Genomic DNA, 70726 nt, shown 5'->3' on the forward strand with positions numbered 1-70726 from the left:
GGCGCTGGTGACGCGGCGGCGGCGGCACGACCGGCGGGAGCCCCAGCCGCGACAACAGTGTGTCGACTCGCAAGACAGATCGTACGCCCAAACGGCCGGGAAATCCGGCCAGCGGCGGTGGGGTGGGAGGCGCGGGAAGGAAGGAGCGACGAGAAAAGAGGCGCGAACCAACGGTTTATGCAAATAGTCGCCGACATGTGGGAGCCCGCCTCGCTTTTCGTTGTGTCCGGCGTCCCCGGAGCGTCCCCTGTGGGACGGGACGGGCTTGGGGCGCCGGACACCGTATCGGGCCGCGCCGGACAAAAATGGGCTTTGGGGGACGCGGCTAGAACGCTTTTTTTGTCCGGCGCGCCCCAAATCCCTTTGGGGGACGCTTTGGGGGACGCGGCTGGAGATGCTCTAAGCTCCCAGGGTTGGCAGCGCCTCTGGTCGACTGGGACGTCGCTTTCCTGCGGTCCCAATTCCTCCTTGCTCCACGAGACATCTGTCTACACGTTCGTTACCGACTACAGCCGAACCGACTCCAGGCGAACCAACTCGATCAATCCCCATCTCAAGAAAAGAGAAACTCGATCAATCCTCTCCCCTCCTCGAATTCCTCCTCTCCACCATTGAATTGGCGTGATGGCGTCGTTGCTCCATCCCCCCCCACTTGCCTCCGCTCTTCTCGCCGGAGCTTTTGCCCAACGCATCCGGCAGGACGCCTCTGCAACTCAGTGTGCCCTAAGCGCCGCCGCCTTTATTGGCTCCTTCATTTGAGTTGGCCTCCTCCGCCTACTCCTCGCCTACTGTGGGCTATCTCTATAGCTCTTCCCAAACTGACAGTGCCGACACTGGCCATGACGTCCCTGTCATGCAAGACCTCCGACCTGCATCGAGATCGGTAGGATGACTGGATTATTCTTGGTGGTTTACTCCCTTGGTCCTCAGGCTACCCTCCTCCCATTGTGTTCTGATGAACCGGGCCTCCTTTCCTCCCCTAATGACCACCACACTGCGCGCCTCCTAGGCTCTCTGTCTCATGAATGCCCCTGACTTGGTTGATTTGTGAGGTTGGCATCAGCGCCCAAGTGTCGTGCAGCACCTCACACCAAGACTGCTTGATGGCGGAATGTGGATGCCATATAAACCTCTTGGTGAAGAGGCTGTGTACCCTCACACCAAGATGCAGTTTTCCAGCGCATCAGAGAAGATAATCGCCCAAATTTAGCTGGAGGTCTGGAGCTGCAGTAAGTTCAACCTGATGTTCTATTTGTTCCTTCTTTGATTGCAAAGTTCAGTTTGTCGAGTTGGTTAATTAAGTTCTTGGGTCCTGAAGTTTGCTCAATATGGATGTTCATAATCATTTTTTATTTGACTAAAATCATGCTCTTGCTCTGGATGTCATGTAGAAATACTACAAATGTATTGTTTACTTGTCCAAGTCTCTGTACATGCCTCAGCTCGTGAATAATCTTGAATAGGAAATGATTGGAAGCACCTAAGTTATGTATACAACCCATATATAGTCAATAGAGGAATAAGGTCAGTCAATGAGGTCTAGGAATCATCTTACACTGATTATTTTGGTTCTAATGTTGCCAATAATGTAAATGTACAATTTTTTTTGTTTTTTCTTAATGCTCTCATTATAGAAAAACTGGATTTTTGTGACAGAGCAGCAAGAGAGAGATAATGGAACCATCTTATCACCGAAACTTGGAGAGGATATGATAACCCTCTGCCCAATTCCCTCTCTCTTTTTATTTTTTCTTGTTTCTTTGTTTAAGCACAAGTCCAGTTGAATTGGTTAAGGTAGCTGCGAGTTAACCCATGTTAAGTGTATTTTTGTCGTGGATCAGATAAAAACTTGGATGGAAATGTGTGAACCCAAAATCAATAGTTTGTTTCTACTGTTCTCAATAAGGCTCTTGGCGGGACTTAGGCAACTCTGTGCATGCATATGAGATCAGACCCGATGGATCTTTCAGGTGTATTTTGGATGACTACGCTGCTAAGAATTTACATCAGCAACCAAACAAGCTTGGAGGGAATTGCCATGACCAAATGCCGGTGATGCTGCAGTAGGAGAGGCATGGTACCTTTAAGTATATGTGTTCATAAGATGTATTTTTCAGTGTTGAGCCGCTACTTAAAAAGTTTGGCTTCATGTGTGAGCCTCTAACATGTAGTAATGGTGCAATTTAGACCTCCTTTGTTGGCTTTCGTTTGTTGAACTGGGACTAGGAAAAAATCCCTCTAAGCCAATTCGTTGGCTGTTTAACAAGATCTATTTTATATATCGATTTTTCCATGTAATTTAACAAAAACTAATTTTATCTCGTGAACACCAATTGAATGTATTTACATGAACAATAAGAACACATATTGTTCAAGGAATACATTATTGGGGAAATGAGAGGGAATAGAACAGAGAGAACGGAAAGCAGGCAGATCAGGAGGTCAATATGAGATGGGATCATAAGGAGTGGAGGTTTGAGTGGACCTGAGAGTTGCTTGATTTGGCAGACATTCCATGGGAGGGAGGCTTGGTTCATGGGAAGATAATGAGCCAGGTGCTTGACATTGGGAAGAAGTGTAGATATCAATACCTTACATTATCAAACTTAGCACATAGTGGTTTAGATAATTCTGTAACGTCACACTTTTAAAACTCAAACATACATCTCCATTAGGTGAGCGTACCTATGATCCAATACTAAACTACTTCGACAGATAACTGCCGATTGTGATTGTCGGTTCCAAACTTGAAGGGCTATTTTTCTTTTGGAACCTGTTGTCTGTAGGTTAACAAATGGATTTTGTATATGGCTTTAATTTCTATGCCATTATTAGCAAAGAACTCAGAAAGGAAATAATCAGCTGGCCTAATTCTTCCTTTTGAGCAGATATGTTTTCTTGATTCTCTCTGCTAGGCCAAAACAGAAGATTCTGTAGAGCTGCTGTTAATTTGTTACATCCGAATGCTCGAGAGCATGGTACTGACCATATGGCATACATAATTAGTGAATTTGTATGTTCGAATTTTCATTATGACAGGTATTCTATGTTGCCATTTACAGTATTTTCTTTTGCTACTCTACCATGGGACCCTCACTGGCATGTAATGCAGAAGTCCGTTACACATCTCCATACATATTAAATTACAACTCCGTTGAAAATATTTTATGCAAGTCCAAGCATGATTATAAGATTGTTTGGAGGAAAGTATATCATGCACCGAGCATTACCGATGAGGACCAAGCAACTTCAAGGAGTGCATTGGACCTTCCAGCCTTGTGTGAATATTCACAGCCACAAAACGTCCTTCTTCTCGCCGACATTTCATTTCAGGTTATCTCATAAGGTTATCTATACCTAATAATAAAGGAGCTAAGGTTTCTGCCAGAAAGTTTCGTCAACGCTTTTTTTTTGGACCGTTTTGCCCTCCCACCAAAATACATAATACACCAAAATACCCTCGTACCGGTTCGTTTTTTCTTTCTTTTTAGCTCCTCTCCTCCGCATAGCCTCCGAGCATAACAGCCCGTGCCTCGCGAGCCTCCGCGCAGGCCCTGCCACCAGTGCCCCTCCTTTCTCCGCTGCAAACCACGGCATCGGCATTCATTTTCCTCCCGCATAGCTCCCTACCTTCACCGTTCTCGAAGTCCTGAGCAGCTCAGGCTGAGCACGCCCTGGCCAGATCGAGGCGCAGCCCCGCGCTTTCCTCCTACAGATGCAGGTACAATTCCCCACGCAGGGCTATCCAAGGGCCTCCATAGCCGCGTCCATTTGGTAGCCAGGTCCCTAGGCCCTCTGCCAGGGACAAGGAGAGCAGACAGCCCTCCGCTATAACGTTGCTCTACTCCGGTTCTTCCCCTGCTGCGTTGTGCTTGACTTGGCCGACGCCGACGACACCAAAGCGCCGGCACCGCACCTGCGAATGGAAAAGGCAGAGCGAGCCACTTGGGAAGGGAAGGTCCAAAGGAGCCCAGCGTCGCACCTGGCCGGAGGCTGCGTCATTCCTGCCCCTATCTGAATCTCAACGAGGAATCTGGGGAGACGAGTTATCTATACCTAATAATAAAGGAGCTAAGGTTTCTGCCAAAATTTTCGTCAACGCTTTTTTTAGGACCGTTTTGCCCTCCCACCAAATCACATAATACGCAGAGATGCCACACTACCGGTTCAGTCTTTCCTTCTCCTTGCCCGACCGTGGCGGGCGACGAGCTCCACCCGAGGCAACGGCAGACCGGTGCACATGACCACACCCTCGTCCTCCGACACGGCGGCATAATAGTGCGGCTCCCGGCGATTCAACAACCAACAACTGGCGCACGACGCGGAGAAGCTTTCCGTTCGGTCCTCGAAACGGCAAACTGAGATCCGACGAACAACACCCTGCTCAGCAGCCAAATCCTCGAGGCTACCGGCTCCTGGCCGAGATCCCCCCGCACGCCCCTGGCTCTATTCCGGGAGAGGTGTGCACAGCTGCCGCACCAGCACAGGCAGCTCATTTACTGTGAGCCTTCTCAATGCAAGAGCTCCCGCACGCTACCTGTTCGACAAAATCGTGCAGTGACAAAACCAAACGTAGAGAGGAAGTGAGCGAAGGGAGAGAGAGAGAGAGAGACCACTAGGATGCAGCTGCACACGTGTGCTTGCTCGGGGGCGTCGCGTGCTAGAGCAGCAGTGAGAGGGAGCTAGGGGAGAAGGGAGTCGGGCTAGAGGAGGGGATCGACCGAGTGAGATCTAGCGACGCCTCGTGGGAGTCTAGAGAGGAAAGGAGGACGATGGCTCGATGCTGGGCTGGTCTTGCTAGGCCGACATTGCTTTGGTCTACGTCAGCCTGGACGCATACCACGCACGGGGCCTTGATGGGCCGCATCCAGGCTAGAGTATAGTACGAGATCTGCGAAAACTAAACAAAGGTCCAGAAATTGCTGCGTGCTAGCAACTGCCCCGCTCAGATTAGTCCCATATCGCTTAGTTACAGGAAGACTCACCAGTTTATATACCTAACTTTTTTGGATACCAACAAGCAGCCAAAAATCTGATGAGGAAAATACTCTGGCAAGCTAAGCAAGACGGGTAAGGCCTTGTTTGGTAGTGGAGTATTTGTGGGGATTAGTGGGGATAATACTCTAGAGGATTTGGTGAAACCCTACCTTCACCCAATCCCCACAAAACCCCATTCCATATACTCTCTAATCCCCACTCCTAAAAACTGTTCATTTGGTTGGTAGGGATTGGAGCACAGTGAAAACTGAAATCAACAAGAGAAATCAACATGAAGTAGCAAAGATTTAATTTTTATACCATTGGCCACACGACACTTACATTGAAATCTGAACTAAAACTTATATGAGATTTTGATAACCTTTATGTCATTGTAACTATTCGTGCGTATCAGGTCCAATACCAGGTCCAACACGGCAGTGACATTGATAGTTCAGAACCCAGGATACAGATATTTGTGCTACTACAAAATGACACTACAAAATGTTGTAAATTCCAAATTCTGACCAACCATGACACTACAAGATGTTGTAACAAGTTGCACCAATCAACAACAGAGGCGAGCAAACATCTCAGGTGCCATCAGTGGTAGAAACTGCAGCGATCTGTGCCACACTAGACAGTAGCGTTGGCTGCGGAGGCTTTTGGAAATCGGAACCTGAACAAAACATTGCATTGGAATAAGTTTGGTTCCAACATCCAGTATGCTCAGAAGTCTCAAGATGCCTAACTATGAAATGAGAATAAAGCTATTGAGTTGTTAAGTGCCTTTGCATTTCAGATAATAGTAGTTCGATATCAGGGAGTAATTAAAAAAATGACCAAAAGCATCTACTTTGCACATAAATTATTCAAAACAGGGGCCAACTAGTAATACACAAGCAGGGAGCAACCTACATTATTCAAAACAGGGAGCAAAAGCATCTACTTTGCACATAAATTATTCAAAACAGGGGCCAACTAGTAATACACAAGCAGGGAGCAACCTACATTATTCAAAACAGGGAGCAAAAGCATCTACTTTGCACATAAATTATTCAAAACAGGAAGTAACAATAGTACTAAATTTAATTGGCACTTCACACAAGGCAAAGGCATACAATAAATGTTAAATGGATCAGCTAGCTCGACAGCAAACCAGAGCAAGATATGGAGCAGCTAGCTCGACAATAAACACTAATGACCACAGCCCAGACAGTCTAGCAGCCATTGATCCATCTAAACAACAACAGCCTAGAAAAACTAACAACAACCATCTATATTATACTACATGAGATAACTTATATATCAAGAGATAAAAATTACTAGGTACTAACTGAGGTAACTTATATCCAGTCTGGATCCAGAAACTTTTTCTTATCAATGTCAAGAATATTACTTCAGTACCAGGTTAGTTTCTATCAACTAACAAAAGATCTCGTTCCCACAGCTTATATCTTCTTGTAAATTTTGGGAAATGAGCTGCATACCCACAGGAGCATATAGTATGTAAAATGAAAAAACAACATATTAAATTTGGTTCCAACATCCAGTATACTCAAAAAGTCTCAAGATGCCTAGCAATGAAATGAGAATATAAAGCTATTGAATTGTTAAGTGCCTTTGCATTTCAGATAACAATAGTTCGATATCAGGGAGTAATTAAAAAAATGACCAAAAGCATCCACTGAATGAATTAGTCGGAGAGAATGCCAGACTGTTCCTGTCAATAACAAGGAGGTGATTAATCTATTGCGGTTAAGCATATTTAGATTAGCAAAGCTAGTATGAATAATATGTACTGCAATTATGGATTTTGCAGTCATAAGGGCACAATAGGAAGCTTACCTTTGAAAAGAAAAACCCAGGGAAGCTTACCAACTGATTTGCTTCCTTTTGTGGAGTGGGCAAATATTTTTGTCTGTTGCAGTAGGTACTACAATGATATCTCTTGGATTTCTAGAAGAGTCTTCGGCCTACAATCGAAACAACTTAGGTACGTCAAATAATGCACCGATTACCAAAGAAGTAAAATAGCAAAATTCAGATGATTGCGCTGCAATTGTCAGTCTTTTTCTCTCATCGTGCAGCTATACAGTTATAAGTGTCATTAGCGTGAAGGAATTTTCTCTCCAGAAAGCCATCATCATTATTCAACTTCTTTTATCTGAAGGAATTTCGGATAAAACAGTGCATCGTCACCCCCATCGTCCACTCGTGCTCTGGACCACCCATGGCTGAGCTCCTGCAACCACAAGACGTGGAGCGCGCGCGCCGCACACCCACGGCTACTCCATCACCCGTACATAACGCCGGACGCGCACGCGCGGATCGCAACCAAGATCAAAATGGCTGACACTACCACCGCTGCAGCCGTCGCCGCCGTCGCCACCGGCTCGTCGGATCCCGCGGCTCTGCCGCTCGCCGGACGCGTGCAACCACCAGCAACTAACGATTTGGTGCTGTAGTGTTTTGCGTTTGACGGCTACAGGCACTCAGATCGGGAGCCATGGAAGGAAAAAGGGCGACAGAGAAGGGGGCTTACCGGAGATCGAAACGGCAGTAGTGGCGGCGCCGGTCAGACTGCAAGAACGGCGGCGACCTGATGTGGGAGCGGCTAGGCGGGATCCATCCTCTCCCGCCGCTAAGATCCTCCGCCCCTCTCGCCGGCAAGATGCTCCGCCTCTCCCGCAGCGGCTCCGCTCGCCTCCGGTCGCTCGCCGCCGGTCGCTTTGCTGCAGCGCTCGATAGGGTTTGGAGACGAAGACTTGGAGTCGGGGACGGGGATAATACGCGAGGTCCAGGTCCGGGATTCGGCCCAAGGCAAAAAATGGGTCGGGGACGGGGTTAATCGGGGATGGGCGGGGATTTTTTGGCCCAAAACTCCTCTACCAAATGGGCTTTCGGGGATTAGCGGGGTTTCGGAAATGGGCCGGGATAATACTCTCCCATCCCTGCAAATACCCTCCTACCAAACGAGGCCTAAGGATTGTGTGGTGGCGCATTATATGGACGGAAACAAATCACTGTGGCTATAAGAAAGGGAAGGGAGGCAGCTCAAACGGCGGCAGGAAAAGAGCAGATTTCTGCCCAGAAGTGGTCTCAACGTATTGAAAATTAATTAGTGTGCTAGCCGGGCAAGTCCAAAAGGAGCATGGAAATGTTACATGTTTTCCTGAAACCAGTATGATGGAAGTACAAACAAAAGATGAAATTAAATTAGCCACGGAAGCTGGAAATAGTACAATCCTTGGTTTTTTCCTACCTCTGTTGTGTTTTTCTTGTGTGTTTCTCTAATTAGAATATTGATTTATTTGGCAGGCCACAGTTCGAAAGGTTGAGAAGCTTGGGAAATATTGTTTCTATTCAAGTGCATATACATAATCAGATTTTTTTGCCAATTGAAGTATTTATTTGTTAATTTGATTTAACGATAAATATAGTTTGTCAATGGAAATAAAATTAATTTATATTTTACACTAAACAACTACAGTAATAAAGCATGGATAAAATCAAGTGTTTTCTAAGCCTTTGCAACACACCGGTATACTGAACCTTTTTCCTCCCGATGCAACGCACGGACACTTCTGCTAGTAAAAAAAAAATCACGGGGATGGGGAGACAAGGGATTCACAAGCCACGCGATAGGCATAGGCTGCACAATTAAATTAAACGGCCCACGACTTCGATTTGGATTTGTTTACATTTGTTTGCACGTGCTATGGCCCAAACCTGCATACATTTTGCAATTGCGTGAGCCCATGACACGTAGTAATCGATTGATGGATCGATCCCGCCAACACGGTGTTGGTACTCAACTAATGTATTAGTCCCACCTTGCTCCCTGACATCAACCTCCACCGGTTCATATACGTTGGAATATTGTGGAGTATCACGACCATTTTTTTTAAATAATACACATTTTTTTTGTTTATTTCAGAAATAATACTCGGTTTTGAGATATTTCAGAAATAATACACTGTCGGGTTCAGGAAACCCGAAATTTGAAACTCGGGGTAGAGGAACCCGAAATTTCAAAAATCGGGGTAGAGGAACCCGACTAATCCTGTTTCCGCGCGAAAAAGAAGGAATTGGGGTAGAGGAACCCGAAATTTCAGAATTAGGGTAGAGGAACCCGAAATTTCAAAAATCGGGGTAGAGTAACCCGAAATATGTGGGAATCTCGGGGTCGCCTAACCCGATTCACTAATATCGGGTTTCTAAAACCCGATTCTTTCTTTTCCTTTTCTTTTTCCTTTTTCGCCCTCCCGCCAAAAGAATAAGTCGGGTTCCTCTACCCCGATTTTGAAATTTCGGGTTCCTCTACCCCGAGTTTTAAATTTCGGGTTCAACGAACCCGACGGTGTATTATTTCTGAAATATCTCAAAACCGAGTATTATTTCTGAAATAAACAAAAAAAAGTGTATTATTTAAAAAAAATGCGCGAGTATCACCCCAGTCGGAGATTGACAAGAAGCAGCGCCATCGATTGTTCCCTAATAAAATGCAAACATCGATAGAAGGAAGGTATCTGCGATCCTCATATGAAAAAGGGAAGGAAAAAAAAGATAGCTTACAAAATGACTATTCTGAAATATGCTGCCTGCATGGAATATAAAGGAAAGGTGTGTGTGATGCTCGAAAGATAACCTGCCTGGCGAGCGCCAAGACATGTCCTATGAAGCCCGACTTACATCATTTAAGTCCGATTTGGATGGGGTGGGGGTAATTTGATCGATGGTCCCAACCATGGCCTATGAAGCCCGGCTTACATCATTTAAGTCACATTATAAGAACTTCTTGACTTATTTTTCTGCAAATTTAAAACACCAATTGTTGTTCTCTTTCTCGTTGTATAATATCAAAAGTAGTGCATGCGTTACAGATATATATCACTTTAAAATGTGTTTTAATTATGCGGATCACAAGTTGACAAAACACGATGATTCAAAAAAAAAAAAAAAACAAATAGCCCCTAACGCTATTATGTCGGGACTTCATGTATCTCTATTGGAGTGTGTGAGTTCTCGCTTCTCTCGGTGCAACGCATGGTCACTTTTGCTATCTATACCTAATAATAAAAGAGTCAAGGTTTCTGCCAAAAAGTTTCGTCAACACTTCTTTTTGGACTGTTTTGCCCTCCCACCAATCCACCATGGAACCAGTTCGCTCGTTCGTTTCTACGTTCGAAGTTCCAAACCGGGCACAACCGACTAAACATGAAGATTCAGATCTACACGATCCTTCTGCCGTCAAATACTGCGCAATCAGCTCCTCAGATCGCATCTAGAGATGATCGATTAATTAGTTCAAGCTCTCGGCGAGTCGGCAAGAAATCAGATTGAATCTCATCGGAAAAATCTTCCCCGCACTGAAGGTCAAGGGAAAGCAGAGGCAATCTGTCCCGCGTCTCGATTCACAACGGAGACCCACGATTCAGATCGAATCCCGTGGGAAAAATCTATGCTGCATCTTGATTCACATCGGAGACGAGCACGTAGGGCAAGGTCGATTCCTAAAACGAAGATGAACAGGAGGGCAAGGTCGATTCCAAATGGAGACGAGAACGAAGGACAAGGCCAAATAGAGAACAATCCGTCCCAAGCAGAGGAAGGACATGGACATATGCGACAGGCTTGATAGCGGGAATCGCGCCCACGATGTGGCTTCTGAAGCTCCTCCCCGCCCCGTCGGGTCGCGACTTACACAGGGGTCAATTCATACAGGCCTGACACTCATCAGGTAGGGTTCATCAGCCTTCAGCCAACCCTACGCTTTTGTCTAATTATTCCCAAAAATTACGGTAGCAATGGATTTAAAGAAATCAACGCGGCGAGGAAGACGATCTGTATGTATCGTCTGCTTCATGGGGAGCAAGGACCGCACTGCCTGGGCATGTGCCTTGCGGCTGCTCTCGAATTGGATGGTGGAATAAACCCAGAGTAGCTCAATGAGGCAATAGGATAGTGAAATTAAATAAAGCCAACGGTGGAAGATGGACTTGCTCGATGTGGCCGGCAGCACTTCTTGCCGGAGCTTTAGAAGGAAGCCAAACTGAGCGATGCGGTTTCTCTATGTGAATATGAGGAAGTATGAAAAGGGAAACAAGCTCCCTACCTATTAAGACTCGGCCACAGGGCTGGCTTCGTGTGGCTTGGCGGCTGTCTCCAATCATCAAGAAAATTGACGAACTTATCAGTAGCAAATACTTGGAACGCGACCTGTAGAAGGCCAACACCTACATACACTTAGCTTGATTGATTGATCAACGACATATACTGACCTTGGCCTACAAGGAAGGCATGTTTATGTTAGAATTTTTTAACTGTTTTTTTATTGCATGGTCCATAGATACAGAAACAAATTCACTCTACTTGTAGAACTGATAAATTCGTTTGTATTTTTCTAGCAGTGTCATCACCTTCTATGTCGCCGCTGGAGCGATCATGAGGGGGTAACCAAAGGTCATCGAGGAGGCAGTTGATGACGACATGGAGAGTAGATACTCAGAGTACTAGCTCGATGCCATGGTGGTGGACCTCACACAAGTTCTCAGTGCCACACTGCCGGTAAAGATCATTGGTGGAGCAATTGTGCTTGGGTGAAATATATGCATATTTTACTCACCCGGTGCAACGCACAGGCACTTTTGCTAGTTATTACTAATAAGCACAATGTATTGCAGGTATCACGTTCATCCTCAAATATGTGTAGCCATCGCTCCAAGAGGAGGAAGAAACATTAAAACAGAGCTTGGTCTTATTGAAGGTCTGTCTATCGAGACTGTCAATTCCTTCATGTCTCTCTTTTTTTTTTCAGGAACACGCGAGAAAGCACCCTTCATGTCTTTTACAGGCTCAGTTCAAAAGATTAGTAGTGTAATATTTTGCTTCATCTTTATCTATCATTTTGTCTGCCTTAAAGACAGACTGATAAACACTTTGTGCACATAAAAACTAAGTTAAATGATTGTTCACGGGCTAATAGTATTGGGCATGTAATATCTTGAAATGAATCATTTTCTGCTTCTGCTGAGTGCATGTTAAAACGTGCAATCGGATCAACATTGTAATATGATTACTCATGTGTAGAGCACTAGAGCGTTTTGAATATTTTCCGTGTATGATCTCTTGAAAGGAATTAGTTTTGTATTTGTGCTTGACATGCGGATGTGTAGGATCGTCCAGTTGAGTCAAGAAATTGCATGTCACCCCCCTGAATTTACTCAGGGTTCTTACTAGCCGGCCGGTGCCACTGAATTCTATTTCACCTATGTTTGTTTGTATCTAGCCTGCAATGGTAAAACCTGGACACCACACCGAACATGCCTAAAACACGATGTAGCCTCATGCATCTCTGATCACGTTGCATACCATATAAAAAAGAATGCCCATTAGAAGGCAGTAATACCATTTTTAGGATGAATAATTATGATGAGCAGTTGATATGAAAAACTAAACGCAAAGAGCAACATGGAAAAATTAAACGATTATAGCAAAGAACGGCGCGGCAAAGCGCGCCAGGTCCATCTAGTTGCTTACCAAATCCAGTGAGCCATCGTAAACTGAAACCCAACCAGCTGGGGAGGAGAAGCATCTTGGCTGGAGTCTTGAGCTCCCTGTTTCTGATACATGGAGCTCATCAGTGGTAGCTCAAGATTCGACCAATTCATTAACCGGCAACAGGGAGCCCACTGGTACCGCTCCTCTCCATTCACAAGTCTGTTGCGGCTCGTCTAAACCGTTTCTTCAGTGGCAACACGGCCACTTAATTTGCAAGTTGCTTTACTTATTTGTTGGGCAATTTCCACTTCAAAGTTTTGCTGCTGATCTGGAACCGTGCCCATTTACATGTACGCATTTTAACTATTCACAAGCCACATTAACTATTCACAAACCACAACTATCTTCTTGCTCACTGTTATGAATGTATAATGGTTTCGGCTAGCACACCTTCAAGATCGCTTACTCCTGGTCATGATAAATTGTCTGAGGAGACCTCGTGCTCTTTGTAGCTGCCATAATTTGCATGATTAGGGGAAGTTGGTGGACACATGTGTGATGCCAAAAAACCTTGGAATAAACTCAAAGCTAATTTTGGATTTTTTTTTTTTTTTTTGCGAATTCAGCTAAGTTTGAATGTTGATCACGAACTGTATGCCATGGAGCATTTAATTAATGACTACACGATGGTTGAGAATTTTTATGTGATCAAACATGCCCACAAGATAGTCATTGCACCAAAGAGGGAGTCTCTGCCTTTCTTTTCTTAGGAGTCGATTCCATACATGGGCTAATCCCAATTCTCTCCCCAATAGATTACGGGCAAAAAACAAACAAAAAAATAGTATAACTAATAATTGCATGTTTCGAAACCAAGAACGGAACCAAACAAATATCAATTTACATTTCAAACTCCAAAATTTACAAAAAAAAAAAACAAACAATTATGTGCAAATTTGGCGTCAAAAGCTACGAGTTACAAATTGCGCACTATAAAACAAGAAATTTTGCACAAACAATTATGTGCATTTTTCTTTTGCAAAATGTGCAAACTACCAAATTGGACAGTTCCAAACCCAAACTCAAGTGCAAACTACCATGTACATTTGAAAGACGTGTAATTACACAAAAACCATTGTGTGTAATTTCTAGTTTAAAATATGTCAAAACCACCGGATTGCGCATTTTCAAACTTTGAATCGCACAAACTTAATTATGTTTAGTGTTGGACATGAAAGGTTGAAACTACCTTTTTTTTTTGCACATAAAAAGGGGTCAGAAGACCCCTGTGGAGCTTCTATTCAGAACCACATGGCAGGTACATATTACAGGAAAGACCCTTGACATCTCTTGCCCTATAAAACCTAGAATTTGAGGAAAGGTCCTTCCAATTTACAGAAACCACCCTGACTAAAAAGTAGAAAAAGCAATCAAGTCCAAAGGTGACTCTGCCACACGCCGCCGGCGAACTCAAGGCGTCGCCGCCAAGTCCTGAGCGCGGAGTGCTCGAACGCTCATCTCCGACGACCAGATCAAGCCCCTGGCTACCTTCAGAGAGTCGGGGACGCACCACTTGACTCCCCGTCGGCGTCGAGCTCCAGTAGCCGATCGATTGGGCCTCCGCCATGGAGGTTGTAGAAGTCGGGCCACTTTTTTGGCCGAAGATCGCGGTGACAAGCATGGTCACCGCGTGATTCGCTTGAAGAAGAATAGCTCCGGATAAGGAGCTCGCAGATCCGTCAACCGCGCCTCCGTCGGAGATCTCCTCCCAGTCTCCACCGCCATGGTGACTAGAGAGAGGAAGATCTAAGACGAACTCACCCGGATCTGGAAGCTCGAGGAAGAGCTTTATTGAAGAGGATGACGCCGTTCTGCCGCCGCCCGCCTCTGGCTCCGACCGCCGGAGCGCCACGAGCAGCCGTAGCACCGCCGCCAGTAGCAGGGAGTAGCCCAGCCTCCACCGCCACCACCTCAGCACCGGCATGAAGCCAATATCCACAAGGGTAAACAAAGAACTAGAGGGGAGGAGACCTACAACTAGACCTAGACTACTCCGGCGCACCACCTCCACCGTCTCCGACCGGCTATTCCGGCGGAGGGGCTTCGGATCGGCCCGGCCGAGGAGAAGGAGCGACCAGTTACTGTAGAGAAGGGAGAGCTGGTGGGGGGGGGGGGGGGGGAAATGAACGGTCGACGCGTAAACTACCTGGACTACACACTTATTACAAACGGACCAGAATTACAGCACAAAACATTCCAAGCAGAAAATTATGTTTCTTTTTTTTTTGCGAATAGAAAATTATGTTTCAGCGAACAGGAAATTAACACCCAACTTAAATTTTAACACTTCAAGTTTGCTGAATCTTAAAATGAGCACTTGCCTAATAACAAAGACTAACACAAAATCAAAAGAAAAAATTGACAATAAAAAGAATTTGTTTAATATACACACGTGCACTGTATAGGGGCTGCGAAATCAAATCCTCCGGAGAGGACGTCCAGCAGTGTCCAAAGTTTGCTATACAAAGGCACATTGTATTGTAGTTGGTTTGTTTAGCACTAAGGGAGTGGAAGTGTGAACAATTTTGTCTCTTCTTTCCAAATTAGAGTCCACGAGTCTCAGGTCAACCCAAGGGTCTGCCAATGGACTGAGGTTTCAGGTAAAAAAACAGTCAGTTGCGCGTTGCAAAAGCGCCAAAAGTTCTCTATATATCATCATTACAGCTTGTTCACGATCCGTAAATGGATCGAGGCAGCTTCCTAGTTTGTTTCTCGCCCTCACTAGCAAACGGATTTGTTCTGCCATCTTGCAAATAAAAAGAAGGTGACTGAGCCCTAAATTAGTTCTCGGCTAGCTGAGAACTAGCTATTCCCAAAAGAAAAACTGAAAAACCCTTGCAAATAAGAAGAACTTTGCTATACAAAGATACATTTGTATTGTAGTTGGTTTGTTCTGGACTAAGGGAGGAAGTCTGCACAAATATCTCTCTTTCTTTCTAAATTAAAATCCGCGAGTCTCCGGTCAATCCAAAGGGTCTGCCAATTGCAGCTTCCTAATTTGTTTGTCGCCCTCGCTAGCAAACGGATTTGCTCTGCCATCTTGCAGCTGGTATATACTAGTAATACGTTCTTGATATATACGTATGGGAGAAGGAAACCGTAATGGTTGTGCAGTCCAAAACCGTGACCGTTGGTTTCAATCACGGTACGTACGCGCCAAACAACCCGACGGCTCGTCCAATGACCTGCCGGCTAGCTGCCGCCTCTTCCCCTAAAATAAGGAGGAGGGTGCACATATAGCTGCCGCGGCCGAGCGGAGCTCCCAAACACTTACGCATCCGACCCCAATACCCCTCCGGCCACACGGTGGCGAGGGAGCTAGCGAGCATGGACATGGACGTCGAGCGTAGCAGCCCCACGCCGGCGCCGGCATCGCTGATGGCCGAGCTGGACATCGTGAAGAAGCGGTGGCGGCATCTTCAAAGCCGCGCGAGGAGGGCTCTGCCGGCCGTCTGCGTCGTGGCAGCGACAGTGCTCGCCTTCGTCGTGCTCTCCACCGCCGGGGACGGCTGGCCGACGCTTCCCAGAAACAGGATCTCCGTGCAAGGTATGTCGTACAACCGCGCGCGCGCCATGACTGGAGATCGAATTGCTTCATTTGTTTCGTCAAGTTCATGCATCTTCATCCAAGCCAGCTAAAGACAGTAGTAGTACGTACTACTTTTCCAGACGACTAAGTTACTTGCACGTAATTAACAGTACTGGGTAGATAACTTAATTTCATCTCACATGGATCACACTAGTAGTGTGTTAATTGCGTCAATTTAGTATCATGTAAACCTCGTCAAAACGCAAAAAAAAAGTACTTGTTCGAACATTGAAAATGCATACTGCATATATATATAGCTAGCCACTCCCTTCGCGTTCCCTAATGGTTTAGTTTGAATTTAAACTACAATATAAAAACCATAACAAGAATTGTAGAAACGGAGGGAGCGATTTGTACATACACTGCTGCATATGCGTATCTATGCGCCGCATATACCTGTATAGATAAGGTCGGTTGAGAGCTAGGACAAAGTCTTGTGCGCGCTCGTTCCGAGGATCTAGCTAGGCATGCATCCGCCCGAAATTGCATGGGTGAACCTGGGAGCAAGCGCACCCTATATGGAAAAAAAATTAGTAATTCAGAAAAAGGTCAAAAAAATTCAAATCTTTTTGGGAATCAAAGATGATCATGTATTGTACTCGTATACGAAAGATTCACCATGGAATAACTTCTCTTGTTTCCTGGGTGAAAAAAAACAGACTTGGAGGTCCTATATTAAAGTACTATTCACGCTATATTCGTCATAGATTTGTTTTTTTTTGCCTGAAGTCAATGTGAAATATTTTTTGGCCAAACAAATTTATACGAGTACAATACTTGATTATCTTTGATTCCCAAAAGGATTCGAATTTTTTTAACTTTATTTGAAATTACTAAAAAAATTGGAGTATATAGGGTGCGCCTGCACCCGAGAGCCAAAAGTCCGGGTCATGCATCCGCCGCCATACATTCCTGATAAATTCTTTCTCCCAGAAAAAACAGCCGCTAGATTATTAGGTACCAGTACCACTCGAAGAAAATACAAGGATCAGATGGCAAAAGACACATGTCGCGTTGCCATGACCCACAAAATCGTCTTGACCACGAAATAGTGAGAGGTGTATGTTAGCTCGACCGCCACGGACGACTTACTCCCTCTGTCCACAAATAAGTGTACGTGCGGGGTTTTTAAGATAAATTATAAAATGGAGTGAAAAATATATTGGAAAGATGCATCTCTTCTCTTTAATTCATCCACCTCCAATGAGCTAAGTGCATGTATAAAACAAGAAGAACATGTGCTCAATTGTATTGGGTTGGATTTCCGTGCGATGAGAGAGAATCAATTAAAAAACATTGGGAAGATATGAGTACACTCTTTCGTGAACAAACTCTTTTGTGAACAAAGTTTTGAGCTAGATGTCCACTTATTTAAAGATAGAGGGAGTATCCATTAGTAATTGGTCTACCACATGCTATTAGTGTTACTACTATATTGCAATTTGATCAGCAGTCCACTGACGAAACTAGGAGTGGATGGGGCTAGCTCTTGGGCAAGTTGGGTCGTGGACTCGTTGGCCAATCAACTATACCTTGCAATCCAGCTGAAATCATCTATCCACCGAGCACTAGACTGAACACATGTACGAGAAACAACATGGTTGTGCTTATTTATGGCTTTTAAATCTTGGCAACAAGTCACAAAAATAGCTGAATAGATGCGTTTGGCTTTCGATAGAATATTATTAAGTATATGATGTTATAGGTGAAAAACCAAATTCAAAAGCACTTATTTAGTTTATGCCAAAAGCCATGAGGCATAAATAATCATAAGAGCATCTCCACGGGCGCGTCAAATAGGCGCCGGCAGTGCCTTATTGGAGACGCCATGACATATCATAAGTGTCATGATATCCCCTCAAGAAATATAGAAACTCTTATAGCTACTAATAATTATACTAGTAATCATGACTAAATGCACTAACAGAAGATTTTGTAAGCTTGTCACCTTCACCAATTTCATCCTAGATTCACAACTACATGAAACCCATCGCTCTCGTCTACATCGGTGCTATTGTCTTTGCCTCGATGCTCACCCGTGATAGGAGATTGACTTTGACTATGTGTTAAGAAAAAATGCAGGGCGTGAAAGACACGGCTACATCTATTCTAGTACCAAATGTCATACTAACAATCAAGTGGTCTTTCCTTCAACAGAGAATGACCGTTTTAAATTAAGTGTTGCAGGTTTTTTTAAGATAACCAAAGCTATCTACTAAAACTTGTCTAGCTACATCCATGTTTAAACCAAATTCAACAAACACTGTGACACTTAACAAAGAAGGGAGAAAGCACCAAGATTTTGTGGATAAGAACTAAACATAAGGCTTTTAAAAGATGTATAGCACGCGCACCAAGTTCGACCAGCCCACAGCCACGCACTCGTGACATTTAATTTCCACTTGTACCGGACTGCCCACCGAATTGACAGTGGCATCTGCACCGCTGCAGCACTAGTATTTAGTTCAATATGGAACTATTTTTGCCGTGTGAATGCTAGAACCCTTTCCTTTTTTATCGAGGGCATTACAGCTAGAACTTGGCCGGATGTGGGTCAATTGAAGGGGTTAGCAGCCATATACCCGTCACAACAGCTAGGGTCCAGCCGTCCAGGGATGGTTAGCCACTTAGCCGAGTGCTTGAAAAATAGTACGTACTCCCTTCTGCTGATTATCCAAAAGAATTCAGAAATAAGACAGGCGAGACCAAAGCCCTCAAAATAAGAAATTGTACGGGAGTACATCTTATAAAAAATGGGAGCAAATTTGGTGCACATGAGCACCAGTGCTCTCAGTTTTTAAAATATTTAAAAACTGAATTTCTGCATTTCAAAAAATCATCACATTTATTCCTTGAATACATACACATATTCTTAATATTCATGCAAAATTTCGGTAGAAATTGCATTGTATTTTGAGCTACAGGAAAAAAAACAAATTTGTGACTACGTATAGAGGTATATATTTGTCAGAAATTTGTCTTTTTTGTATAGCTTAAAATATAACATATTTTTCTTCAAAATTTCTACCGTACCTTCAGAATGTTTATATGTATGTGGGTATTTAATTTCATATTTTTTAAAATTTAAAAAATCAGGATTTTTAAAAATCAGGAGCACTGGTGCTCATGTGCGCGCCAAATACAGTTTTCGATAAAAAAAATCCACTAATTTCCACCTATATATCCACCTCCTCTACCTGAAGAAGCACTTCCGTCTTCGACATGTTCTTGAAGATCATATTTGCTCAATCCAAATCGACCTAAGTAGGGCATTTGAAATCCCCGTCGTCCAACTTACCGCTAACATGCATTATCCAATTTTGAAATTTCAAAGACGATTTTTTGCTAACATTTGCTAATGAAATGCCTCTTCATCTCCAGATCATGAACCTCCGTCGTCCAACCTCACCACCGACCAGCTCCTGGACGGCCTGCTCACCGCGGAGTTCAGCCTGAGCTCATGCCGGAGCCGGTACGAGTTCGCGAGCTACCACGACAACAAGAAGAGGAACCGCCCGTCGCATAAACCATCCCCCTACTTGCTCGCCAAGCTCCGGATGCACGAAGCCCTCCAGAAGCGGTGCGGCCCCGGCACGGCCCCGTACAGGGCGGCGATCCGGCAGCTCAAGTCCGGCGATGGCACCGTCGCCGCGGACGCGGACGACTGCCGCTACCTGGTCTCCATTCCCTACCAAGGCCTCGGCAACCGGATGCTGGCGACGGCGTCGGCCTTCCTCTACGCGGTGCTCACGGAGCGCGCCCTCCTCATCCACCACGACGTGGGCGCCCTCTTCTGCGAGCCCTTCCCTAGCACGACGTGGCTGCTCCCTCCCTCGGGCTGGTTCGGCGGCGGCTTCCCGCTCGCCCACCTCGACTACGACGCCGACTCCAAGGAGAGCCTCGGCAACATGCTCAAGGCCAACGTCCTCTCCGTCGGCGCCGACGGGAACGCGACGTGGTCGGACGGCAGACACCGGCCGCCGTACGTGTACCTGCACCTGGAGGGCCGCTACAACTCCCACGACAAGCTCTTCTACTGCGACGAGCACCAGCATCTCCTCCGCGGCGCGCCGTGGCTGCTGATGAAGACGGACAGCTACCTCGTCCCGGGGCTCTTCCTCCTGCCGTCGTTCCAGGACGAGCTGGGCAGGATGTTTCCCGAGAAGGACGCCGCGTTCCACCACCTCGGGCGGTACCTGTTCCACCCGGTGAACGACGTGTGGCGGGCCGTCACCAGCTACTACGGCGCGCACCTCGCCGACGCCAGGCAGCGCGTCGGCTTACAGATCCGGGTGTACCCCAGGAAGCAGAAGCTCCGGCACGTCCTGGAGCAGGTCCTCTCGTGCGTCCGCAGGGAGAAGCTGCTGCTGCTTGATGATCCACCGGCCAGCAACGCGTCCGTCGTCGTCGACCAGGCCGTGCTGGTCACCTCCCTGAGCTCGTGGTACTACGAGAGGATCAGTGACGCGTACGGCGGCGATCGCAGGGTGCACTTGCACCAGCCCAGCCACGAGGGGCGGCAGAAGTGGGGCGACAGGTCGCACAACGGGAGGGCGCTGAGCGAGATGTACCTTCTCAGCACCTGCGACGTGCTCGTCACCACCGGCTTCTCCACCTTCGGCTACGTCGCGCAGGGGCTCAGCGGACTAAGGGCATGGATCATGCCCGCCACGCCCATATGGTTGCCGGACACTGGGGTGGTGCCGGACCCGCCGTGCGTGCGAGCCATCTCCGTCGAGCCCTGCTTCCACTCCCCGTCCTACTACGACTGCGCCGCCAGGAAGGACGTGGACGTGAGCAAGGTGCTGCCGTACGTCCGGCGCTGTGAGGACGTGAGCTGGGGGATCAAGATTGCCAACGGTAGCAGCCAGTGGTAACTTTAACTTGTATAGTGTTCTGACAATTAGACATCATAGCTAGATGTAGGTAGCGCAGACGAAACAAGACATGCCAAAAAGCATGCACAAACAATTTATTTACATGTAAAGAGACTAGGAAAAATAAAATAAAACTGTAGTACGCTAATATGGATGTATCTAGAACTAAAATGTGTCTAGATACATCCATATTAAAGTCAATTAATATGAATCGGAGGGAAACAAAGTTACGCACTTCTCTGCTACTACATGAGGTCAGGAGACACGGGTTAGATGTAGTGCAGACAAAACAAACAAGACATGCAAAAGAGCATGCACAATTTCAGTACATTGAGTACATAAACGATTTACATGTAAAAAGACTAGGAAAATCAAATACTGTACTAGCTTATTCTGGAGACAAAGTTACGTACTTGTCTGCTAAGCTGCTACATAAGAGCATCTCCAGTCGCGTCCCCCAAAGCGTCCCCCAAAGGGATTTGGGGCGCGCCGGACAAAAAAAGCGTTCCAGCCGCGTCCCCCAAAGCCCATTTTTGTCCGGCGCGGCCCCATACGGTGTCCGGCACCCCGAGCCCATCCCCGTCCCACAGGGGACGCTCCGGGGACGCCGGACACAACGAAAAGCGAGGCGGGCTCCCACATGTCGGCGACTATTTGCATAAACCGTTGGTTCGCGCCTCTTTTCTCGTCGCTCCTTCCTTCCCGCGCCTCCCACTCCACCGCCGCCGCTGGATTTCCCGGCCGTTTGGGCGTCTGATTTGTCTTTGGGAGTCGGCACCGTTGTCGCGGGCCGGGGGCTCCCGCCGGTCGTGCCGCCGCCGCCGCGTCGCCAGCGCCTCCCAGAACGCGCCGTCAAATCCGCCCCACCTCCGCGCACAGAAGGTGCTCGACGACTTGCCAGGTAGGCGCGATTGGTCGCTGTTTGTTGCGTCGTCTGCCTCGGCGCAATTTTAACCATTGATTTTGCTTTAGGCATGGACAGCGACGATGAGATGGTTGCCCTGCTGCTGGAGGACGAGCAAGCGTTCGACGACGACCTGCGGGAGCATTTGCTGATCATCGCGTCCCTCCAGGACATGCTTGACGCTGAGGCGGAGAAGAGGAAGAGGCCGCGCCGCGGAGGATCAAGGCCGGGAAGAAGGAAGTCGAAGCCCCGGCAGAGGATGGAGGGGCATGCCATGCTGCACAACGACTACTTCGCCGACGGGGCAACACATGCCGACAATTTTCGGCGCCGGTACAGGATGAGCATGTAGGATAACGTTGCATAGAAAACAAAAATTTTCCTACCGCGAACACGCAATCCAAGCCAAGATGCAATCTAGAAGACGGTAGCAACGAGGGGGTATCGAGTCTCACCCTTGAAGAGATTCCAAAGCCTACAAGATGAGGCTCTTGTTGCTGCGGTAGACGATCACTTGCCGCTTGCAAAAGCGCGTAGAAGATCTTGATCACGATCGGTTCCGGCGCCACGAACGGGCAGCACCTCCGTACTCGGTCACACGTTCGGTTGTTGATGAAGACGACGTCCACCTCCCCGTTCCAGCGGGCAGCGGAAGTAGTAGCTCCTCTTGAATCCGACAGCACGACGGCGTGGTGTCGGTGGCGGTGTAGAAGTCCGGCGGAGCTTCGCTAAGCAAACCGGACAATATGAAGTGGAGGAGCAAAGCTAGGGTTTGGGAGGGGGTGGCCGGCCACTCAAGGGGGGCGGCCAAGCTATGGTCTTGGGGTGGCCGGCCCCCTCCCTTGGCCCCTCATTATATAGGTGGATCCCAAGTGTTGGTGTCCAAGTCTTCGAATAAGACCCGAAACCAAAACCTTCCATAGGAGGGGGCAAACCTAGCCCAACTAGGACTCCCACCCAAAGGTGGGATTCCCACCTCCCATGTGGGGGGGTGGCCGGCCCCCTATGGTGGAGTCCACTTGGGACTCCACCCCCACTAGGGCTGGCCGGCCATGGAGGTGGAGTCCCTTGTGGACTCCACCTTCCTTGGTGGTTTCTTCCGGACTTTTCTAGAACCTTCCATAGAACCTTCCGCGACATTTTATTTCACATAAAATGACATCCTATATATGAATCTTATTCTCCGGACCATTCCGGAACTCCTCGTGATGTCCGGGATCTCATCCGGGACTCCGAACAAATATTCGAACTTCATTCCATAATTCAAGAACTACCATTTCAACATCCAACTTTAAGTGTGTCACCCTACGGTTCGAGAACTATGCGGACATGGTTGAGTACTCACTCCGACCAATAACCAATAGCGGGATCTGGAGATCCATAATGGCTCCCACATATTCAACGATGACTTTAGTGATCGAATGAACCATACACATATATTACCAATTCCCTTTGTCTCGCGATATTTTACTTGTCCGAGGTTTGATCTTCGGTATCACTCTATACCTTGTTCAACCTCGTCTCCCGACAAGTACTCTGTCCTCGCACCGTGGTATGTGGTCTCATATGAACTCATTCATATGCTTGCAAGACATTAGACGACATTCCACCGAGAGGGCCCAGAGTATATCTATCCGTCATCGGGATGGACAAATCCCACTGTTGATCCATATGCCTCAACTCATACTTTCCTGGATACTTAACCCCACCTTTATAGCCACCCATTTACGCAGTGGTGTTTGGTGTAATCAAAGTACCTTTCCGGTATAAGTGATTTACATGATCTCATGGTCATAAGGACTAGGTAACTATGTATCGAAAGCTTATAGCAAATAACTTAATGACGAGATCTTATGCTACGCTTAATTGGGTGTGTCCATTACATCATTCACACAATGACATAACCTTGTTATTAATAACATCCAATGTTCATGATTATGAAACTAATCATCCATTAATCAACAAGCTAGTTTAAGAGGCATACTAGGGACTTCTTGTTTGTCTACATATCACACATGTACTAATGTTTCGGTTAATACAATTCTAGCATGATATATAAACATTTATCATAAACATAAAGATATAAATAATAACCACTTTATTATTGCCTCTAGGGCCTATCTCCTTCAGTCTCCCACTGGCAGTAGAGTCCATAATCTAGATTACATTGTAATATACCTAACACCCATGGCATTACGGTGTTGGTCATGCTTTGCCCTAGGGAGAGCTTTAGTCAACGGATCTGCTACATTCAGATCAGTGTGTACTTTGCAAATCTTTACTTCTCCATCTTCGATGTACTCGCGAATCGAGTGGTAACGCAGCTTGATATGCTTCAGCCTCTTGTGTGACCTTGGCTCTTGTGCATTGGCGATGGCACCCATGTTATCACAGTAAATGATTAATGGGTCCAATGCACTCGGAACCACACCGAGCTCTACAATGAACCTCTTCATCCATACCGCTTCTGATGAAGCCTCTGAAGCCGCTATGTACTCTGATTACGTTGAAGACTTCGCCACCGTGCAATCGCTTTCGAGCTTGCCCGACTTACTGCACACCATTCAATATAAACACGTACCCAGATTGTGACTTAGAGTCATCAGGATCAGTGTTCCAACTTGCATCGGTGTAACCGTTTACAACGAGCTCTTGGTCACCTCCATAACAAAGAAACATATCCTTAGTTCTTTTCAAGTACTTCAGGATATTCTTGACCGCTGTCCGATGTTCCATTCCTGGATCACTTTGATATCTGCTAGTCAAACTAACAGCATGTGCTATATCCGGTCTAGTACATAGCATGGCATACATGATAGATCCCATTGCCGAGGCATAGGGGATGTTACACATCCTTTCTCTTTCTTCTCGTAGTAGCCGGTCCTTGAGTTTTACTCAATACCTTGCACAGTAACATAGGTAAGAACCCTTTCTTACTTTCGTCCATTCTAAACTTCTTTAGAATCTTGTCCAGATATGTACTCTGTGATAGCCCTATTAGACGTCTTGATCTATCTCTATAAATCTTGATGCCTAATATATACGATGCTTCACCAAGGTCTTTCATTGAAAAACTATTATTCAAATAACCCTTAACACTTGCTTAATAGTTCTATATCATTCCCGATCAATAATATGTCATCTACATATAATATCGAGAATGCTACAGAGCTCCCACTCACTTTCTTGTAAATACAGGCCTCTCCATGACCTTGTATAAACCCGAAGTCTTTGATCACCTTATCAAAGCGTCGGTTCCAACTTCTCGATGCTTGCTTCGGTCCATAGATTGAACGCTGAAGTTTGCATACTTTGTCAGCATTTTTCGGAGCGTCTAAACGTTTGGGTTGTACCTTATACCACTCTTCCTCAATGTCTCCATTAAGGAACGCCGTTTTGACATCCATCGCCAAATCTCATAATCGAAAAATGCAGCTATTGCTAACAAAATCCTCACAGATTTCAGCTTCGCTACAGGTGAGAAAGTCTCATCGTAGTCAACTCCTTGAATTTGTCGGAAACCCTTTGCGACAAGTCGAGCTTTATAGACAGTAATATTACCATCAAGATCTGTTTTTCTCTTGAAGATCCATTTATTTTCGACAGCCTTTCGGCTATCGGGTAAGTCTACCAAAGTCCATACTTTGTTATCATACATGGATCCCATTTCGGATTTCATGGCTTCTTGCCATTTGTTGGAATCTGGGCTCATCATCGCTTCTTCATACGTCAGTAGGTCCTCATCATTGTTATCCACAATCATGACATTTAGACAAGGATCATACCAATCAGGAGTGGCACGTTCCCTTGTCGATCTGCGAGGTTCAGTAGTTTCCTCGTTCGAAGTTTCATGATCATTATCATTAGCTTCCTCTGTTGCCGGTGTAGGCGGTACAGGTACAACTTCGATCGCGCTACTACGATCAACGAGTATAGATTCATCAATCTCATCGAGTTCTACTTTTCTTCCAGTCACTTCTTTAGTGAGAAATTCTTTCTCAAGAAAGGTTCCGTTCTTAGCAACAAAGATTTTGCCTTCGGATCTGTGATAGAAAGTGTATCCTATAGTTTCCTTAGGATAACCTATGAAGACGCATTTCTCCGCTTTGGGTTCTAGCTTGTCCGGTTGTAACTTCTTTACATAGGCTTCGCAACCCCAAACTTTCAGGAACGATGACTTAGGTTTCTTATTAAACCATAATTCATACGGTGTCATTTCTACGGATTTTGATGGTGCTCTATTTAAAGTGAATGCGGTTGTCTCTAATGCATAACTCCAAAATGATAACGGCAAATCAGTAAGAGACATCATACTACGAACCATATCTAAGAGAGTTCGATTACGACGTTCGGACACACCGTTTCGTTGAGGTGTTCCCGGCGGTGTCAATTGTGAAAGTATTCCGCATTTCTTTAAATGCATGCCAAACTCATAACTCAGATATTCACCTCCACGATCAGATCGTAGAAATTTGATCTTCTTGTTACGTTGATTTTCTACTTCACTTTGAAATTCCTTAAACTTCTCGAAAGTTTCGGATTTATGTTTCATGAAATAGATATACCCATATCTACTCAGATCATCTGTGAAGGTTAGAACATAACGATAACCACCGCGCGATGCTACGCTCATTGGTCCACATACATCGGTATGTATGATTTCCAATAAGTCAAGAGCTCGCTCCATCATACCAGAGAATGGAGTCTTTGTCATTTTTCCCATTAGACATGCTTCGCATCTATCAAGTGACTCAAAGTCAAGTGATTCAAGTAATCCATCAAGATGGAGTTTCTTCATGCGTTTCACTCCAATATGACCAAGACGACAAAGTGCCACATATAAGTAGAATTATCATTTAGTTTAATTCGCTTAGCATCAATGTTATGTATATGTGTATCACTACTATCGAGATCTAACGAGAAATAAGCCATTCTTTTGTGGTGCTCGACCATAAAAGATATTATTCATAAAAATAGAACAACCATTATTCTCAGACTTGAATGAATAACCGTCTTGCATTAAACAAGATCCAGATATAATGTTCATGCTCAACGCAGGTACATAATAACAATTATTTAGGCTTAAAACTAATCCCGAAGGTAGATGTAGAGGAAGTGTCCCGACTGCGATCACATTGACCTTGGATCCGTTTCCAACGCGCATCGTCACTTCATCTTTCAGCGGTTGTCGTTTATTCTTTAGTTCTGTTTCGAGTTACAAATATGAGCAACCGAACCGGTATCAAATACCCGGTACTAGAACGAGAACTAGTGAGATAAACATCTATAACATGTATATCGAGATATACCTTCTTTCTTCTTCTTGACAAGGCCGCTCTTTAGATCAGCCAGATACTTGGAGCAATTACGCTTCCGGTGTCCCTTCTCCTTGCGGTAATAGCACTCAGCATCGAGGCTTAGGGCCGTTCTTAGGTTTCATAGGAGGCGTGGCAGCTTTCTTGCCACCCTTCTTGAATTTTCCCTTAGACTTGCCCTGTTTCTTGAAACTGGTGGTCTTGTTGACCATCAACACTTGGTGCTCTTTCTTGATCTCAATCTCAGCAGCTTTTAGCATGCCAAAGAGTTCGAGTAACTCCTTGTTCATGTTCTGCATATTGTAGTTCATCACAAAGTTCTTGTAACTTGGTGGCGGTGATTGAAGGACACGATTAATCCCCGATCTGTTAGGAATCACTATTCCCAAGTCATCGAGTTTCTTCGCATGCCCGGTCATGGCGAGCATGTGCTCACTAACGGAGCTGCCTTCTTCCATCATACAGTGAAGAAATGTTTCGGTGCTTCATAGCATTCCACTGCCGCATGAGTCTCAACTATAGAGTTCAGCTCATTCATCAACTCATGAGGTTCAGGGTGCTCAAAACGTTTTTGAAGATCGGATTCAGGTGCACGGGATGGCACACTGAACTTGAGAGTACCGAGTTTTCCGAGTTGCGTAAACAGCTTTTACTTCATCGGATTCATCTTCTGCGGAGGGTCACCTAGCGGTGCATCAAGCACAAATTGCAGATTTCCGCCAGAGAGGAAGATCCTCACATGACGGAACCGATCGGTGAAGTTGCTACCGTTGCTCTTAAGTTTCTCTTTCTCTAGGAACTGATTAAAATTGATTGAGGACGCCATCTCTACAACATATATTTGCAATAGTTTAGACTAAGTTTATGACAAATTGAGTTCAAATTTTAATTCAATATAATTAAAACCCTAGGTGAACTCCCACTCAAAACAATATCCCTCGCATTGTCTTAGTGATCACACGAACCAAATCCACCGCACCTAAACCCGATCATCACGAGAAAAGGTGTGATTTCAATGGCGAACACTCATAGTGTTCATCATATCAACCATATGATTCATGCTCTACCTTTCGGTATCACGTGTTCCGAGACCATGTACGTACATGCTAGGCTCGTCAAGGCCACCTTAGTATCCGCATGTGCAAAACTGTCTTGCACCGTTGTATGTACTTATCGAATCTATCACACCCGATCATCACGAGATGCTTCAAACGATAAGACTTAATAACGGTGCTACTAAGGATGAACACTTTATTATCTTGTGATTTTAGTGAGGGATCATCTTATAATGCTACCGTCATGATCTAAGCAAAATAAGATGCATAAAAAGGATTAACATCACATGCGGTTCATATGTGATATGATATGGCCCTTTTGTTCTTGTGCCTTTGATCTTCATCTCCAAAGCACGGATATGATCTCCATCATCTTCGGGCATGATCTCCATCATCGTCGGCGTAGCACCAAGGTCAATGGCACCGTCTTCATGTTTGTCCTCCATGTAGCAACTATTACAACTACTTTGAAATACTACTCAACATGAAATTTAAAGACAACCATAAGGCTCCTGCCGGTTGCCACAATACAATAATGATCATCTCATACATATTCATCATCATATCATGGCCATATCACATCACCAAAACCCTGCAAAAACAAGTTAGACGTCTCTAATTTGGTTTGCATATTTTACGTGGTTTAGGGTTTTCGAGAGAGATCTAATCTACCTACGAACATGAACCACAACGTTGATACTAATGTTTTCAATAGAAGAGTAAATTGAATCTTTACTATAGTAGGAGAGACAGACACCCGCAAAGCCTCTTATGCAATACAAGTTGCATGTCGAACGAGGAACAAGTCTCATGAACGCGGTCATGTAAAGTTAGTCCGAGCCGCTTCATCCCACTATGCCATAAAGATGCAAAGTACTCAAACTAAAGATAACAAGAGCATCAACGCCCACAAACCATTGTGTTCTACTCGTGCAACCATCTATGCATAGACACGGCTCTGTAGGATAACGTTGCATAGAAAACAAAAATTTTCCTACCGCGAACACGCAATCCAAGCCAAGATGCAATCTAGAAGACGGTAGCAACGAGGGGGTATCGAGTCTCACCCTTGAAGAGATTCCAAAGCCTACAAGATGAGGCTCTTGTTGCTGCGGTAGACGATCACTTGCCGCTTGCAAAAGCGCGTAGAAGATCTTGATCACGATCGGTTCCGGCGCCACGAACGGCAAAGCACCTCCGTACTCGGTCACACGTTCGGTTGTTGATGAAGACGACGTCCACCTCCCCGTTCCAGCGGGCAGCGGAAGTAGTAGCTCCTCTTGAATCCGACAGCACGACGGCGTGGTGTCGGTGGCGGTGTAGAAGTCCGGCGGAGCTTCGCTAAGCAAACCGGACAATATGAAGTGGAGGAGCAAAGCTAGGGTTTGGGAGGGGGTGGCCGGCCACTCAAGGGGGGGCGGCCAAGCTATGGTCTTGGGGTGGCCGGCCCCCTCCCTTGGCCCCTCATTATATAGGTGGATCCCAAGTGTTGGTGTCCAAGTCTTCGAATAAGACCCGAAACCAAAACCTTCCATAGGAGGGGGAAACCTAGCCCAACTAGGACTCCCACCCAAAGGTGGGATTCCCACCTCCCATGTGGGGGGGTGGCCGGCCCCCTATGGTGGAGTCCACTTGGGACTCCACCCCCACTAGGGCTGGCCGGCCATGGAGGTGGAGTCCCTTGTGGACTCCACCTTCCTTGGTGGTTTCTTCCGGACTTTTCTAGAACCTTCTAGAACCTTCCATAGAACCTTCCGCGACATTTTATTTCACATAAAATGACATCCTATATATGAATCTTATTCTCCGGACCATTCCGGAACTCCTCGTGATGTCCGGGATCTCATCCGGGACTCCGAACAAATATTCGAACTTCATTCCATAATTCAAGAACTACCATTTCAACATCCAACTTTAAGTGTGTCACCCTACGGTTCGAGAACTATGCGGACATGGTTGAGTACTCACTCCGACCAATAACCAATAGCGGGATCTGGAGATCCATAATGGCTCCCACATATTCAACGATGACTTTAGTGATCGAATGAACCATACACATATATTACCAATTCCCTTTGTCTCGCGATATTTTACTTGTCCGAGGTTTGATCTTCGGTATCACTCTATACCTTGTTCAACCTCGTCTCCTGACAAGTACTCTTTACTCGTACCGTGGTATGTGGTCTCTTATGAACTCATTCATATGCTTGCAAGACATTAGACGACATTCCACCGAGAGGGCCCAGAGTATATCTATCCGTCATCGGGATGGACAAATCCCACTGTTGATCCATATGCCTCAACTCATACTTTCCGGATACTTAACCCCACCTTTATAGCCACCCATTTACGCAGTGGTGTTTGGTGTAATCAAAGTACCTTTCCGGTATAAGTGATTTACATGATCTCATGGTCATAAGGACTAGGTAACTATGTATCGAAAGCTTATAGCAAATAACTTAATGACGAGATCTTATGCTACGCTTAATTGGGTGTGTCCATTACATCATTCACACAATGACATAACCTTGTTATTAATAACATCCAATGTTCATGATTATGAAACTAATCATCCATTAATCAACAAGCTAGTTTAAGAGGCATACTAGGGACTTCTTGTTTGTCTACATATCACACATGTACTAATGTTTCGGTTAATACAATTCTAGCATGATATATAAACATTTATCATAAACATAAAGATATAAATAATAACCACTTTATTATTGCCTCTAGGGCATATCTCCTTCAGAGCAAAGGCCTGTTCATGAATATCCTCCACGGCGTTCGAGAGTTCGACCCCTACTTCAAGCTCAAGGTCGACGCTGTAGGCGTTCTCGGGTTCTCATCCATTCAGAAGTGCACCGCCGCCATGAGGATGCTTGCATACGGAGCACCTGCCGATACACAGGACGACTACCTTCGCATGAGTGAGTCTACTGCCATTGAGTGCATGTACAAGTTTTGCCGTTCTGTGGTGGGAAAGTTTGGCAAATACTACTTGAGAGGGCCAACTGAGGAAGAGACTGCAAGGATCATGGCACAAAATGCTGCCAGAGGATTTCCTGGAATGCTTGGAAGCATCGATTGCATGCACTGGGCATGGAAGAACTGCCCGTTTGCTTGGCAAGGTATATACAAAGGGCGTCATGGATATTGCAGTGTGGTGCTTGAAGCTGTGGCAGATTATGACCTGTGGATTTGGCATTCTTTCTTTGGCATGGCGGGATCACACAATGACATCAACGTGTTGCAGCGGTCTCCGGTGTTCAGCAGACTAGTGGAAGGGCATGCTCCACCATGCAACTATGAGATCAATGGCCACCAATATACCAAAGGCTATTATCTAGCCGATGGTATATATCCAAAATGGGCCACTTTTGTCAAAACAATCTCGAATCCATCAGGTCTGAAGAATTCTCACTTTGCTACACGACAGGAGGCTTGCAGGAAGGATGTCGAGCGGGCATTTGGTGTGCTTCAAGCACAATTTGCCATTGTCCGGTACCCTGCTCTAAGCTGGTCTCACGACCAAATGTGGGAGGTGATGCAGGCTTGTGTGATCATGCACAACATGATCATCGAGGATGACCGCAAGAATCATGTTAGGTCACATGTTGGTCCCTATGAGTGTCAAGGCCCTCTCGCGGAGGTTGATCATGAGTTGCCTGCAGATTTTGCTGATTTTCTCGCCATGCACGAAGAGATCCGTGACAGCAATGTGCATGAGCAACTTCAAGCTGATCTCGTTGAGCATTTGTGGAGGATCAAAGGAAATACCGTGGCACCTTGATGTATCATCTAGCCCTTTTTTTTATATTTGATTACTTGTTTTATTGTTTGTTGTAATTTAATTTGAAAACAATCCTCGAAAACATTTTTTTTTCATATGCTACATTTGATATAAATGGTTTATGTGTTAAAAATATTATTTTAAATGTTTGGGGGCGGCGTTTGGGGGACGCGGCTGGGGAGCGACGTCCCCCAAAGGCGGCACGAACAAAACACGTCCCCCAAACGCTCGATCCGGCGCGGTTTGGGGGACGCTTTGGGGGACGCGACTGGAGATGCTCTAAGGATCAGCAGACACATCACATTGTTTGTCAGTTTAACAGCACACCTGGGAAGTTCAACAGCAGGCTGTTTCTCACTATCAATATCCCACAATCTGCAAAACAAGTACTCCTAGGTTCATACAGTACAAATGCCAAGACGCCGCAAGCATTTGGTTAAACCAATCGTAGTCAAAGCTTCAAGTGTGTGAGATATAAATCGAGAGCCATCCTGCGCATCCGTATACTGCTACCACTGAGCATCACTTGATAGGCCACCACCACCTCCTTGGTGGTGGAGGAGGTGTAAGGATGTCAATCATCGTCTCCTTCTCCCTTGGAGTCAGGGGAACCCCTCTGACCAGGTTCAGAGCCATAATGTGAACGTTGGTCCTTTGCCTGTGCTTTTGATAAGCCCAGATCCCAGCTGCTACACCACCCACAATGACCTGCACATGATTTACTACATCAGGTTTTGAACTACCTACTCTAGACAGTTCCTCTTGGTACAGGAAACATTTGAATCAGGGAAGATATTTAAGTATTTGGAAGTGTTCCTTTTATCATGTTCTGCTGCAGCAAAAATTATACGAGTATCATAGTTTACTGCATGAAAAAAACAGTTAAAATAAGTATTGCTATCTCTACAGACTAAGTTGAGTTACAACGAAGGACCATTGGTAAGTCTGGCCACAGTGATTAGTTAGCTTCTTCAGAAATTGATGTTTTTTACTTCAACTCAGGTACAAGTTCGCCCAATAAATAATAAAGATAATCATGAGCAACCTATTCCTTATGAAAAAACTCTTGATGCAAAATTTGTTAAGATGGAATATGCTTGGTTCACCAAGACAAAGTGCAAATGATATTATTTGTGCTATAATCTAGCACCAGTTTGAAGATCAAATCATAATTGTATTCTAGAAACAAAAAAGATCAAATCATAATTATTCTCTAAGTTCATAATTTAAAAATGAACAGCATGTTAAAGTTATAATTAAAGATCTCACAGAAAAAGGTCACAAGCAAGGCTCACCGGTGATAACCATATAGCAGCAGTTTGAAGATCAAATTTAGGGGCATATAGAACTGTTTCTCCAAAGTCGTCTTCCAGCTTTTTGTAGATCTCCTTATCACTCTTTCCAGATTTAATCTCATCACGAATTAGCTGTAAAAAAGTTACATATGTGATGAGTACTTGAGGCAGTGAAGCTTCCCATGACATGGAATGAACTGTCTGGCAATAAAAACTCCAATCTTTTGTAGCATATAAACCCTGGGCACTGATTTATGTCAAGATTAATTCTGTTCATGTGTACGTAGCACGCGGTGCAAATAAATGCTTGGGCATGAGATAACAGTGTTCCGACGAACAAAAAAGTAATGTAAATATGAGATAGCTGAAAAAAAATATAGTGGTGCCAATATATAATCCGAATCTTAGAAGCCTAGTCAAGTAAAAAAAGACGCCTAATCCAAGAACCAAATAAGTTGTGGAGTTACCAACAAAAAGTATCATAATTCAAGTTGCACAGTGCTTTTGCAGTAAAATATTGGATGCCTATCAACATCTTTAAATTACAAGAGATGTCTAGCCCGTTTCTCATCAAATGGTTAAATCAAACACATTATATTTTATAGCACCATTGATCATTACAAGACTTCCAAGTACATTTGTTACCTCAGTTACAAGTGTTTCAAAAATTTTGAGTCTTGGTTAGGTTTGTTTTAGACAAAGTCATCAAGAGACCAACAAAGCAACGGTTTGATGCTCTGGAAACATGAAAAAATATACGGAAATAAGCAAATCTCTGCTACTAAAGTTTGACAAGTAGCTGAACAACTGTGCACGGTATATAGATTATAGAAGGAAAATGTACCCTTCTAAGGAGAACTGCAACATCTGCTTGTGAATCTTCAATGGACTGGCTGCCACACTCAGTGCACCGGACATTGTGGCTAATATTTCTTGCACGGTCTTCAACGATTTGCCGCTGCTTCACATCCTCCTCACTGGCCATGGTACAAGATAATGTGCTCTGCTTTAAACGTAACAAAATAGGTGTATATTAGAACCTGAAGAAATAAGATGTGAAGTTATAACTTATGTCCGCAGTCTACAAAATGATACCACCCAGGTTCTAAAATGAATCAGACCTCAAGTAGTAATATTAATGTGGGTAGTATGACAAGTGAGTAAACTGTCAAGCAAGGCCGGTGGTATTCCAGAATAGTCTAGCACACCAGACAAAGGTAGCAAATGTTAAAGCAACCAAGCTTAAGCGAACTTGGCAGAGTTTTATTCCGGTCTTTTGCTGATTCAAGCTCAATATGTTCTTGAATCAGTCCGTGCAGAAAAAATTTCTGATCCCAACTTGGCACATGCCTTTTTTTTTTTTTGAGGTATGGTACATGCCTTGTGTTGGCTCACAAAATATTACCAGGAAGAAGATTAGTAGATTACTCAGATACTTGTTATGATGTGGAGAAGAAATGGCAGCAGATCTTAAACCAAAATATCGTATCACACAGAATACTATTGTCCCAGGAATAATCTCTAGCATTTTCCAGACACAAAATATATGCATTCTAAACATATTTTGCCCTCGGTGCAGTATCCTACAATGCTTTTACAATAAAAGATGCTTTTAGAACATTTCTACGAATGGCTGGGAGTCTAGGGCATATGGCTACACGCATACCAATTCATTCGTCAAACGACCAGAGTAATCGGGGGAGGAGCCAGGGCACGGACCTTGCGGCCTTGCGGGCACGCGGTCGGGGAGGGGCCTGGAGCCGGCGTCCGGCAGGCGAACGGAGCAGGTGCAGCCGGTGGCCGGCGGCGGAAGCGGGTGCTGTGTGATTTTTCTTGGACTTGGCTGAAACGCGATGGAGAGGAGGTGTGCACACAATGGGCTGGGCCCTGCTGCCACCCGTGCAAGCCCAACTCAAAAGAAAGAATGGGCCACCTGGGGGTTTGCGACTCTAGGCACCAGAGGAGTCAAGAAACGCAGTAGCAGAGCAGCTTGATGATGGTGCACCGACGGTGGAGAGCATCTTTGATGGCGCACTGACAGTTTGATAGTGTCGCGAGGCTGCTGTTCTCCAGCGGCACTCACCGTGCTCCCTATCGATTTCAGGGGAGCAGAAGGAATCAACGGGGGGTGCCCGTCGCCGCTGCTCGAACTATTTTTTTTTTAAACGGGGCAAAAGATTTGCCTTTCATTGATATAGGAGAAAAAGATCTGGCCCGTTTATGAGGGAAACTGGCCGAAAAAATGTACAACAGAACACCACACACCAACCTCGAGGCTGCACTCCACACGGGTCGACGACCACCTAGGTCGACACCACACCTCAACGCAACAGCGGAGGCGAAAGACCGGAGCCACCGCTCCAACTACCACAACGGCCCCAAGGCCGCGCCCCGCCTGGCCGAAGACGAACCCCCTCCGCCAAACCACCAAAACACTCCATAGGTCCCTCTGACCGGTGGTCGTCCAAAGTGAGGCCTCAAGAGGCAAAGCGACACAAAAGCGCCACCCACGCCCGATCCCGCAAGGGATCTAGGGTTTCCCTCGGAGAACCCGGGCGAAGGAGCAAAAACACACCGCTGCGACGACGACTTCAAGAAGGATGCGGCGCCCACGGGCGTCACCATCGTCGGTCCTGGCCAGCCGCTAGGACAAGGCTTTCGCCCAGCGATAAGTCTAAGTTCTCACGCCCGCCCGACAAGGACCGGCACAACCACCACGCCTCTCCCCCTCCATGCTCCCGATCATCAAGCGTCCCTCCCGCCGCCACGCCTAGGCTCCCCATCGCCGCGACAAAAGCCGTCGTCCGGATCATCACCGCTGCCCGCGAGATAGTTGCCGAAAGCAAACAGAGCGAACCCGGGCAGCCATCATCGCGAAAGGAAACCGAAGATCACCGCCAGCATGAAAACCTCCTTGGCGGCCCAAGAACGAGCCACCGATGAGCCCGCGCCGCCAGGACAAGCCCTCCATCCACGCGCCGCAGAAAACGCCCGGCGCGGCCAACCGTGGCAGGGCAAGCCACCGCCCCAAGACGCGCCTCCATACGCCACCACACCGCTGCGGGCCTCCAAGCCGAAGAAAGATCCTAGATTGGTCCCGCCCAAGGGGCCGGTGCAGCTAGCACCTCCGGCAACCGCCGGCGCAACCACCACGCCGGGCGTGCCGCCGCTTACCCGGCGCACAAGACACGGGCCAGGCCAAGCCAGTGGCACCGCCAGCGCCGGCAGACGCGGCCACCGTAGGACTTCACCGCCGCCGCCGCACCTCCAGGCCGCTGCATCTCCAGCTCGCACCGCCGCCGCCGCATCTCTAGCTCGCACCGCCGCGCGCCACCGCCAGCCCCCGAGACCCAGATGGGCAGCCACCCTCCAGGCCAGCACATAGGGACGCGAGGGGCGCTGCTCGAACCATGGTTCGGGGCGGAGCAGGGCCGGGCAGGGGACATGGATAGGACGCCAGGACGGCCGGGGAAAGGAGAGGAGGGCCGGGTAGATGAGAGGGAGAGGAGGGCGGGGGCACTCACCACTGCCGCCGCCGGCGGCTGGCTCCAGATCGCAGGAGTGCCAGGAGGGAGCGTCGCGGGACAACAAATACGCAGTTTTTTCTACCTGTTGTAGTGTTGTTTCACTGTCTTAGGCTTCCATCAGATAGGGGACAGTGATGCAAAAGATGTGCAACAATTTTTCCTCACGTTGCTCGAATTATTTTTGCCCAGTGATTTGATATATCGTAGATAACCAGTCGCACTACTACACAAACTTATTTGTTGGAGAAGTTCGGCAAGGGAAGTTCAATTTCTGTATACCCAACACTAGAATTGCATGTGATTAACGAAGCAATGCTGGCTGACCGGGCTGGATCTGCTGTTCTTGAGCACCTTCTTATGCTCCAGGACAATACATTCCAGGGTTTTGCGTTTGGGCTCAAAGAAACTATCGTCATCACATGCTAGTATTTATGGTGGATCCGTCGCCGAAGAACTCATGATGAAAGCATACCGCCTATGGCCCAATGCAGAATGTCGGTGCTAGCAATTGCCGCAAACTCTGCTAAAGCTCATAACAGTAAAAGGGTCCAGGAGATAAAGTGGAGTAAACCGAGTAGCCACCAAATCAAATTGAATGTTGATGGTTCCTTTTTCTCTGATTCTATGAATGGGGCAGCCGAAGCGATTCTAAGAGATCATAACGGTAAGTTTATCGCGGCAACTTCTATATTTATCCACAATATTGCTGTCCAACTGGGTTGCTCTAATATCATAGCAGAGTCGAATTCAATGGATATTATTGAAGCTTCTACGGGGGAGAGGACATGGTTTGATGAATCTTCAGCGATTTTTGCTGACACTCATAGGTTCGGTCACTTTGCTGCATTGCCCTAGAGATGCTAATAGAGTTGAACATGAGTTGGCTAGATTTGGTTTTGAAAGTAAATCTCAATGTAACTGGGTCGATGAACGATGTAACAACTCTGTGATTTGGGCCAGCAAGTACCATACGCACTCTTTTCCTCACCAGGGTACCTAAGGGGACTGAGAGGTTTTTAATGAGGCGGCTTGCTGGCGGATTTATAATATACTAGGACAATGCCCGCGCGCTGCGGCGGATCTGCGAAAGAGCAAGTAAAATTGTTGATCATGTATTTAACACTACTTTCACTTTAATTAATTTAGACCTTAGGTGTGTTTCAACAGTAGAGAAAAATAAAGTTTTCGTAAAAAACTAAAAGAATCCAAATCATAACCGTAGCTGACAAATGTTCAAGGAAAGCGTCAAATTTAACTGTCTACATTTTAACTTGGAGAGCGCTCCGAAGAAATTGCATCGTCGATATGCACTAACATTTCATTAAACTCAAATTCTCACTCTCCAAGTTTCAACAATTTGTTTGTATTTGCTTTTTTTTTGTGCTGCCAAACAATCTCGGGACTTTGTTTTTGCCAAAAAAAAAAAATATACTCCCAACTATGCTGCTTTATCGTCGAGCAATCCCTTATCATTTTAAAGGATATACTTTATATTTATTCCATATATGCTATTTTTCACTGCATTTTTTATAAAAGTTTCAATCAGTTTTGAATAGGCAATTATGGTCCTAATTTGTAAGAACTGTCAGATCTAATCAGCAAAGAATATAGGCTGAATAGACAAATTTGTGAGGCTCAAACGACAAAGCATCCGACTTCATTGGATCTACACTAATATTTTCTAGCACACGCACATACAGTAGATATAGCAGTATGGAACATCAATTTTGTATAGAACCCAACATCTCCACCGCGGATCTGCTGCTCACTCAGCCCCCATCCCTCAGACCCTCGCTAGATAAATTAAGCATACAAGAGCACCAATCTATGGCCAAATCTCTGAAATTTCAGTGGAGGGGCAGGTCAGCAAGGAGGGGCTGCGGGCTGGCCGCTGGGTCGGACTTACAGGGAAGAAATCTCGCCCGCAGGTGCGGCGGGGTGGCCGCTGCAGACAGCACGCAGGGGCAGCAAGTGGTAGGTCGGGTCGCCGGGATTGAGGGAGGAATCGAAGAGGAGCGCGGGCTAATTCACAGCGACTTGCTATCGATCTGCAGGAGGATGGATCTTTTTTTAGATGCAACACGATGTACTTGGTGCCGAGCCCCTATTTCCTCTGGCCGTCGCTCTCTCTCCGCAGCTCGTGCGTCGCCGCCCACCTCGCATCTTCTATCTTCCTCATCGCAGCTCTGCACTTCTCCCTCACCAACTCCGTCCGGCCATGGCACCTCGTCCGCATCCCTCCGGTGGGATTGGGCATGGTTGTTTGGTTGGTTCCATAGAGAAAAGAAAAAAACGGACGGACTAAATGAAACGGTACGGTGGCATATACACCTATTATACGATTTGGTGGGAGGGTAAAACGGTCCAATGAAAAGTTGGACGAAAATTTTGGCAGAAACCTTAGCTCCTTTATTATTAGGTATAGATATAGATTCATGTTTCAAAAAAAAAAAACACTAGAATTGCATGTAAAGATTGATCTGCAGCAAATTATCTTCTGGAGCACACGCACTGCTAAATTCACATGACCCGCATGACATGATTGAAATGCTTGTTTGTGTATGATCATGCTCACTTAGCAAACATGATTGCGATTTATGAGTAATCTATCTTGATGATTACACTTTTTACACAAGATATAAATATCTGATTCATTTGTCATATTCAACTGATGCTTTGATATATTGTATCCGTGTTTTGAGCTTAATCCTGGCCTTACTTAAGAGCACACACGGAGAAATGGCACCCATTAGATGAGAGTGCACCCACAGGTATGAACAGCCTATGCAGTTCGATCATGGTCAAACTGCATAAGCATTTTCAAGGCCAACTCAAGTTAGATGGTCAGGTACCATGGCTGAGCTCGCTTCTGCTAGGTTCGATCGAATAGGAGTACATATGATCTTTCTTTCCGTACAACTGGCGAACCCAGGCGTGGGAGCTAAGAATACATAAACGCCCAACAAGGCATGTTGGTGGTGTTATTCCGAATACATGGTACTCCAACATCCCAGTTACATTGAGCAGTAACCAAACGCCACCATTCTCTTACTGGCCAATAGTTAAACAAGAAGACAACATAAATACATGCGATCTATCAGCCTATACAGAAACAGACCTCACGAATCTGTTAAGTATGTGTAAAACTGTATGCCTCTCCCGTGGTCACAGGTGCATGGCTGGGAACTTCCCTGAGACCAGCGTAGAGCATTCTGTCTGCAAGACGTGATCAAGTTCACTTGAGCTGGGAATAGACTTGATCAGTGACAATATATCGTCGAACTCCTATCATACCGAAGAAGACATTGCCCAGATTAAACCTGCAATAACAAGAGCATGCTGGCAGTTAATTTCAGATTGGCATGTACTAAGTTTTCCTAGTGTGCTGTGCGCAAAAATTTCTCAATCTAAGAAACGTCCGCAGAATTAAGTTCAGATTGTGTGTATCCCCGCCACCTTATAACATCACCACTGCTAATTATAGATGCAGGTTTGTAGACAGACAGATGGTCCGAAATGGATTGTTTCAAAAGAAGGAACAGGGAGTACCTTTACTGTGTTTGTAAGAGTGAAACTTCGATCTCCTGCAAAGTTTTCCCTTTTGTTTCGACTACATGCCGCCGCACAAATATCGCTGCTACCACACAAGCTGATGAAAACATCGTGTACAGAACTTGTGGACCAAGTTTCTCCAGAAGCCGCAAGAATAACAAACTGACAAAGAAGTTCACGACCTGCCCATTACAGTCCAGCATTGTCAACTAAGGAACACATGATTATAATTCAGGGAAGTACAGCTATAATAAAAGATATCTAATGAATTCTTGTCTTCTCGTTTTCCAACTATTAACAAATCAACTCTACTACAAAAACCAACAGCTGGGCAGTGAACTTGTTGGCTACTAACCAAAAAGCATCTGAATTTGTGGCATAATTTGTTCTAGTACAGCATGTCGCCAACGACTGACAGAAAATTGTAAATTCTTCAATTGCTCACACTAACATAACTGGTATATGAATATAATATTCTATCCAGCTTCCCTGTTCCATTCAAAAGGTGCGCATCTCTATATACTTAATCCAAATTTGAACACTTCTAGACATTGCTAAGGCATTTTCGCTATTTTCTAGTTTATGAATTTACTATAAATCAAACTAAAGCACAAGGCAAGCTAGCACACAAATTTTAGAAAATATATTGCCAGATTTCTCTGTAGTTCTGATGAAGAATATATAGCATGTACTAATTATCCTTTCATTCTGAAAAGAGAGAACTCTTACCCAATGCACAGACATACAAAGAGCCATAGCTTTGGCCCGAATTTTGTTTGGGAAAATCTCAGGCAGAAGAAGTCCTGGAACTGGGCCTGCTCCCAACGAAAATGACAAAACAAACCTGCCAACAAAATGTTCAACTGTAACTAAATGGCTTAAGTACCACAATTATAAGAAACTCTCAAAAAAGTTTAAGAGTGCTACCACAAGCACATAGATAAAATGTTTCATGGTAAGATGCTAACATACAGGTTACTAAAAGAAATAACTGCTGTGGTGGATTCCTTGACCCATACGGGTGCAGAATACAAGTGTGGCTAAGGATTTGGAGAGAGAGGAGTATCATTAATCTGACAGGTGGGGCCGTGCGTGCATGTCATGCGTTTACCCACATTATCTCTAGCGTGTGAAAGGTGTCTGATTTCATATTTGGGCCATGTGGGACATCCGGTCCATATCAGTGGTTTTGTAGGGGGGGAATATCAAAGTGGAGATTGTGAGCACGAGTGACCCCTGAAGTAGCGGGGTTGGGCAATTGGCAACATACCCACTTAAAGGAGATGATTCGAAAGACCAAAACTAAGGTCAAGAAGCTTGCATAGTGGAATCAAATAACTGAATGCTATAAAACTAAAACTTACAGCAGAATGCCACCAACTGAAAAATACACACTTGCGGCACCAAGGTGGTGACGATTTGCTCCAATAGCCTGAAGTCCCATTGTGAAGGCCTGCACCAGAAAGGAAGCGCAGTCAGTAATATACAATATGTCTCACAAATTTACAATTACAGTAAATGCGCTCACCATGCCAAAGAAGCTTCCTGCAAGAAGAACTTTTCTCCCTAGTCTGTCCATTAGAAGCATAGCTACGACAGAACCTGGTAGCAAACATGCCAAAATTAGATCCGTAAACGAATATAACAGAGTAGGAGAACAGAACAGCTTCAATGGGCTTACCTGATAAATTTGCAATCCCCATGCATATATTGGCAAGGCTAGAGGGCACGCCCACACTTCTGAACACAGTTGATGAGAAATAGAACACAGAATTTATGCCCGATAACTGTTGTAAAGCAAAGAGCGTTGTGCCAATAAAAACAACTGTAGCAAAAGAGTGGACTTGTAATGAACAAACTTCGAGAACAGTAATAAGGTTATAATGAAGCACATAAATGTGACCAAATGGATAACAGAACAGCATGTACCATTAAAGTGACGACCATAAAATAACTCTGAGTACTTTACACTTTCTCCGTCATCTCCTCTTTCAGATCTAGAAAGTTCTGCCATAGCAGATTTTACATGAAGAGGGCCTAGAAGCTTCTCAAACTGAATTTCTGCTTCATTTGTTCTTCCACACTGCAAACAAGAGCAGGACACTTTAAATCACTTAGGACAGGAAAATGCTAAAGCAAGTTACTTCTTAGATATCAAGTGTTCTGTGTGTATTGAGCCAAAGAAAAAAAAAACTGATACACAATGGGGCATAGTCAGAGCTGTATATCATGGTATTGGGTAACCTGGACGCTCACTGATCTGTACCAGGATATATATGTGCATTCTATCTCAACCTATCTGTGTCTATGGATCAGTCATTAGTGCCTATTTTTATTTTCGAGACAAATATAACTCTTACTTCCTCCGTTCCAAAATAATCGAAGTTCTAGGTTTGTCCTAAGTCAAACGTCTCTATAAGAAGTGTCAATACCATAATACTTATAACATCAAACCTACATAATATGGAAGTAAAATGATGATGAATCTAATAGAACTAAAGTGGTGCGGTAGGTGTTAATGTATTTTTCTACAGACTTGGTCATACTTAATAACACTTTACTGCACTGAAAACCTGATTTCTTAGAAACAACATGACTTTTGGTAGATGTATGTGATTTCCATCTATAGGCCTTTCCACAAGTCTTTGAACACTGTTCACTTAACTTTCTCTTTTGAACTATGCTATTCACTTAACTGGGTATGGGTTGAATCAGCAGTGTGTCTATTGGGCTGTTGGCTAGAATCTTCCCCACCACCCTACGGTTTTCATCCCAACAAGAAATTTATTGCATAGTGTTACTCAATGATACTACCTCCGTTAAAAAATAATCGAAGTTCTAGGTTTGTCTGAAGTCAAACCATATAAGATAATCTGCTCAGAATATATAAATACATAATAGAAGCATATTCAAAGAGAAGCAGGCACTTCCAATGGTTAAAGCTCTAAATTGATAAATCGGAAAGGTGGCACAGAAGATAAGCAACATCTCAAAGTAATGGTACCTTATATAGCCACTGGGGGCTCTCAGCACAGAACTCCATACCAATAGCTTGTAAGGCTGCTGGGACAACCGCAACCCAGAAACACACTCTCCACCTGCCATAGCAAGGATGATGTCATTACAGATCGGTTCGTTAAGTATTGACTGCAACATGCTTGTAAAGATTGAAGAAATGCAGCACAAGCTTCTGACCATCTATCAATGTCTTTGACAGGTGTACCAATTAGGAGAGAAAATAAGATTCCGAGACATGTCGCGATCTGAACAAAGCTGCCATATGTACCCCTCACGGAGGGAGGAGAAACCTAGAATCAATCAGAGGTGAAAATGATCACGGCTGAACTGTATTGATACATGTTGTTAGACATCATACATTGACAAGAAGACACAATGCATACCTCAGTTATATAGAGTGAAGCCACTGGTGGACCCAACCCCATTCCTATTCCAACCAAGAATCTTCCAAAGAGCATACCTTCCAGACTATAAGTGAGAGCACTGCAAAATGTTTTTTTCTTCAGAATCGTCCAACAGAACACAAAAACAGGAATCACCATTGTAGGCTTTTATATGTATTTCAAGTTTTTGCACCATAAGAATCTTAACAATTGTGAAGCAAATCATACTAAATGAACGTAGAGGTGCGCAAGGATTTATTTTATTTTTCGGTTGATGGCACAGGGTGCTTGTATTTTAGTTCCTGGTCTATATAGGCTTGCTGGAAGTAAAATCTAGATTCAGCATCTACAATGCTAGATGGGTCCTTGTGATTTAATCTTCATCCAATTTCTTTGTGTCTTTTTGAAGTCAATTTAAATATAACTTACTTCTTTACGGAGAAAATAACCTAGTTGGAGAAGTATCCCCCCTAATGGCTTCATGTCTATGTTACTATGTGGCAGTAGACCTCACCCAATTAGAGAAAGCAAACAAATTTTCCAGGTGACGAGACGATAGACCTAATATCTACGCAAGTGTTCCACGATCATCACATTAACTTTCTGAGTTACTACAGATTGACAGAGGTGTGATTTGCTACTCTGTTATTATACTAACAACGAAGGTGTTTTTAAGCAACTATAAATTACCCAGAAAATGACCAGATCAGCAGTAAGCAAGTATATGTATTTGTTTAATAGTACCCAGCAATTAAGTACATAGACACAAAAATAATGAATACCCCTAGCAAGTTGCAATAAAATAAAAGGTGTTAAGTGACGAAAGTGCATAGAGACAAGGATTGAGACTGGAGTCAATACCTGACGGCAGCACCAATGATCATTGGCAGTGCACTGAGTTGGAACGCACGACGCCGACCGATCCCATCAGCTACGGAGCCACTGAATAGGCATCCCAGGAAGGCCCCTCCCAAGCATATGCTCACCACGAGCCCTGCATCGGCAGCAAATTACGTCACCTCCCTGACAGAAGGCCAAGGCCAATAAGAATGCAACGTTGAATTGGAGATGCGGTGGTACCTTCAGCGAGCGTGTTCCCAGCGAATCCCAGGTCGGCGGAGATGCTCTCCAGCGGCTCGTTCACCACTCTGCGTGTATCATGAAACAAACGTGAGTAGCACAAAACACACTACAGACATGGTAGGGGACCAGAGCAAGCATGATGAGCGCACGCACCCTGAGTGGTAGCCGAAGAGGAATGAGGTGAGCGTGGCGACGCACACGTGCGGCAGCGACATCCGCCACGACGGGCCGGCGGCGTCCGACGGAATCTTGGCTGCCGAAACCAAACACGATATGCCGCCGTTATTAGAGAGAGAAAGAAAGAGGAAGAGGTGAAATCGGATTCGCGGCCACGGGAATGACGGAGCGTAGGGGAGGGGGGAATGGGCGGCACGTACGTTGCGTCTCGACGTCAGGATCCATGGGCGCGTCCCTGGACGACACTCGCTTGTAGGCGGAGGTGTTAAGCTTCCACCGCATCGCCGCTGCAGAGGAGGGATTTGGGATTCAGAAATGGGGAAGAGGGATCTGAGAGGGAAGGAGGCGTGGCGTGGCCTGTATTATTAATAGAAACCGAAACCGAGCGTGGAGTGAGCAGCGCAAAAAGGTAGACGTACCTGGTTGCCGCGCGCGCGCGCATCAGCACCAGATCGGCCGCCTGCTGCTGGGATCTGGGAGCACGACGCCGCTTGCTGGGATTGATTGACTACCTTTGGGTGGGTGCGTTCGGTGGCGTAGCACGGAGACCCGCGCACAGAGGCGGTGGCGGTGTCGTCGGCGTCGGCGGAGAGGTACGCTTTCCTCTGTTGTTGTGAGAAGACACACGTCGGCGCCCGGAGCAGCAGCAGCTACCGTACCCGTACTGATGCTTTTGTGTGGTGGCCAGTAATAGAGGAGGGCCGCGCCATTTTGCGAGTTGGCCCCTTGCGGGCCTCCGAAGGTTGGAGAAGATGCCCGAGCTTGCCTGACGCGGACGCCACCGGATCTTAATATCGCAGAAACTGGGGGTGTTTGTGCGAAGTAGTACTAGTGGACGGAAGAAAATCTCGGTGTCGCGACGTGTGTGGGTGGTGGTTAGGCCGTGCAGCACCAAAAATGCTAAGAGTTACGGACACGCTGGGCATACAAAATCTTTACGGACTGACGTGTATGTATGGGGTTGGTTCTGTTTGGAATTCACTCCTACAAAAGCGGATCACGATCTCATGTTTTGCCTAGCTTATGTGAGTCCGTAGGTTGATTCCGTAAGAGGTGTCCGTATGTGTAGCATTGTTGCGTGCAGCACCGTGGCCACACGGCGACGCGTGGCCGCGGGAATCTAGGACCGTCGGTTTGGCTAGGTGGGACGGACCCGTTTGGTGACAGTGCTTCTTCACCAACAAACCAGAAGATGCTCGTCTCTACTCTACGAGGTGCCGAATGTGCACACAGGCTCGTCCTGCGCAAGCGGCGACGGAATACAGTGTTCCACCAACAGGTGGGCAGGGAAGAGGATACCCGGACATGCCTCTTTTTTCTTGGAAAAATTTGCTACAGCATACCGTTTTGCACTTTTACCTGGATGATTGGTTTTGAATACAAAATGCATAACTTTCCGTTTTCGGTCAGGTGGTGTATTCTGGCAAATGTGCCACAGAATTGTAATGGTACCTGGCAAAGACACAATCGAGCAGCGTGTTTTGGCAAACGCCAGAAAATAACGGTGTCCTGTAGCAAATTTTCTCTTTCTTCTTTTAACGGATAGCGGCCTCCAGAGGTCCAGAAGTTCCATTGAAAAGCGGCAGGAACAGAATTACATGGAGATTCTCTAGTTTCTATTGCCTTGAAAAATCTACTATTTGAAGAAAAGGCCTCCAAAATTGCAAAGAGGAACCTAGCACAAAAGAAAATTATAAGCACCATGTGTCTGGGCTCCTCCACCGACGCACGCAGGCGACCTCGAGGCACAGGACGCACCGAGGTCCGGGAGGAAGTTGCTCGTGGTGCTCTCATTGCCGACATAGTACCAATTTCGTCGGCCATCTCTTCACGTCCGGGGATGAACCGCTTGGAAGTGAAGCAACGACGACCTCCGGCGCTTGGCATATGGAGGTTGAAAACGTGCTGATGAGCTTCCTTCTGTGTGCTTCTGAAGATTGCCGCAGATTCCTCCAGTTCTTCCCGCTCTACAAATCTACAAAAGTCTGCAACAGATCGACACCCACTTCTTATCCACAACCACGGTAGCCCGAAGAAGAGAACAAATCAACCACTCTGCCTCGATCTCGAGACCTCCAGTCGAGCTTTATTGACAGGGATGCAACAGCCTCCCGCTCCCTCCATCGGAGCGCCACAAGCAACCACAGCACCGACACGAACCACCAGAAGCAGCTCGCACGCCTCGGTGCCTAGATCCCCATGGGCATCTTTACATTCTCCACATGGGTAAAAGCTAAACCTAGACTACTCCTACTGCTACAATTATACATAGGAGGCCAGCCTCCTCTCCCAAGTCGTCGGAGGAGGAGAGAGAAAGGGAAGGGGAAGAAGCTAAGATCTAACATCGTGAAAACCTTCACTTATCTCAACCCAGAGCTAGCCATGCGAAGCTCGGCTCCAAAATCCCGGGACCGGCCTCCTGAATGTTGAGCCCGACGGTTTTCCGCATAACAGAATACGATTGTGGACTTGGCGGTGACATTGCCGCTGGCACCACCGCTAGAGTCTAGTCAAACTCTCGCTTTTGTGGAGCGGGAAAGTTTGGATGACGTTGCCATTCACTCGACTGAGGTCTTTAGGCAGGTGGTTTCGGTGGCCAACGAGATTGTTGCATCTGGTGCTTTGGCACCTAGAGATTTCTTCGCCAAAAAGCTTTGCAAGGAGAAATCACTCAAGAGAAAAATCATGAAAAGTGGTGCCTCAAGAAAGGTGTCGTTGGCTCCTAGATGAATATCTCAGAGTTGGGCATCCGGTGTCTTTGTTGATGGGTCTAAATTCCTTGTTGTTGGGTTCTCAGTGGAGTGTCCAGTGTGTTGGGTGCTTTTGTTGGTGTGATCATGGAATTTCATTCTTTGGGAGGAGTAGTAAGAGCATCTCCAGTCGCGTCCCCCAAACCGCGCCGGATTGAGCGTTTGGGGGACGTGTTTCTTTCGTGCCGCGTTTGGGGGACGTCGCTCCACAGTAGCGTCCCCCAAACAAAATTTCGGAAATTTTAAACTTAAGCGAGATTCGATTAGATTCGTCCAAACTTGGCATATATTACATAGATTCGAACGAAATTTGACTAAATTTAAACTAAACCTAATCTAGAAGTACTTGCAGCGGCCGGAGGCGTCGTAGTACTGGTGGAAGTTGTACATGTCGTCAGTGACAACCTCCTGCTTGACGCGCTCGTCGACGGGCTCGTCCTTCACCAAGCCACTGGGTCCTACCTCACCGTCGTCGGTGAGGTCGACGAGCGGCTTGCCGGAGTCGCGGATGGACATGGCGATCGCCATGTCGAGGTCGCCCCTCCAGGCATCCTTATCGTTCATCGATGCCAAGCACGCCGCCCGCAACCCTGGGCAGTCATCGGGGTCGTCGCTGCTGGCGATGAGCCGCTGCTACTGCTCGTACTCCGCCAGCAGCGCCGCCTGCGACGCTTCCTCCGGCTCCTCCTTCACCTCCGGCTTCGGGATGAGGAGGGCGCCGCCACGCCTCTCTTGCTGCCGCCGGCTACCGCTGCCGCTACCACCACTGTCGTTGCCTAATCGACGGTACCTCGGAGGAGGGATCCTCACGAGGGGGAGAAGAAGTAGGGGCCATAGGGTGGAGTGCTCTCGGGACGGTGGTACGCGATTTACCCAGCTTCGGAACACCTGCACGATGACAGGGCCTACTGCTGCTTGTCTGGAATTATCTGGGCGCTTTCGCGTTGTTACAATGAGTTGTGGTTGTGCCTCTAGGGCTCCCGGGATCCGGCTTATATAGGCGCACGGATCTAGGGTTTACATGGAGAGTCCTAGCCGGAATACAAGTTGCCTAACTACGGTACAATGTCTTGCCGTGTACGTCAAGGATCCGCCTTCCTTCAAGTACGTGCTGGATCCGGATACTTTATGGGCCTCCACGGATCCGGCCTCCTTCGTAGGTCGGTCAGGATCCGGCTCCTCGTTCCTGGGCTGGACTTCATCCTTCATGATCTACAGCAACTGGGCCGCCCGATGGGCCACATGCCTCACCACAAACTATGTGACACCCGGGCTTGCCGGATCTAGGCCATGCCGTTGATATACCCATAAAGTATACCCACAACAGTAGCCCCCGAAGTTCTCCGAGATTCATCATTCCTCCGACTTCATTCAGTTCGGATCCGAAGAGAATCTTGAAGAGCTTCAAAACTTTTACTTGATTCCGAGTTCATTCGCTCGGAAGTCCTTCATCTTCAGATCACGCATAACAACGGAGACTCCGCTTTTCCCGCGCACAACCTCCTCATTTCCCGCGCTAAATTTTCGCAGATGCAAATCTTTAGCCGGAATTTTCGGGAGTGCATGGTTAAGTTACCTCCACGTCGTTTTACCGCACTTGACCTAAAACACGTGTCGTCCATCGAACGGTGTGACCGTTCCGTTTCCACCGTCGGATCCGAATCCCGAATCTCCGCGTGTGGCCTATAAATACCCCGCGGCTCGGTAAATCTTCATTCTTTCACCTCTCCTCACCACTTCGTCTTCCTCCTCGCGCCGCGCCGCCCGACGGATCTTGATTCCGGCGAACTTCGCCACGGTGAACTCCGCGCGCCGCCAGTCCAAGCCTTCCCTCGCGCCAAGATCCCTTCGGTTGAACGGGAAATCCTCCCCGCCACCGATTCGTGGTCACGCGAGGTGACTTCCTGCAAGTTCGGCGACCTCGTCTTCACCGGAGCTCCGTCGAGCCACCGCGCCATTAACGGTACGTGCGCCGGCCTTGTAGAAGACAAACATAGTGTAGATCCGGGTACTCAAATAACTTGTATGGGTGCAGCCGGAAGCATGCCACTCGATTCATCGCACTGTACTGGTAGCTCTCCGAGTAGCCCGGATCTCAATCCATTAGAACCAATATGTCCGGATCCCATAGCATACCTGCCACCATATGTTTCCGACATTAGACTAGCTCAACCATTTTCCGCATCTTCCAGCACCGCTCCAGGCCGGATCCCCTCCCTGAAAGAACTTCAAGAAGAACTCGAGGGTCAAGCTAGGATGGCAGCTAAAGTCCAGGAGGCGGAAAACAAGAGGGCGTCCAAGGCCCGGATCCGCGAAGGAGAGCGGGGTCAGTGGTGGCCCTGCGCAACTACGGATGTGGAGCTTAGAGAGCTCCAGAACGAGGGTATGATCTCCACTCACTGGAGTTTCACACGTGATTCCGACGTCCCCAAGCCAGAAACCGGAGAAATCGTCATGACAAAGGCTTGGGTGGAACGCGGACTATCACTCCCTTGTTCGGAGTTTTTCCTCTCCATCCTCAACACATACGGGCTCCAGCCCCACAACATCTGCCCAAACTCATACCTCCTCCTGTCCAACTTCGTAACTATTTGCGAGGGACACCTTGGGATCCGATCAGACGTCAAATTATGGCAGTTCTTCTTCCGGGTGAAGAAGGAAACGAAAGACAAAGCAATGGTGAACTGCGGGAGTATGACGTTCATGCTCCGACCTGGCCGCATGTATCCTCCCCACGACTCGCACGAATCCGTCCGGTACTGGAACGCCGGATGGTTTTATGAGAAGAACGCCTCAGTTCCGGACGTCCACAATGGCTTGCCCAAGTTCATCAACGAGCCTCCGGAAGAGCTTGCAAGCTGGAGCTTTGTTCCCTCGCTCGCCCAAACCCCTATCTTGGAGAAGGCAGCGCGGAGAATTTCCTGGCTAGTCCATGACGGACTGACCGGAGCCCAGCTTACTCTTAGCTGGTTTTCCCGGAGGATCCAGCCCCTGCGCTACAACGCACGCCTGATGTGCGCTTATACTGGGGCGGACGATCTCCTCCGGGTCACTCGCCATGATCTTCCGGCCGACTCCCTCAAGAGAAGGTTCAAGACATTGGTGAAGATTCCTAGGGGCCAACAAGTCCCGGAATTGATCAAGGATATTTACACAAACGACCAGTGTCCTCCGGTAAGCTCTGCTATCTTCGTTGCTTCAAACTTCACAAGTTTTTGGATGTTAACTTTGACTTTTATTCATATTCCTCCCAGCTCAACACTATGGCGGAGGAAAACTTCCGCACCATTCTTCGTGTCCCTGTTAGCAGCGACGCGGCGGAGGAGGTTCCGGAAGACGAAGAGGAGGAAGAGGAACAGGCACCCCGTAAGGCGGCCCCTCGTCCTACGAAGCGTCCCCGCGCCATAGCTTCCGGCTCAGAAGCCGGAGCTAGCGGCGAGGCCTCCGCCAAGAAGCCCAAGACCGTGAAGCCACCTCCGCTAGATTCAAGGAAAGCGGAACGTGCACGCCTGAAGATGCTTTCAACAGTTGGCAAACGCTCGCGCCCCATCATCCCCGGCGCCCCGTAAGTTTCCGAATATGGTGCACCTCTATTTTGGCGAAATTATTTCTTATTCAATCTCTTTCACTTGTCTGCAGGAATCCGAGTACCACTGCCACGCGGACCATCGGCCAAGAGCCTATCACTAAATATATGAAAAAATCTCCGGCAGTTGGTCCTACTACTCCAGTTCCGCCAAGTACCTCCCACCCTACTCCTCGGCTGTCTCCCCCTCAAGCTGATCCATCTCCCCCTCCTGCCGCAAACACTCCACCGGAAATAATTCCGGTTAGCAGCGAGAAGGTGGGCGGAGAAGATCCTAAGGCCAAAGGCCCTGCCCAAGAAGACGCAGAAGAACAAGGCCAAGGAGAGGCTGAAGTCACTTCTTCTGAGAAAGCCGGAGACGGCGCTGGCGACATCGTCGTATTTCCGAAGAACTTTGGAGATCCGGCTGACACCACTTCCACCCCCAAGGCATATGCTACCAAGTTTTTCAACAAGTTAACCGAGGCGGAGAAATGGGAGCTTGAACAAGACTTGCTCAACGCCATGCTGAACAACGCCTGGGGGAAGCCTGACTCCGCGACATCGGAAATCCAGGACTTCAAGAAGAATGTCGGCCAGTTCTTCGACAAGCTTATCTGCAAGCAAAAGGTACTCCCCAGTAGCCCCCAAGCATGTAGGCGGAAACTCAGAAAATAGTTAGCGCTTAGATGCTTAGAGAAAGATTACTTCCGGGAAAGTTTTTAAATTGGATCAGTAGCCCCCAAGCATTATGGCGGAAAGGTTCCGGCAATAACGCTTTGGAGGAAACCACTGTTACAGGCGGAATTTTTACTCCTGCTCTGTCTATGTCTTACAGGAACAGCAGGCGCTGCATTATGAGCTGCACAAGAACATTGCCCTTCAGCGCCGCGTTGCTCTGAATCAGGCGGAAAATATCCGGACTCTGAAGGATGAGAATGCGGAACTGAACAAACAACTGGCGGAGGCCCAAGGTTGGTTTCCGTCTTTTTCGTCATTAGTCATATTCCGACTTTGAACTTGTTTTTAACTTATGTTATTATAGGCGCATCCTCTTCCCTTGCTACAGCCTCATCGGAACTTGAGAACCTGCGCTCCTCGTACCAAGAATTGGAGACGAAACTAAAGGAGGCGGAACTGAAGAGGGAGCAGGCTGAAAAACAGCTGGCGGAGAAAAACTCCGAACACATCAGGGAAAAGGGCGAACATATATTAAAAAGAAATGCTGACAGCGAGACCATCAAGAGGCAGCAGAAAGAGCTCAATGGACTCCGGAAATATATGGAGACCGCGGAGCATCACTGGGACTTGCTCAACGAGAACATCTTGGGTACTATGCTGAAACCTTGTCCAGATGTTTGCTCCGACCTTTTCCTTTTGTGCTCAAATTGCATGCTGATATCCTGATTATCTTACGCAGAACCGCTTGGGTATCCGGAAAAGCGTCGGAATTTGTTCCCACGAGACGACCTTCTTCAACTTGCAGGCGATGATTGCAAAGATCTCATCTCCGCCTCCCGCAAGATATGCTACAACTTATCCATCAAGAGGAGTCGCACTTGCAACGTTCGCAAACTTGTTGGAAAAGTGGACGTTCTTCCGGAGCTGGTGACGGATCTACAAGCATCATCAGCCTGAGGCGCAGCTGCAATGACCTTAGCTATGTGCTTAGCACATAACCCGGAGCTTGACCTTGAGCGGGTAACCAGGGGCGTTCCTCCAGATGCGGATGTTAACGCGCTCCTGGATGCAGTGAGCGGCTACGACACCCGTATCGCGCGCAGGATCCGGCATGAAGAATTCTACGACAAGGTCGTTCTTCCTGCTGACGAGCCCTTGGAAGCTGAGCTTCAAAAGGAGCGCGACGCGGAGGCGCGACCTGCGGAATCCGGAACCCAATTTACCTGGACCAGCTCCAAGGATGCTCCCCAAGAAGAACCCAAGACCAGCACTGCAGCTTCTGAAGAAGAAGAAGAAAGTGATGAAGACGTGTCATCTCCGACCGAAGACGCCAACGGAAAAGATCCAGAGGGCAAGATTTCTCCGGCTAAGGGGGAGTGAAAAACTTTTATTCCTGCGGGAGAAACAATGCATCATTTTTGGCCCCAGCGAGGGTTTGTAATATAACTTTAAATTCTTAAGTATCTAGGGACGAAACAATTATGCGTGGGCGGAAAACTTATCCTGCTATCCGCTAAAATTATTTGCATGTTTCGTTTGTTAAAAGCAAGTGCTGGTTTGTTAATTTTCCGGCTTACTCATTTGACCTTCCACGAGCCGGAAAACCTTTGGCCGGAAACGCTCGCCTGCGGCGACGAAGCCCAATGGCGTCCGTCCATAACCGCGGAAACAAGCCCCCAGCCTAGGTGCCGGAAGTCGCTACCAGGAATCCACGAGTTCGCAACGAAAAAAATTTCCACCAGAAAACTTAAGCTTACGTCCTAAAGGACGATTTTGAAAATCACAACTTTCATACACGCCTAGGCGGAAACATCCAGCTCTGCGGTTTTAGTCGGAAAAACATACACGATCTAAAATGAACAAGTAAAGGAGGTAAAAGACTCAAAGAGTGAACCATAAGCTTTATTTCATTGATCATGTATAACTATTACAGAGTTTGTAACTCAGAAAAAATATGCTAAGTGTAGAAAGGACGTAGCTGTGCGATGTTCCAAGGGCGATCTGTTTCGTCGTAGATGTCATCCGGATCCTCACGCTTGCGTTTCCGGTGCCAATTAGCGGGTCTATCCTTTAACTCACGGAAATCAACAAGGTAGTACGACCCGTTATGAAGCACTTTGCTAAAGACGAAGGGTCCTTCCCATGGAGATTGCAGCTTATGGTCTTTCACCTGCCGAAGGTGGAGGACCAGGTCTCCTGCCATGAAGGAGCGATTCCGAACTCGACGACTGTGATAACGTTGGAGCTTCTGCTGGTAGATGGCGGAGCGCTGGTCAGCTAAGTTCCGAGCTTCTTCGATCAGGTCCACAGATAGCTGTCTGGCCTCGTCAGCTGTTTCTTCATTGTAGGCAGAAACTCGCGGTGAATCGTGGATGATGTCGGAGGGGAGCACGGCTTCGGATCCGTATACCAGGAAAAACGGGGTGAACCCTGTTGATCTGTTAGGGGTAGTTCGTAAACTCCACAACACAGCTTCCAACTCATCAGCCCAAGCTCCAGCTGCTCGTCGCAGCGGTTCTTCAAGGCGCGGTTTAATTCCTGATAATATTAGGCCGTTAGCCCTTTCAACCTGGCCGTTGGATTGTGGGTGAGCCACAGATGCAAGGTCCAATCGAATCCCTACTGTCTCACAATAATCCCTCAACTCTCCTTGAGCGAAGTTTGTGCCATTATCTGTGATTATGCTGTGTGGGATGCCGAATCTCATCACGAGGCTGCAGACAAATTTTAGTGCCGTAGCACCATCGGCTTTCCTCACTGGCTTTGCCTCGATCCACTTGCTGAATTTGTCAACAGCGACCAGAAGGTATTCAAAACCGCCAGGAGATGATCTTTTTAACTTACCAACCATATCGAGCCCCCAGACCACAAATGGCCAGGTGATAGGTATGGTCTTCAGCTCTTGGGCTGGAGCGTTTGGTTGAGTAGCGTAGTACTGACAACCTCGGCAGGTCTTGACTATTTTGTCAGCATCTTCTTTAGCTGTGAGCCAGTAAAAACCTAACCGAAAAGCCTTTGCAACGAGTGACCTGGGGGCGGCATGATGCCCGCAGTCCCCTGCATGGATCTCTCTGAGGATTTCAATGCCATCTTGATTGGAGATGCATTTGAGAAATACCCCTGCTGCACTTCGTTTATAGAGCTGTCCATCAACAATTGTGTAGGATCTTGCTCGTCTGACGATCTGTCTTGCGAGGACCTCGTCCTCTGGCAACTTCTGATCGATGAGGTAGTCCAGGAAAGGATGTGTCCAAGCCGGAATGATAGCCATCACTTCCCTAGCCGGAGATACTGCCACTTCTGGGTTTTCTGGGTTAGCGCCCTTAACTGAGGGTATCCGGAGATGCTCCAGGGAAATGCCTGGCGGAATTTGCTTCCTGCCAGATCCGAGCTTGGATAGCATGTCTGCCGCTATGTTATCGTCTCTCCTGACGTACTTGACTTCGTATCCGAGGAAGCACTTGGCGATCTCGTCAACCGTCTCTGTAGGCCGCCATGACGGAATTTCGGCGTTCCAGGTTCCGGCTACTTGTTGTGCCACCAGGTCGGAATCTCCACAGCATATGATGTGCTTGATCCCGATTTCCTTAGCGATGCGCAGACCGTGTAGTAGAGCCTCGTATTCCGCCATGTTGTTTGTAGCTTCGAAGTGGATCTGCAGAACATACTGCAGTTCTTCTCCGGTGGGGGACTTCAGGGTGACTCCGGCTCCTGAGCCTTGATGCTGCTTGGATCCATCGAAGTGCATGACCCATGTTTCTGGTTCCGGCTCCAGACTTGCATCCGGAGCTTCTGTCCAATCTGCGACAAAATCTGCCAAGACTTGGGATTTAACCGCAGTCCTAGGCTTGTAAGCGATGTCGAAGGCGGATAATTCGATGCCCCATTTAGCCGTACGTCCTGTTGCGTCAGCGTTGTTGAGAATTGTTGACAGCGGAGCCTTGCTCACAACTGTTACTGGGTGCTCTTGGAAGTAATGTCTCAGCTTCCGGCTGCCTAGGAACACTCCATAAGCTAGCTTCTGAAAGTGAGGGTATCTTTGCTTTGACTCCGTCAGTACCTCACTGATGTAATAGACTGGCCTTTGGACGTCATATTCATGACCTTCTTCCTTTCGCTCCACCACGATGACGAGGCTGATGACTTTGTTGGTAGCTGCCAGGTAAAGGAGCATTGGCTCTGACTCTGCTGGGGCTGCCAAGATAGGTGGGGAGGTGAGTATTTCCTTCAACCCCCGAAGAGCTGCGTCGGCTGCGTCGTCCTGCATTAATTTGTCTGTTTTCTTCAGCAGCTTGTACAAAGATAGCGCCTTCTCGCCAAGACGGCTAACAAACCTACTGATTGCTGTGACGCAACCAGTTAGTCGTTGCACATCTTTGAGACAAGTTGGCCGTTTGATGCACATGATTGCCTTGATTTTTTCCGGGTTAACCTCAATGCCTCTGTGAGAGACTATGAAGCCAAGGAGTTTTCCGGCTGGCACGCCGAAGACGCACTTCAGCGGATTCAACATCATCTTGTACCTGCGGAGGTTGTCGAAGGTTTCTGTGAGGTCGCTGATCAAGTCGGATCATTTCCGGGTCATGACCGCGATATCGTCGATGTAAGCGTGCACGTTCCGGCCGATTTGGTCCTTCAGGCACCGCTGCATCGTACGTTGGTAGGTGGCACCTGCGTTTTTCAAACCAAAAGGCATAGTAACATAGCAGTAAGTACCAAACGGGGTAATGAAAGAAGTCGCCTTTTGGTCGGATTCCTTCATCCGGATCTGATGATACCCGGAATACGCATCAAGAAAACACAGAAGTTCCGCCCCTGCCGTTGAATCAATGACTTGGTCAATGCGCGGCAAGGGGAACGGATCCTTCGGGCAATGCTTGTTCAAGCCGGAGTAATCGATGCACATTCTTAGTATTTCAGTGTTCTTTTTGGGTACAAGGACGGGATTTGCTACCCAATCGGTGTGGATAACTTCTATTACAAAACCTGCCTCTAGTAACTTAGCTAGTTCCATTCCTATGGCGCGGCGCTTCTTATCTCCAAAGCGTCGCATAGCTTGCTTCACCGGTTTAGCCCCCGGATTTATGTTGAGGTAGTGCTCGGCGAGTTCCCTAGGTACTCCGGACATGTCAGAAGGTTGCCATGCGAAGATATCCATGTTAACGCGGAGGAACTCGACGAGCGCGTCTTCCTATTTGGGGTCCATGTTGGCTCCGACTGAAACCTGCTTGGAAGGGTCGCCTTTGATGAGGTCGTGCTTCTTGGTTTCTATCGCAGCCTTGAAGGAGGTTTTCTGCTCGGAGATCTGCTTCTTGGTGGTCTGCATCTCAGTCGGATCCACCGCGGCTCTGTAGCCTTTCAGCTCTTCTCCAGATATCACAGACTCTGCGAAGGCGGCTTCGCCTAACTCGCACTCATGAGCCTTTTTGTAGTCTCCGGATACGGTTATCATACCCTTAGGACCCGGAATCTTGAGCTTGTTGTAGATGTAGCACGCTCTTGCGTGGAACTTGTGGTAGGTGGGCCTGCCGAAGATGACGTGGTAGGAGCTCTTGAAGGGCACAACTTCAAACGTTATTTTCTCTTCGCGGAAATTGTGAACATCGCCAAAAGCCACGGGAAGTGTGATGCTGCCGAGGGAATTCGCCTTTTTACCCGGAACCACGCCATGAAACTCAGTGTTGCTGTGTTTGAGCTGTTCCTTGGTGAGGTTCATCCGCTCTAGAGTCTCCAGGTACATGATGTTCAGGCTGGCTCCGCCATCCATGAGGCACTTGGAGAAGTCATACCCATCTATGCGGGGACTTACAACCAAGGCGTAGCACTCTTTTGGCACAATTGCAGGGTGATCCTTCCTATCAAATGTGCACGGGATTTCCGACCACCTGACGTACTGCGGCACAGCCGGAACTATGGCGTTCAGGATCCGGGTAGCTGACTTGGAGGCGCGTACTGTTGGTGTCCCGAGGAAAGTGTGGTAAGCCCCCAAGCTCTTTTTATCGAATGGGTTGGATTTACCTGCGGATCCTGCCTTGGGATCCGGCGAGTTATCATCCTCATCCATCGCCTCGGAACTATCTTCCTCTTTGTCTTTGTTCTTGCCCTTGCCTCCCTTGCCGCGTGGGCGGTGCTTCCGGGCTCGCTTGTATCCTGCCTCCGGGTCGTTCTTTAGATCATTGACCCACTTGCAGTTGCGGTTGGTGTGAGTGGACTTCCCTGTAACCGGATCCAGGTGGGCCAGGCAGGGCATGTCTCTGTACTCCTCGTAGGTTTGCGGGGCGCGGGATCCGCCGTGACCTCGGTGGCATGCTGGCCGACCCCTGCCGGCTCCGCCTCCACGTCCGCGTCCTCTTCCGCCTCCTGAACCTCGGCGTTGAAACGCCATGGCGACCATCTCGGATCCGCCACTCTTACGGTCATCGGGGTTCTTGCGCTTATGGCTGCTGCTTGTTGCCGTTATCACGGTTCTTCTTTTGTTGGTGCGGGGGATTCTTGTAGCTGCGAGATCACCGCCTGCGTCATCATCGGCGGCAGTATGATCACTGGCAATGGAGATCATTTCATCCAAAGTCAGCTTGGTTGAGTTAGCCAAACGAGTGAGCGTATGCCTCAGCAATCCTCCTCTCTGCAGTCCACCAATGAAAGCGTACATGGCGGTGGTGTGGTCGACGTTTTCGCACTCGTTCCTGCATGCCAACCATCGTGTGAGGTAGTTTCTTGAGGTTTCTCCCTTCTTCTGGATGCAGGCTTGCAGGTCGCTTGCCGTGGCAGGTCTTTTGTAGGTGCCCCTGAAGTGTTTCTCGAAAGCGGTCTTCAGGTCGAACCAGCAAAAGATGGAGTTCTTCTCGAGGTCACCGAGCCGGATCCGGGCTGGACCTACAAGGTACAACTGGAGCATGCGGCAGGCGATGTTAGGGGTTCCTCCGGCAAAGGTTACTGCATTATAGTAATCCTCGATCCAGGTATCCGGCCTTTCGGTGCCATCATAATGCTTCAGGTTTCCGGGTAGCTTGAGGTTCATCCTTGGCTTTGGTTCCTCTCGAATCATCCTGCCAAAGCACTTCGGACCAATGTAGTCGGTTCTGTATTCGTTAAGGCGATCCCGCGCGTCGCGCGGGCCGTGGCGAGGAGATTGTGAGCGAGAGCGAGATCTCCGGCCGTCACCTCCGCCTCCACCTCCGCCGCCACCGCTAGGTGGTGGTGAGGGAGACCTGCGAGGTGGTGATGGCGTGTATTTCACACGTTCGTTGGGCAACCCCAAGAGGAAGGTATGATGCGCACAGCAGCAAGTTTTCCCTCAGAAAGAAACCAAGGTTTATCGAACCAGGAGGAGCCAAGAAGCACGTTGAAGGTTGATGGCGGCGGGATGTAGTGCGGCGCAACACCAGAGATTCCGGCGCCAACGTGGAACCTGCACAACACAACCAAAGTACTTTGCCCCAACGAAACAGTGAGGTTGTCAATCTCACCGGCTTGCTGTAACAAAGGATTAACCGTATTGTGTGGAAGATGATTGTTTGCGAAAACAAGAGAACAGTATTGCAGATGGGTGTATTTCAGTAAAGAGAATTGGACCGGGGTCCACAGTTCACTAGAGGTGTCTCTCCCATAAGACGAACAGCATGTTGGGTGAACAAATTACAGTTGGGCAATTGACAAATAAAGAGAGCATGACCATGCACATACATATCATGATGAGTATAGTGAGATTTAATTGGGCATTACGACAAAGTACATAGACCGTCATCCAACTGCATCTATGCCTAAAAAGTCCACCTTCAGGTTATCATCCGAACCCCCTCCAGTATTAAGTTGCTAACAACAGACAATTGCATTAAGTATTGCGCGTAATGTAACTAGTGACTACATCCTTGAACATAGCACTAATGTTTTATCCCTAGTGGCAACAGCACATCCATAACCTTAGTGGTTCTTGTCACTCCTCCAGATTCACAGAGGCATGAACCCACTATCGAGCATAAATACTCCCTCTTGGAGTTACTAGCATCAACTTGGCCAGAGCATCTACTAATAACGGAGAGCATGCAAGATCATAAACAACACATAAGCATAGCTTTGATAATCAACATAACAAGTATTCTCTATTCATCGGATCCCAACAAACGCAACATATAGAATTACGGATAGATGATCTTGATCATGTTAGGCAGCTCACAAGATCCGACAATGATAGCACAATGGGGAGAAGACAACCATCTAGCTACTGCTATGGACCCATAGTCCAGGGGTAGACTACTCACACATCACACCGGAGGCGACCATGGCGGCGTAGAGTCCTCCGGGAGATGATTCCCCTCTCCGGCAGGGTGCCGGAGGCGATCTCTGGATCCCGAGATGGGATCGGCGGCGGCGGCGTCTCTGGAAGGTTTTCCGTATCGTGGTTCTCGGTACCGGGGGTTTCGTCACGGAGACTTTTATAGGCGAAAGGGCAGGTCAAGAGGCGGCACGGGGCCCCACACCACGGGGCCGCGCGGCCAAGGGGGGCCGCGCCGCCCTAGGGTGTGGCCCCTCCGTGGCCCCTCTTCGTCTCTCCTTCGGACTTACGGAAGCTTCGTGAGAAAATAGGCCCCTGGGCTTTGATTTCGTCCAATTCCGAGAATATTTCCTTACTAGGATTTCTGAAACCAAAAACAGCAGAAAACAAAGAATCGGGCACTTCGGCATCTTTTTAATAGGTTAGTTCGAGAAAATGCACGAATATGACATAAAGTGTGCATAAAACATGTAGATAACATCAATAATGTGGCATGGAACATAAGAAATTATCGATACGTCGGAGACGTATCAGCATCCCCAAGCTTAGTTCTGCTCGTCCCGAGCAGGTAAAACGATAACACGGATAATTTACGGAGTGACATGCCATCATAATCTTGATCATACTATTTGTAAAGCATATGCAGTGAATGCAGCGATCAAAACAATGTATATGACATGAGTAAACAAGTGAATCATAAAGCAAAGACTTTTCATGAATAGCACTTCAAGACAAGCATCAATAAGTCTTGCATAAGAGTTAACTCATAAAGCAATAATTCAAAGTAAAGGTATTGAAGCAACACAAAAGAAGATTAAGTTTCAGCGGTTGCTTTCAACTTGTAACATGTATATCTCATGGATATTGTCAACATAGAGTAATATAATAAGTGCAATAAGCAAGTATGTAGGAATCAATGCATAGTTCACACAAGTGTTTGCTTCTTGAGGTGGAGAGAAATAGGTGAACTGACTCAACATTGAAAGTAAAAGAATGGTCCTCCATAGAGGAAAAGCATCGATTGCTATATTTGTGCTAGAGCTTTGATTTTGAAAACATGAAACAATTTTGTCAACGGTAGTAATAAAGCTTATGTATCATGTAAATTATATCTTACAAGTTGCAAGCCTCATGCATAGTATACTAATAGTGCCCGCACCTTGTCCTAATTAGCTTGGACTACCGGATCATCACAATGCATTGTTTTTACCAAGTGTCACAAAGGGGTACCTCTATGCCGCCTGTACAAAGGTCTAAGGAGAAAGCTCGCATTGGATTTCTCGCTATTGATTATTCTTCAACTTAGACATCCATACCGGGACAACATAGACAACAGATAATGGACTCCTCTTTTAAGCATATAACAACAATTAATAATTTTCTCATTTGAGATTTGAGGATTGTTGTCCAAAACTGAAACTTCCACCATGGAACATGGCTTTAGTTAGAGGCCCAATGTTCTTCTCTAACATATGCATGCTTAACCATATGGTGGTAGATCTCTCTTACTTCAGACAAGACGAACATGCATAGCAACTCACATGAAATTCAACAAAGAGTAGTTGATGGCGTCCCCAGTAAACATGGTTATCGCACAACAAGCAACTTAATAAGAGATAAAGTGCATAATTACATATTCAATACCACAATAGTTTAAAGCTATCTGTCCCATGAGCTATATATTGCAAAGGTGAATGATGGAATTTTAAAGGTAGCACTCAAGCAATTTACTTTGGAATGGCGGAAAATACCATGTAGTAGGTAGGTATGGTGGACACAAATGGCATAGTGGTTGGCTCAAGTATTTTGGATGCATGAGAAGTATTCCCTCTCGATACAAGGTTTAGGCTAGCAAGGCTTATTTGAAACAAACACAAGGATGAACCGGTGCAGCAAAACTCACATAAAAGACATATTGAAAACATTATAAGACTCTACACCGTCTTCCTTGTTGTTCAAACTCAATACTAGAAATTATCTAGACCTTAGAGAAACCAAATATGCAAACCAAATTTTAGCATGCTCTATGTATTTCTTCATTAATGGGTGCAAAGCATATGATGCAAGAGCTTAATCATGAGCACAACAATTGCCAAGTATCACATTACCCAAGACATTTATAGCAATTACTACATGTATCATTTTCCAATTCCAACCATATAACAATTTAACGAAGGAGAAACTTCGCCATGAATACTATGAGTAGAAACCAAGGACATACTTGTCCATATGCTACAGCGGAGCGTGTCTCTCTCCCATAAAGTGAATGCTAGGATCCATTTTATTCAAACAAAACAAAAAACAAAAACAAACCGACGCTCCAAGAAAAAGCACATAAGATGTGATGGAATAAAAATATAGTTTCAGGGAGGAACACTGATAATGTTGTCGATGAAGAAGGGGATGCCTTGGGCATCCCCAAGCTTAGACAGCTTGAGTCTTCTTGATATATGCAGGGGTGAACCACCGGGTGCATCCCCAAGCTTAGAGCTTTCACTCTCCTTGATCATGTTGCATCATACTCCTCTCTTGATCCTTGAAAACTTCCTCCACACCAAACTCGAAACAACTCATTAGAGGGTTAGTGCACATTATAAATTGACATATTCAGAGGTGACACAATCATTCTTAACACTTCTGGACATTGCATAATGCTACTGGACATTAGTGGATCAAAGAAATTCATCCAACATAGCGAAAGAGGCAATGCGAAATAAAAGGCAGAATCTGTCAAAACAGAACAGTTCGTATTGACGAATTTTAAAATGGCACCAGACTTGCTCAAATGAAAATTCTCAAATTGAATGAAAGTTGCGTACATATCTGAGGATCATGCACGTAAATTGGCTTAATTTTCTGAGTTACCTACAGGGAGGTGGACCCAGATTCGTGACAGCAAAGAAATCTGGAACTGTGCAGTAATCCAAATCTAGTACTTACTTTTCTATCAACGGCTTAACTTGGCACAACAAAACACAAAACTAAGATAAGGAGAGGTTGCTACAGTAGTAAACAACTTCCAAGACACAAAATAAAAACAAAGTACTGTAGGTAAAAAAAAACATGGGTTGTCTCCCATAAGCGCTTTTCTTTAACGCCTTTCAGCTAGGCGCAGAAAGTGTGTATCAAGTATTATCAAGAGATGAAGTGTCAACATCATAATTTGTTCTCATGATAGAATCAAAAGGTACCTTCATTCTCTTTCTAGGGAAGTGTTCCATACCTTTCTTGAGAGGAAATTGATATTTTATATTACCTTCCTTCATATCAATGATAGCACCAACAGTTCGAAGAAAAGGTCTTCCCAATATAATGGGGCAAGATGCATTGTATTCAATATCCAAGACAACAAAATCAACGGGAACCAGGTTATTGTTAATGGTAATGCGAGCATTATCAACTTTACCCAAAGGTTTCTTTGTAGAATGATCAGCAAGATTAACATCCAAATAACAATTTTTCAGCGGTGGCAAGTCAAGCATATTATAAATTTTCTTAGGCATAACAGAGATACTTGCACCAAGATCACATAAAGCATTACAATCAAAATCTTTAATCTTCATCTTAATGATGGGCTCCCAACCATCCTCTAACTTTTTAGGAATAGAGGCTTCACGCTCTAGTTTCTCTTCTCTAGCTTTTATGAGAGCATTTGTAATATGATGCGTGAAAGCCAAATTTATAGCACTAGCATTAGGACTTTTAGCAAGTTTTTGCAAGAACTTTATAACTTCAGAGATGTGGCAATCATCAAAATTCAAACCATTATAATCTAAAGCAATGGGATCATCATCCCCAATGTTGGAAAAAATTTCAGCAGCTTTATCACAGGCAGTTTCAGCAGTTTTAGCAGTTTCAGGCAGTTTTTCGCGCTTTGCATTCGAAGTGGAAACATTGCTAACACCAATTCTTTTATTAGTATGAGTAGGAGGTGCAGCAACATGTGTAGCATTAGCATTACTAGTGGTGGTAATAGTCCAAACTTTAGCTATATTCTTCTCTTTAGCTAGTTTTTCATTTTCTTCTCTATCCCACCTAGCGCTTGATTCAGCCATTAATCTTATATTCTCATTAATTCTAACTTGAATGGCATTTGCTGTAGTAGTAATTTTATTATGATGATTCTCATTAGTCATAACTTTCGATTTCAAAAGATCAACATCAGCAGCAAGACTATCAACTTTAGAAGCAAGTATATCGATTTTCCCAAGCTTTTCTTCAACATATTTGTTAAAAGCAGTTTGTGTACTAATAAATTCCTTAAGCATGGCTTCAAGTCCAGGGGGTGAACTCCTATTATTGTTGTAAGAATTCCCATAAGAATTACCATAGCCGTTGCCATTATTATAAGGATATGGCCTATAGTTGTTACTAGAATTGTTCCGGTAAGCATTGTTGTTGAAATTATTATTTTTAATGAAGTTTACATCAACATGTTCTTCTTGTGCAACCAATGAAGCTAATGGAATATTATTAGGATCAATATTAGTCCTATCATTCACAAGCATAGACATAATAGCATCGATCTTATCACTCAAGGAAGAGGTTTCTTCGACAGAATTTACCTTCTTACCTTGTGGAGCTCTTTCCGTGTGCCATTCAGAGTAGTTGATCATCATATTATCAAGAAGCTTTGTTGCTTCACCAAGAGTGATGGACATAAAGGTACCTCCAGCAGCTGAATCCAATAAATTCCGCGAAGAAAAATTTAGTCCTGCATAGAAGGTTTGGATGATCATCCAAGTAGTCAGTCCATGGGTTGGGCAATTTTTAACCAGAGATTTCATTCTCTCCCAAGCTTGAGCAACATGTTCAGTATCTAATTGTTTAAAATTCATTATGCTACTCCTCAAAGATATAATTTTAGCAGGGGGATAATATCTACCAATAAAAGCATCCTTGCATTTAGTCCATGAATCGATACTATTCTTAGGCAGAGATAGCAACCAATCTTTAGCTCTTCCTCTTAATGAGAAAGGGAACAATTTTAATTTTATAATGTCACCATCTACATCTTTATACTTTTGCATTTCACATAGTTCAACAAAATTATTAAGATGGGCAGCAGCATCATCAGAACTAACACCGAGAAAATTGCTCTCGCATAACAAGATTCAAGAAAGCAGGTTTAATTTCAAAGAATTCTGCTGTAGTAGCAGGTGGAGCAATAGGTGTGCATAAGAAATCATTATTATTTGTGGTTGTGAAGTCACACAACTTAGTGTTTTCAGCGTTGGCCATTTTAGCAACAGTAAATAAAGCAAACTAGATAAAGTAAATGCAAGTAAACTAATTTTTTGTGTTTTTGATATAGCAAACAAGATAACAAATAAAGTAAAACTAGCAACTAATTTTTTTGTATTTTGATTTAGTGCAGCAAACAAAGTAGTAAATAAAACTAAGCAAGACAAAAACAAAGTAAAGAGATTGAGAAGTGGAGACTCCCCTTGCAGCGTGTCTTGATCTCTCCGGCAACGGCGCCAGAAAAATATGCTTGATGGCGTGTATTTCACACGTTCGTTGGGCAACCCCAAGAGGAAGGTATGATGCGCACAGCAGCAAGTTTTCCCTCAGAAAGAAACCAAGGTTTATCGAACCAGGAGGAGCCAAGAAGCACGTTGAAGGTTGATGGCGGCGGGATGTAGTGCGGCGCAACACCAGAGATTCCGGCGCCAACGTGGAACCTGCACAACACAACCAAAGTACTTTGCCCCAACGAAACAGTGAGGTTGTCAATCTCACCGGCTTGCTGTAACAAAGGATTAACCGTATTGTGTGGAAGATGATTGTTTGCAGAAAACAGTAGAACAAGTATTGCGAAGAGATTGTATTTCAAGAAAGAGAATTGGACCGGGGTCCACAGTTCACTAGAGGTGTCTCTCCCATAAGACGAACAGCATGTTGGGTGAACAAATTACAGTTGGGCAATTGACAAATAAAGAGAGCATGACCATGCACATACATATCATGATGAGTATAGTGAGATTTAATTGGGCATTACGACAAAGTACATAGACCGTCATCCAACCGCATCTATGCCTAAAAAGTCCACCTTCGAGGTTATCATCCGAACCCCTCCAGTATTAAGTTGCTAACAACAGACAATTGCATTAAGTATTCCGAGTAATGTAAATAGTGACAACATAATTGAACATAGCACTAATGTTTTATCCCTAGTGGCAACAAAGACATCCATAACCTTAGTGGTTCTTGTCACTCCTCCAGATTCACGAGAGGCATGAACCCACTATCGAGCATAAATACTCCCTCTTGGAGTTACTAGCATCAACTTGGCCAGAGCATCTACTAATAACGGAGAGCATGCAAGATCATAAACAACACATAAGCATAGCTTTGATAATCAACATAACAAGTATTCTCTATTCATCGGATCCCAACAAACGCAACATATAGAATTACGGATAGATGATCTTGATCATGTTAGGCAGCTCACAAGATCCGACAATGATAGCACAATGGGGAGAAGACAACCATCTAGCTACTGCTATGGACCCATAGTCCAGGGGTAGACTACTCACACATCACACCGGAGGCGACCATGGCGGCGTAGAGTCCTCCGGGAGATGATTCCCCTCTCCGGCAGGGTGCCGGAGGCGATCTCCTGGATCCCCCGAGATGGGATCGGCGGCGGCGGCGTCTCTGGAAGGTTTTCCGTATCGTGGTTCTCGGTACTGGGGGTTTCGTCACGGAGACTTTTTATAGGCGAAAGGGCAGGTCAAGAGGCGGCACGGGGGCCCCACACCACAGGGCCGCGCGGCCAAGGGGGGGGCCGCGCCGCCCTAGGGTGTGGCCCCTCCGTGGCCCCTCTTCGTCTCTCCTTCGGACTTCTGGAAGCTTCGTGAGAAAATAGGCCCCTGGGCTTTGATTTCGTCCAATTCCGAGAATATTTCCTTACTAGGATTTCTGAAACCAAAAACAGCAGAAAACAGCAACTGGCACTTCGGCATCTTGTTAATAGGTTAGTTCCAGAAAATGCACGAATATGACATAAAGTGTGCATAAAACATGTAGATAACATCAATAATGTGGCATGGAACATAAGAAATTATCGATACGTCGGAGACGTATCAGGTGGTCGGTCCGATTTCTTGCTTCCGCCATCTGATTCTCCTCGGCCTTCCCGGTGCTGGCTCCGGCTCCTGTGGCTGCCTTCGCCATGGCGCTGGCTGCCCTGGTCGTTCCGGCTCCGGCGAGGCTCTGGGTCGCGGCTCCGACGAGGCTCTGGGTCGCGGCTCCGGCGAGGCTCTGGGTCGCGCTCCTCATTCCGACTCCTCCTGGGCTCGGGCTCACGAACATTGTTCTGGTTCCGGCGTGGTTCCGGCGAGCGCTCCCTGTTTCTGTTTCTTGGCAGCACGTTGTCGCGGATAACAATCCCACCATGCCCTGGGGGCCTGGTGTTTCCGGCTGGACTACGGCGGCGAGGGGGTCGCGGGTAACCATTAGGCGGCGGAGAGGGATTGCGATATTTGTCTCGTCCAGAGTACATTGCATCCTTTCCCTTTCTTGGATCTGACGAAGGCGTCTTTGATGGAACGGGGATCGGATTTGGGTGTTCCCTGGTTTTTCTTCTGCGCTCCGAGGATCCGGTGTGTGATTCATCATCAGGATGCCGATTGGCGCGGGCGTCTTTCTGCGCGGTAGATACACAGTTATCCGGATTGGATTCCAACCTGCGCGAAGTATCCGCCTTGCTTTGCTGCTGCATTGCTGAAGTGACAAGTTTGCGGAGGTAGTTGATGTCAACCTCCTCGTCTTTCTTCTTCAACAGCTCCGCAGCTTTTAGCATGTTGTCCTTGGGGGTTTCCAGCGGCTGCTGCTCTGCGGGCGTGGCGAAGTTGATTCTGCGAGGCGGAATTGCTTCTCTAACAATTCGATCGGCCTCCGCCTGCGCATAGGTCATTTTTACTTCCCACTCTTTCGCCATGCTCTTGACCTGCTCGAGTGTGGCAGCGATTTCGCGATCCTGTCTGTCGAATTGGTCCGCCAAACCTGCAGCTTCTTCCCTTTCTTCCCTTAACGCGGCTTCGGCATCGGCGAGCTTCTTGGCTGTGGCCAGCATTTCCTTTCTAGTGGCCTCTAGGGCCTCCAGATCTGCGGCGTCACCCGGGGTTATAGGTTTGTTAAGAACTGCTCGTGCAAGCATCTCTTCAGCTGACAGGAGTTCCTCCGAGGAAGAATCCATGCGGGGTCGCTCCCGTGACATTGGAGATCCTTGGCGGGATGGCTGAGGGTCAGATTGGTCGGTTGCCTCTTCTGATCCGGGTTGCCCCAACGCTGCTACGGTTGCGAGAACCTGCTTAGGCTGGGCGGATTCAACTTCAGGCTGATCACCGTATCCGTATTCCCTTATCTTGCGAACGAAGTCATCAGACTCCACGGAGGGGGTATCTCCCGAAATTGGGCTCAGATTGCCCAAAATCGACTCTTCAACCGGAGTTTCGCTCTCTCCGACAGGCTCAGCCTGATCCGGATCCGCGTCGTTTTCCGGTGCCTCTACCTGCTCAGGACCAGCTCCGTCTTCTTGAGGGGCGGTTCCGGCGGTATGGGCCAAGAAGTGTACGAAGTGGCACCTCTGCTTTTCTAACACAGGAGACCAGGCGGATCTGCATTGGTCTTCCACCGTTGTTTCTGCTCGGGCGGATTGGGTGGGCTTTGAAAATTCCAGATCCGAGGCGGAATCTTCCTTGGGAAGCTCCTGCATCTCAGATCGGATCTTCGCGACAGCGTCCAGCTCTGCGGCGGTCGCGTCTGCGTTACTTACCAGTGGGTTTCCGTCGGAATCGACGGTTTCCCCGATGAAGATGTGTATGCCGCCAATTGGGACGATGGAGAGCTTGACGGGGTTTGTCCTAGCCGGAATCCAACACTCATCCGGAGGGACGATCGGCAGATTTCCGGCGTAGAGGACGCGCCCCACAGCGATGGTGTCGTCGTAGCTTCCCATGGCGGAACCCTCCCGGTTCCGGCCTCCAGACGCCCACGGGCCCCACGGTGGCGCCAACTATCGTTGCCTAATCGACGGTACCTCGGAGGAGGGATCCTCACGAGGGGAGAAGAAGTAGGGGCCACGGGCGGAGTGCTCTCGGGACGGTGGTACGCGATTTACCCAGCTTCGGAACACCGCACGATGACGGGCCTACCGCTGCTTGTCCGGAATTATACGGGCGCTTTCGCGTTGTTACAATGAGTTGTGGTTGTGCCTCTAGGGCTCCCGGGATCCGGCTTATATAGGCGCACGGATCTAGGGTTTACATGGAGAGTCCTAGCCGGAATACAAGTTGCCTAACTACGGTACAATGTCTTGCCGTGTACGTCAAGGATCCGCCTTCCTTCAAGTACGTGCTGGATCCGGATACTTTATGGGCCTCCACGGATCCGGCCTCCTTCGTAGGTCGGTCAGGATCCGGCTCCTCGTTCCTGGGCTGGACTTCATCCTTCATGATCTACAGCAACTGGACTGCCCGATGGGCCACATGCCTCACCACCAACTATGGGCCACCCGGGCTTGCCGGATCTAGGCCATGCCGTTGATATACCCATAAAGTATACCCACAACAACCACGCCTCGTGTTGACGGGCATCGCCGGCTCCTCCTTCACCACACGTTTGGGGACGCTGTAGGGCGCCGAGCGGTACGACGAGGACGGCGTCGATCGGGCCGGTCCTGAGGAAGAAGATTTCGAGGAGGACGAGTACGTCGTCCTCCTCGGCTGCCATTCCGGTGGTCCTCCTCGAGGAGACGGTGGCGGTGACGGCGGCGTCTCCAACCTTGGAGCGCCGTTGCGGATGTCGCGGATGACGCTGCGCCCCGGAACGCCCCAGAACAGGGCGCGGCCGTCCTTGTTCCAGTTGTTGGGCCTGCCAACGAGGCCGACGGTGATGTACATCTCGACGTCATACTTGGCCTTGAAGTATGTCGCCCACCACTCGTCGTTGTCATTGGCCGCCCATGTCGGATCCGCCCGTTCCTTGGTGGTGACTCCATTGGTCCGTGCCCGATTTCGACGGCGGCGGGACGCCAATGCCGTTCACGGCCATCTTCCAGCCGCCGCTGCTTGGCAGGCGCATGTCCGGCGGGACTGGATATCGGGCGTGGTACAGCGCCCACGCCTCCGCCACGGTTAGGCTGCCGCGGCCGAAGCCGTTCGCCGCGGCGATCTTGCGGGAGGATGAGGTCGACATTGTTTGGAGCGGCGAGGAGAAGATCTGGGAGGGGGGAGGCGGCGGCGACGAGAAGGTTTGGGAGCGGTGAGAGATTGGGACGAACCGCAGGGCGTCTTAATGTACAGCGGCGGCAGCGGGTGGTTGCACGCAATAACGCCGGCG

General features: G+C 46.9%; 3 protein-coding genes and 2 long non-coding RNA genes across 8 annotated transcripts; 2 read left to right on the plus strand and 3 right to left on the minus strand.

Moving 5' to 3' along the window:
- Nucleotides 1–5259: 5259 nt before the first annotated feature.
- Nucleotides 5260–7955, minus strand: LOC127320939 (uncharacterized). Its single transcript, XR_007863693.1, has 2 exons — nt 7523–7955; nt 5260–6953 (listed from the first exon to the last, which is right to left on the minus strand). It is a non-coding gene; the product is annotated as an uncharacterized lncRNA (long non-coding RNA).
- A 2247-nt stretch (nt 7956–10202) lies between these two features.
- On the plus strand, nt 10203–11981 carry LOC127320937 (uncharacterized). 2 transcript variants are annotated; one of them, XR_011746392.1, is made up of 3 exons: nt 10203–10720; nt 11388–11547; nt 11664–11981. It is a non-coding gene; the product is annotated as an uncharacterized lncRNA (long non-coding RNA). The 2 variants fall into 2 exon arrangements; XR_007863692.2 differs by having other exon boundaries at nt 11391–11547.
- Nucleotides 11982–15824: 3843 nt separating this feature from the next.
- LOC127320941 (fucosyltransferase 2-like) lies at nt 15825–21140 on the plus strand. The gene is made up of 2 exons (XM_051349999.2): nt 15825–16087; nt 19511–21140. Exons 1-2 carry the CDS (start codon nt 15868–15870, stop codon nt 21004–21006), a joined length of 1716 nt encoding a protein of 571 aa, XP_051205959.1. The 5' UTR covers nt 15825–15867; the 3' UTR covers nt 21007–21140.
- An 11236-nt stretch (nt 21141–32376) lies between these two features.
- Nucleotides 32377–36969, minus strand: LOC127320938 (cytochrome c-type biogenesis CcmH-like mitochondrial protein). Of its 3 annotated transcripts, none has more exons than XM_051349998.2 (4): nt 36893–36969; nt 34213–34371; nt 33369–33500; nt 32377–32781 (listed from the first exon to the last, which is right to left on the minus strand). In XM_051349998.2, the coding sequence occupies exons 2-4, from the start codon at nt 34351–34353 to the stop codon at nt 32596–32598; spliced, it is 459 nt and encodes a 152-aa protein (XP_051205958.1). In that variant the 5' UTR covers nt 34354–34371; nt 36893–36969; the 3' UTR covers nt 32377–32595. The 3 variants fall into 3 exon arrangements, with proteins under 3 accessions (XP_051205958.1, XP_051205957.1, XP_071678006.1); XM_051349997.2 differs by lacking the exon at nt 36893–36969 and adding an exon at nt 35088–35268; XM_071821905.1 differs by lacking the exon at nt 36893–36969 and adding an exon at nt 35035–35058.
- A 2874-nt stretch (nt 36970–39843) lies between these two features.
- Nucleotides 39844–45821, minus strand: LOC127320945 (probable plastidic glucose transporter 2). The gene is made up of 15 exons (XM_051350004.2): nt 45528–45821; nt 45309–45395; nt 45085–45184; nt 44929–44996; nt 44710–44842; nt 43849–43948; nt 43643–43755; nt 43452–43545; nt 42377–42530; nt 42129–42272; nt 41976–42049; nt 41812–41900; nt 41177–41291; nt 40445–40629; nt 39844–40215 (listed from the first exon to the last, which is right to left on the minus strand). The coding sequence occupies exons 2-14, from the start codon at nt 45388–45390 to the stop codon at nt 40447–40449; spliced, it is 1449 nt and encodes a 482-aa protein (XP_051205964.1). The 5' UTR covers nt 45391–45395; nt 45528–45821; the 3' UTR covers nt 39844–40215; nt 40445–40446.
- Nucleotides 45822–70726: the final 24905 nt, after the last annotated feature.

Source organism: Lolium perenne, chromosome 6, assembly GCF_019359855.2.
Source record: "Lolium perenne isolate Kyuss_39 chromosome 6, Kyuss_2.0, whole genome shotgun sequence".
NCBI classification, from domain to species: domain Eukaryota; kingdom Viridiplantae; phylum Streptophyta; class Magnoliopsida; order Poales; family Poaceae; genus Lolium; species Lolium perenne.

What these genes read in the sequence shown, in the direction of transcription:
- LOC127320945 (XM_051350004.2), bottom strand. Translation starts at nt 45,390, where the DNA reads ATGCGGTGGAAGCTTAACACCTCCGCCTACAAGCGAGTGTCGTCCAGG. An exon ending in CTCTTCGGCTACCACTCAGG is followed by an intron (nt 44,997 to 45,084) that starts GTGCGTGCGCTC and finishes TGATACACGCAG; the next exon opens with AGTGGTGAACGAGCCGCTGG. An exon ending in GCCCCCAGTGGCTATATAAG is followed by an intron (nt 42,531 to 43,451) that starts GTACCATTACTT and finishes TCTTGTTTGCAG; the next exon opens with TGTGGAAGAACAAATGAAGC.
- LOC127320941 (XM_051349999.2), top strand. Translation starts at nt 15,868, where the DNA reads ATGGACATGGACGTCGAGCGTAGCAGCCCCACGCCGGCGCCGGCATCG. An exon ending in AAACAGGATCTCCGTGCAAG is followed by an intron (nt 16,088 to 19,510) that starts GTATGTCGTACA and finishes CTTCATCTCCAG; the next exon opens with ATCATGAACCTCCGTCGTCC.
- LOC127320938 (XM_051349998.2), bottom strand. Translation starts at nt 34,353, where the DNA reads ATGGCCAGTGAGGAGGATGTGAAGCAGCGGCAAATCGTTGAAGACCGT. An exon ending in TTGCAGTTCTCCTTAGAAGG is followed by an intron (nt 33,501 to 34,212) that starts GTACATTTTCCT and finishes ACTTTTTTACAG; the next exon opens with CTAATTCGTGATGAGATTAA. An exon ending in CTGCTATATGGTTATCACCG is followed by an intron (nt 32,782 to 33,368) that starts GTGAGCCTTGCT and finishes AATCATGTGCAG; the next exon opens with GTCATTGTGGGTGGTGTAGC.